Source organism: Triticum urartu, chromosome 7A (assembly GCF_056163025.1).
Source record: "Triticum urartu cultivar PI428250 chromosome 7A, HENAU_Tu73, whole genome shotgun sequence".
Taxonomy (NCBI): domain Eukaryota; kingdom Viridiplantae; phylum Streptophyta; class Magnoliopsida; order Poales; family Poaceae; genus Triticum; species Triticum urartu.
The window spans coordinates 50,690,137-50,762,225 of NC_141879.1; positions in this window are offsets into that span (position 1 = coordinate 50,690,137).

A 72,089-nucleotide genomic window follows, 5' to 3' on the forward strand; every position below is an offset into this window, starting at 1 on the left:
ATCTTTCTTTTGCTTCCTTCCTTCCTTTAACTTGGTCTGTCGTTGGAACAATACCACTGTTACCCTCCGAATAATAAGTAGTATAATATATATAACATGTTTTGACCGCTAACGCCGGTATACAAAATAGACACACACAAAATTGTGGATTAGTTTGTCAGCTTGGGCGACGACGACGCTTTAGACTGATCTTCTTCCCTCTTTTGTTCGTTGTCGAATAATTGAGCCCATGGTCGTGACTTTTCCTTCTCTAGGGATTACGATCTTTTGTAGGTGATGTAGTCTTCATTCTTCTTTTGACGTATGTTTCATCGTCATCAGCATCATCTTCCCTCATCAGATCACCGTACTGGTCGTAGTCTTTTTTGGGTTTCGTAGTAATTTCAAAAATTTTCCTATGCACACGCAAGATCATGGTGATGCATAGCAACGAGAGTGGAGAGTGCTGTCTACATACCCACGCAGACCGACTGCGGAAGCGTTGACACAACGTAGAGGAAGTAGTCGTACGTCTTCACGATCCAACCGATCAAGCACCAAAACTACGGCACCTCCGAGTTCGAGCACACGTTCAGCTCGATGACGATCCCGGACTCCGATCCAGCAAAGTGTCGGGGAAGAGTTCCGTCAGCACGACGGCGTGGTGACGATCTTGATGCACTATAGCAGCAGGGCTTCGCCTAAACTCCGCTACAGTATTATCGAGGAATATGGTGGCTGGGGGCACCGCACACGGCTAAGGAATAGATCACGTGGATCAACTTGTGTGTTCTAGGGTGCCTCTGCCTCAGTATATAAAGGACTAGAGGGGGGGGGGAGGCTGGCCGGCCACAGGAGGCACGCCAGGAGAGTCGTACTCCCTTTGGGAGTAGGATTCCCCCCAATCCTAGTTGGAATAGGATTCCTTGAGGGGGGAAAGAGAGAGAGGGGGGCCGGCCACCTCTCCTAGTCCTAATAGGACTAGGGGAAGGGGGGAGGCGCGCGGCCACCTTGGGCTGCCCCTTTCTCCTTTCCACTAAGGCCCATCAAGGCCCATACGGTTCCCGGGGGGTTCCGGTAACCTCCTGGTACTCCGGTAAAATCCCGATTTCACCCGGAACACTTCCGATATCCAAACATAGGCTTCCAATATATCAATCTTTACGTCTCGACCATTTCGAGACTCCTCGTCATGTCCGTGATCACATCCGGGACTCCGAACAACCTTCGGTACATCAAAATGCATAAACTCATAATATAACTGTCATCGTAACCTTAAGCGTGCGGACCCTACGGGTTCGAGAACAATGTAGACATGACCGAGACACGTCTCCGGTCAATAACCAATAGCGGGACCTGGATGTCCATATTGCCTCCTACATATTCTATGAAGATCTTTATCGGTCAGACCGCATAACAACATACGTTGTTCCCTTTGTCATCGGTATGTTACTTGCCCGAGATTCGATCGTCGGTATTCCAATACCTAGTTCAATCTCGTTACCGGCAAGTCTCTTTACTCGTTCTGTAATACATCATCCTGCAACTAACTCATTTAGTTGCAATGCTTGCAAGGCTTAAGTGATGTGCATTACCGAGAGGGCCCAGAGATACCTCTCCGACAATCGGAGTGACAAAACCTAATCTCGAAATACGCCAACCCAACATGTACCTTTGGAGACACCTGTAGTACTCCTTTATAATCACCCAGTTACGTTGTGACGTTTGGTAGTACCCAAAGTGTTCCTCCGGTAAACGGGAGTTGCATAATCTCATAGTTACAGGAACATGTATAAGTCATGAAGAAAGCAATAGCAACATACTAAACGATCGGGTGCTAAGATAATGGAATGGGTCATGTCAATCAGATCATTCTCTTAATGATTTGATCCCGTTAATCAAATAACAACTCATTGCTCATGGTTAGGAAACATAACCATCTTTGATTAACGAGCTAGTCAAGTAGAGGCATACTAGTGACACTTTGTTTGTCTATGTATTCACACATGTATTATGTTTCCGGTTAATACAATTCTAGCATGAATAATAAACATTTATCATGATTATAAGGAAATAAATAATAACTTTATTATTGCCTCTAGGGCATATTTCCTTCAGTCTCCCACTTGCACCAGAGTCAATAATCTAGATTACACTGTAATGATTCTAACACCCATGGAGCCTTGGTGCTGATCATGTTTTGCTCATGGAAGAGGCTTGGTCAACGGGTCTGCAACATTCAGATCCGTATGTATCTTGCAAATCTCTATGTCTCCCACCTGGACTAGATCCCGGATGGAATTGAAGCGGCTCTTGATGTGCTTGGTTCTCTTGTGAAATCTGGATTCCTTTGCCAAGGCAATTGCACCAGTATTGTCACAAAATATTTTCATTGGACCCGATGCACTAGGTATGACACCTAGATCGGATATGAACTCCTTCATCCAGACTCCTTCGTTCGCTGCTTCCGAAGCTGCTATGTACTCCGCTTCACATGTAGATCCCGCTACGACGCTTTGTTTAGAACTGCACCAACTGACAGCTCCACCGTTTAATGTAAACACGTATCCGGTTTGCGATTTAGAATCGTCCGGATCAGTTTCAAAGCATGCATCAACGTAACCTTTTACGATGAGCTCTTTGTCACCTCCATATACGAGAAACATATCCTTAGTCCTTTTCAGGTATTTCAGGATGTTCTTGACCGCTGTCCAGTGATCCACTCCTGGATTACTTTGCTACCTCCCTGCTAGACTTATAGCAAGGCACACATCGGGTCTGGTACACAGCATTGCATACATGATAGATCCTATGGCTGATGCATAGGGAACATCTTTCATATTCTCTCTATCTTCTGCAGTGGTCGGGCATTGAGTCTTACTCAATTTCACACCTTGTAAAACAGGCAAGAATCCTTTCTTTGCTTGATCCATTTTGAACTTCTTCAAAATTTTGTCAAGGTATGTTGTTTGTGAAAGTCCAATTAAGCGTTTTGATCTATCTCTATAGATCTTTATGCCTAATATGTAAGCAGCTTCTCCGAGGTCTTTCATTGAAAAACTCTTATTCAAGTATCCCTTTATGCTATCCAGAAATTCTATATCATTTCCAATTAGTAATATGTCATCCACATATAATATTAGAAATGCTACAGAGCTCCCACTCACTTTCTTGTAAATACAGGCTTCTCCGAAAGTCTGTATAAAACCAAATGCTTTGATCACACTATCAAAGCGTTTATTCCAACTCCGAGAGGCTTGCATCAGTCCATAAATGGATCGCTGAAGCTTGCACACTTTGTTAGCTCCTTTTGGATCGACAAAACCTTCTGGTTGCATCATATACAACTCTTCTTCCAGAAATCCATTCAGGAATGCAGTTTTGACATCCATTTGCCAAATTTCATAATCATAAAATGCGGCAATTGCTAACATGATTCGGACGGACTTAAGCATCGCTACGGGTGAGAAGGTCTCATCATAGTCAATCCCTTGAACTTGCCGAAAACCTTTCGCGACAAGTCGAGCTTTGTAGATAGTAACATTACCATCAGCGTCAGTCTTCTTCTTAAAGATCCATTTATTCTCAATTGCTTGCCGATCATTGGGCAAGTCAACCAAAGTCCATACTTTGTTCTCATACATGGATCCCATCTCAGATTTCATGGCTTCAAGCCACTTTGCGGAATCTGGGCTCACCATCGCTTCTTCATAGTTCGTAGGTTCATCATGATCTAGTAGCATGATTTCCAGAACAGGATTACCGTACCACTCTGGCGCGGATCTTATTCTGGTTGATCTACGAGGTTTAGTAGTATCTTGATCTGAAGTTTCATGACTATAATCATTAGCTTCCTCACTTATTGGTGTAGGTGTCGCAGAAATAATTTTCTGTGATGTACTACTTTCCAATAAAGGAGCAGGTACAGTTACCTCGTCAAGTTCTACTTTCCTCCCACTCACTTCTTTCGAGAGAAACTCCTTCTCTAGAAAGGATCCATTCTTAGCAACGAATGTTTTGCCTTCGGATCTGTGATAGAAGGTGTACCCAACAGTCTCCTTTGGATATCCTATGAAGACACATTTCTCCAATTTGGGTTCGAGCTTATCAGGTTGAAGCTTTTTCACATAAGCATCGCAGCCCCAAACTTTAAGAAACGACAACTTTGGTTTCTTGCCAAACCACAGTTCATAAGGCGTCGTCTCAACGGATTTTGATGGTGCCCTATTTAACGTGAATGCGGCCGTCTCTAGAGCGTATCCCCAAAACGATAGCGGTAAATCAGTAAGAGACATCATAGATCGCACCATATCTAGTAAAGTACGATTACGACGTTCGGACACACCATTACGCTGTGGTGTTCCGGGTGGCGTGAGTTGCGAAACTATTCCACAATTTTTCAAATGTACACCAAACTCGTAACTCAAATATTCTCCTCCACGATCAGATCATAGAAACTTTATTTTCTTGTTATGATGATTTTCAACTTCACTCTGAAATTCTTTGAACTTTTCAAATGTTTCAGACTTATGTTTCATTAAGTAGATATACCCATATCTGCTTAAGTCATCTGTGAAGGTGAGAAAATAACGATATCCGCCACGAGCCTCAATATTCATCGGATCACATACATCGGCATGTATGATTTCCAACAAATCTGTTGCTCTCTCCATAGTACCGGAGAACGGTGTTTTAGTCATCTTGCCCATGAGGCACGGTTCGCAAGTACCAAGTGATTCATAATCAAGTGGTTCCAAAAGTCCATCAGTATGGAGTTTCTTCATGCGCTTTACACCGATATGACCTAAACGACAGTGCCACAAATAAGTTGCACTTTCATTATCAACTCTGCATCTTTTGACTTCAACATTATGAATATGTGTATCACTACTATCGAGATTCATCAAAAATAGACCACTTTTCAAAGGTGCATGACCATAAAAGATATTACTCATATAAATAGAACAACCATTATTCTCTGATTTAAATGAATAACCGTCTCGCATCAAACAAGATCCAGATATAATGTTCATGCTCAACGCTGGCACCAAATAACAATTATTTAGGTCTAATATTAATCCCGAAGGTAGATGTAGAGGTAGCGTGCCGACCGCGATCACATCGACTTTGGAACCGTTTCCCACGTGCATCGTCACCTCGTCCTTTGCCAGTGCCCGCTTATTCCGTAGTCCCTGTTTCGAGTTGCAAATATTAGCAACAGAACCAGTATCAAATACCCAGGTGCTACTATGAGCTCTAGTAAGGTACACATCAATAACATGTATATCACATATACCTTTGTTCACCTTGCCATCCTTCTTATCCGCAAAATACTTGGGGCAGTTCCGCTTCCAGTGACCAGTCTGCTTGCAGTAGAAGCACTCAGTTTCAGGCTTAGGTCCAGACTTGGGCTTCTTCACTTGAGCAGCAACTTGCTTGCCATTCTTCTTGAAGTTCCCCTTCTTCCCTATGCCCTTTTATTGAAACTAGTGATCTTGTCAACCATCAACACTTGATGTTTTCCTTGATTTCTACCTTCGTTGATTTCAGCATCACGAAGAGCTTGGGAGTTGTTTCCGTTATCCCTTGCATATCATAGTTCATCACAAAGTTCTACCAACTTGGTGATGGTGACTAGAGAATTCTGTCAATCACTATCTTATCTGGAAGATTAACTCCCACTTGATTCAAGCGATTGTTGTACTCAGACAATCTGGGTATATGCTCACTAACAGAACTGTTCTCCTCCATCTTGCAGCTATAGAACTTATTGGAGACTTCATATCTCTCAATCCGGGCATTTGCTTGAAATATTAACTTCAACTCCTGAAACATCTCATATGCTCCATGACGTTCAAAACGTCGTTCAAGTCCCGATTCTAAGCCGTAAAGCATGGCACACTGAACTATCGAGTAGTCATCAGCTTTGCTCTGCCAGACGTTCATAACATCCGGCGTTGCTCCTGCAGCAGGCCTGGCACCCAGCAGTGCTTCCAGGACGTAATTCTTCTGTGCAGCAATGAGGATAATCCTCAAGTTACGGACCCAGTCCGTGTAATTGCTACCATCATCTTTCAACTTTGCTTTCTCAAGGAACGCATTAAAATTCAATGGAACAACAGCACGAGCCATCTATCTACAATCAACATAAACAAGCAAGATACTATCAGGGACTAAGTTCATGATAAATTTAAGTTCAATTAATCATATTACTTAAGAACTCCCACTTAGATAGACATCCCTCTAATCCTCTAAGTGATCACGTGATCCAAATCAACTAAACCATAACCGATCATCACGTGAGATGGAGTAGTTTTCAATGGTGAACATCGTTATGTTGATCATATCTACTATATGATTCACGCTCGACCTTTCGGTCTCCGTGTTCCGAGGCCATATCTGCATATGCTAGGCTCGTCAAGTTTAACTTGAGTATTCTGCGTGTGCAAAAACTGGCTTGCACCCGTTGTAGATGGACGTAGAGCTTATCACACCCGATCATCACGTGGTGTCTGGGCACGACGAACTTTGGCAACGGTGCATACTCAGGGAGAACACTTCTTGATAATTTAGTGAGAGATTATCTTATAATGATACCATCAATCAAAGCAAGATAAGATGCATAAAAGATAAACATCACATGCAATCAATATAAGTGATATGATATGGCCATCATCATCTTGTGCTTGTGATCTCCATCTTCGAAGCACCGTCGTGATCACCATCGTCACCGGCGTGACACCTTGATCTCCATCGTAGCATCGTTGTCGTCTCGCCAATCTTATGCTTCCACGACTATCACTACCACTTAGTAATAAAGTAAAGCATTACATCGCGATTGCATTGCATACAATAAAATGACAACCATAAGGCTCCTGCCAGTTGCCGATAACTCAGTTACAAAACATGATCATCTCATACAATAAAATTTAGCATCATGCCTTGACCATATCACATCACAACATGCCCTGCAAAAACAAGTTAGACGTCCTCTACTTTGTTGTTGCAAGTTTTACGTGGCTGCTACGGGCTTAAGCAAGAACCAATCTCACCTACGCATCAATACCACAATGATAGTTTGTCAAATAGACTCCGTTTTAATCTTCGCAAGGACCGGGCGTAGCCACACTTGGTTCAACTAAAGTTGGAGAGACAGTCGCCCGCAAGCCACCTGTGTGCAAAGCACGTCGGGGGAACCGGTCTCGCGTAAGCGTACGCGTAATGTTGGTCCGGGTCGTCTCGTCCAACAATACTGCCGAACCAAAGTATGACATGCTGGTAGGCAGTATGACTTATATCGCCCACACTCACTTGTGTTCTACTCGTGCATATAACATCAACATAAATAACCTAGGCTCTGATGCCACTGTTGGGTTTCGTAGTAATTTCAAAAATTTTCCTACGCACACGCAAGGTCATGGTGATGCATAGCAACGAGAGGGGAGAGTGCTGTCTACGTACCCACGCAGACCGACTGTGGAAGCGTTGACACAACGTAGAGGAAGTAGTCGTACGTCTTCACGATCCAACCGATCCTGCACCGAAACTACAGCACCTCCGAGTTCGAGCACACGTTCAGCTCGATCACGATCCCCGAACTCCGATCCAGCAAAGTGTCGGGGAAGAGTTCCGTCAGCACGACGGCGTGGTGACGATCTTGATGCACTACAGCAGCAGGGCTTCGCCTAAACTCTGCTACAGTATTATCGAGGAATATGGTGGCTGGGGGCACCGCACACGGCTAAGGAATAGATCACGTGGATCAACTTGTGTGTTCTAGGGTGCCTTTGCCTCCGTATATAAAGGACTAGAGGGGGGGGGGGAGGCTGGCCGGCCACAGGAGGCGCGCCAGGAGAGTCCTACTCCCTCTGGGAGTAGGATTCCCCCCAATCCTAGTTGGAATAGGATTCCTTGAGGGGGGAAAGAGAGAGAGGGGGGCCAGCCACCTCTCCTAGTCCTAATAGGACTAGGGGAAGGGGGGAGGCGCGCGGCCACCTTGGGATGCCCCTTTCTCCTTTCCACTAAGGCCCATCAAGGCCCATACGGTTCCCGGGGGGTTCCGGTAACCTCCCGGTACTCCGGTAAAATCCCGATTTCACCCGGAACACTTCCGATATCCAAACATAGGCTTCCAATATATCAATCTTTACGTCTCGACCATTTCGAGACTCCTCGTCATGTCCGTGATCACATCTGGGACTCCGAACAACCTTCGGTACATCAAAATGCATAAACTCATAATATAACTGTCATCGTAACCTTAAGCGTGCGGACCCTACGGGTTCGAGAACAATGTAGACATGACCGAGACACGTCTCCGGTCAATAACCAATAGCGGGACCTGGATGTCCATATTGGCTCCTACATATTCTATGAAGATCTTTATCGGTCAGACCGCATAACAACATACGTTGTTCCCTTTGTCATCGGTATGTTACTTGCCCGAGATTCGATCGTCGGTATTCCAATACCTAGTTCAATCTCGTTACCGGCAAGTCTCTTTACTCGTTCTGTAATACATCATCCCGCAACTAACTCATTTAGTTGCAATGCTTGCAAGGCTTAAGTGATGTGCATTACCGAGAGGGCCCAGAGATACCTCTCCGACAATCGGAGTGAAAAAACCTAATCTCGAAATACGCAAACCCAACATGTACCTTTGGAGACACCTGTAGTACTCCTTTATAATCACCCAGTTACGTTGTGACGTTTGGTAGTACCCAAAGTGTTCCTCCGGTAAACGGGAGTTGCATAATCTCATAGTTACAGGAACATGTATAAGTCATGAAGAAAGCAATAGCAACATACTAAACGATCGGGTGCTAAGATAGTGGAATGGGTCATGTCAATCAGATCATTCTCTTAATGATGTGATCCCGTTAATCAAATAACAACTCATTGCTCATGGTTAGGAAACATAAGCATCTTTGATTAACGAGCTAGTCAAGTAGAGGCATACTAGTGACACTTTGTTTGTCTATGTATTCACACATGTATTATGTTTCCGGTTAATACAATTCTAGCATGAATAATAAAAATTTATCATGATTATAAGGAAATAAATAATAACTTTATTATTGCCTCTAGGGCATATTTCCTTCAGTCTTCCTCATTGGCGACTCCATCCATTCCAGCGATGGTCCTTTTGCTTCTCCTCACGACAACATGGCTAGGATTGATCGGATCAGTTATGAAGAAACATTGTGTCACGTGTTTAGCGTGTACCCATGGCTCATTTTTGGCGATTTCGTTGACGGTACCACTATCGGAGTCGGGTATACACATGGTAGTGAAATGTTGATTTTCTCTTTGTACATTCTTAGCCCATCTGACACGAAACATCGTCGCGCTATGCAATCCGGAGTAGTTAAGCTCCCATATCTCTTCGACCCTTCAGTAATATCTTTCAATTACATTCCCGGTCATTGCTTCCATCATCACCCTGAGGTTTGGTCATCACTGTTTATATCTTTCTCCTCCGTGTAGAACGTGTATCCGTTGATATCGTATGCTTGATAAGTCGCGAGGTTGGTCAAGGTGCCATGTGCTAAGGCATATATGAGCATTCCATTCGGACAACCCTCTTCCGGGGGATTAGCCAGAACTCGCTCTTTAAACCAACGCAAGAAAGTGGAGTTGTGCTCTCAAATAACTTCAGCGTGCGTCCTATGCACCCCACGGCCACGGTACTTCTTTGCGATGGTCTCTTTATGCAGTGTCACGAAATTTTCTAGCACATCTAGGTGTTGTAGCACCACTAAATTTTCCCTGTCAAGGTCATTTTGTCGACCCGAGCGTAACACATTCACATCCCTATGACCGTTGGTGTGACCTTCGCCTTCGAGCCTTCCACAGTGCTTGTTGACGGGCAAACCAACAACAGGGTCTCCGGTGCCTACTAGATAACTCTCACAGAAAGAGATGCACTCTTTGGTCAGATATCCCTGGCTATGCTTCCATCTGGACGGGACATGTTACGAACGAATCCTATGATGACGCCATTCATCCTCTCGAATGGCATCATGCTGTGCAGGAATGTCGGCCCTAGGTCGATGATGTCGTCCATGATGTGGACACATAGATGCACCATGACATCAAAGAACGCGAGCGGGCAGTACATCTCTAGCTCAGTCAGTATGACAACAATCTCTTCCTGTAGCCTATGGAGTTGCTTCACACTGATCGACTTTCGAGAGATAGCATAAAAAAGTGGCATAGGTCAGTAAGCGTCTCACGCACATGTGTGTCCATAATCCCTCTAAGTGCAATCGGGAGTAACTACATCATCATCACATGACAATCATGAGACTTCATCCCACTGAACCTTTTTTTCTTAGTGTCTAGATATCTGCTTATCTTCCCACAGTATCGGGAACTAACTTTGATTCCGGCAAGGCACTTGAACAATTGATCGACCTCCTTCGGATCTAAGGTGAAGCGAGAGAGGGGGGCAATATTGTTCTTCCTTCTTGTTTACTTTTTTGCCCCTATCTTCCGTCTCCGTCTCCGTCTCGGTCTCCTCTGACGACCTTTTACCGGGCATTTAGAGATCTTTCCTGATATTCAAAAATTCCAAGTCTTTTCTTGCCTTTGGCCCATCCTTGGTCCTCTCGGGCATGTTCATCAATATTCCAACCAAACTCTCAAGGATATTTTTTGTGATATGCATTTGATCAAGGCTATGAGGCGTGTCGAGTATGGGCCAGTATTCTAAGTCCCAGAAAACAGATTTCATCTTCCATACCTTCAGCAGGGGCTCCGACGCCTTTTTCTTTGTCTTTCCCGGCGAGGGGCACTCTTCCCAGTTCTTCAATAACTTATATATTTCTGCACCGCTACGCTTACGTGGAGTACCTCGATGCTCAGCCTTACCATTGAATAGATCTCCACGCTTTCTCCACGGGTCATCCTTCTCGAGCCATCTTCGATGCCCTATGTAAACGATTTTCGAAGACCCGCCATCTTTCGATAGCTGCAGAGAAGTTGTAGCATCCATGCACCTCGTGCATCCGCAATATCCGTGGCACACCTGGCCGGAGAGATAGCGGTAACCGAGATAGTCCTGCACCGTCGTGATCAGCGCGACTCTCATGTAGAGATACTCTCCTTTCCTTTTATCCCATGTCTTGGCTGGCATTGTCCATAAGGTATGTAGCTCCTCTTTCAGTAACCCGAGATACAAATTTATATCATTTCCCGGTTGTCTCGGCCCTTGAATAAGCATAGCCATGTGTATGTATTTTTTCCTTCATGCACAACCAGGGGGAGGTTGTACATCCATACAAACACAGGCCATGTGCTATGATTGGTGTTTTGGATGCCAAATGGATTCATGCCATCACTACTAGTGCCAAGCACGATGTTCCTTGGATCATTTGCGAAAAAATCAAATTCAACATTTAATGCTCTCCACTGGCTAGCATCTGCGAGGTGTCTCTGCTTCGGCTCATATCCTTCATCTGGCTTCACCCTCTCCGCGTGCCAGCGCATAAGCTTTGCTTCCTTAGGATCTATGAAATACCGTTGTAGACGCGGATTGATCGGATAGTACCATACAACTTTCTGTGGAGCTTTCTTTCCTGCCTTTTTATATCGTGAAGCATTGCACTTTGGACAGATGGTTTTTTCTGCATGCTCGTTCGGTTATATGATGCAATCATTGATGCATGTGTGATATCTAATGTGTGGCAGATCAAGAGGGCACACGATTTTATTTGCCTCCTCGACATTAGTAGGACACAGGCTTCCCACGGGAAGAACCTTATTTAGATACTTCAAAAGCTCATCCAAGCTTGTATCTGTCTATTTGTTTTTTGCCTTCATCTTTAGAAGTTCTAGTGTGAAACTCAAGCGGGTCACCTCGGGATTGCAACCATCATACAAAGGAGTCATCGAATCTACCTCCAGTTGCGCCATGAAAGTGCAACTATCCCTAGGTGGTTTTGGTAATTCCTAACAACATATAGCTTATTGAGCTAATGCTATTCCAAGATTGATATTTCAGGAAAAGCTCAATGAATGGCATGGCATGGATGAGGAAAGTGGACCCCTCAAAATACTAAGGACAAAAAGATTGGCTCAAGCTCAAAGCTTGAGACTCTACATTTTATATTTTAGTGATCCAAGATCACATTGAGTCTATAGGAAAAGCCAATACTATCAAGGAGGGATGAGCTGTTGTTTAATGAGGTTCTTGCTTCATAGTGCTTAGTGATATACTCCAAAACCCTCAACTACCTTCCCACATCCACATATGACCTAAACCAAAAGTTAAACTCGGCCCCATTGATACTTTCTATCCGGCGCCACCGAGTTTCAAATGTCATAGCCACTACCACAAACCCTAGGCAAATCGGTCTCACCGATAGGGATTTCGGTCACAGTGAGATGGGGTTGTAATCTCTCTATTTCCCTTCGTAACGTTTCAGTCCTACCGAGATGAGTGATCGGTCCCACCGAGATTGCAATGTAAACTCTCTGTTTTCCCTTCGTAACGTTTCGGTCTCATCAAAATGAGCGATCGGTCCCATCGAGTTTACCTGACCAACTCTCTGGTTAGCTTATTACCAAAATCGGTCGCACTGAGTTTGTGTAATCGGTCACACCGAGATTACGTTATGCCCTAACCCTAACCATATCGGTCCTACCGAGTAGCATCTCAGTCCCACTGAAAATCCTAACGGTCACTAGGTTTGCTAAATCGGTCCGACCGAGTTTCTCAATTCGGTCTCACCGAGATTGGTAAATTGTGTGTAAGGGTTAGTTTTTGTGTGGAGGCTATATATACCCCTCCACCCACTCTTCATTCGTGGAGAGAGCCCTCAGAACATACCTACACTTCCAATACACATTTTCTGAGAGAGAACCACCTACTCATGTGTTGAGGCCAAGATATTCCATTCCTACCATATGAATCTTGATCTCTAGCCTTCCCCAAGTTGCTTTCCACTCAAATCTTCTTTCCACCAAATCCAAATCCTGTGAGAGAGAGTTGAGTGTTTGGGAGACTATCATTTGAAGCACAAGAGCAAGGAGTTCATCATCAACATACCATTTGTTACTTCTAGGAGAGTGGTGTCTCCTAGATTGGCTAGGTGTCACTTGGGAGCCTCCGACAAAGATTGTGGAGTTGAACCAAGGAGTTTGTAAGGGCAAGGAGATCGCCTACTTCGTGAAGATCTACCGCTAGTGAGGCAAGTCCTTCGTGGGCGATGGCCATGATGGGATAGACAAGGTTGCTTCTTCGTGGACCCTTCATGGGTGGAGCCCTCCGTGGACTCGCGCAACCGTTACCCTCTGTGGGTTGAAGTCTCCATCAACATGGATGTACGATAGCACCACCTATCGGAACCACGACAAAAACATCTGTGTCTCCAATTGCGTTTGAATTCTCCAAACCCTTTCCTTTACATTCTTGCAAGTTGCATGCTTTACTTTCCACTGCTCATAGACTCTTTGCATGCTTGCTTGAATTGTGTTAAGATTGCTCGACTTGTGCTAAGATAGCTAAAATCTGCCAAAGACTAAAATTGGGAAAATGATAGATTTTTATTTGGTTAAGTAGTCTAATCACCCCCCCTCTAGACATACTTTCGATCCTACAAGTGGTATCAGAGCTTTGGTCTCCATTTGCTTTGATATTCATAGCTTTTGGAAGTCATAGTCTTGGTTTGACAACCTAGGAGAGTATGACGTCTAGCGGGGGAAACTACCACCGTAGAGGTCCTTACTTTGATGGCACTAATTTTGCTAGTTGGAAGCATAAGATGAAAATGCATATTCTTGGACATAACCCCGCCGTTTGGGCTATTGTGTGTGTTGGCTTGCAAGGTGAATTCTTTGATGGGAGAGAACCAAATCGTGAAGCTACCGTGGATGAGTTGAAGATGCTACAATACAACGCTCAAGCTTGTGATATCCTATTCAACGGATTGTGCCCCGAAGAATTCAACAAAATCAGCCGTCTTGAGAATGCAAAGGAAATTTGGGATACTTTGATTGATATGCATGAAGGTACCGACTCCGTCAAGGAATCCAAGTTGGATGTGCTTCAAAGTCAACTTGACAAGTTCAAAATGAAGGATGGTGAAGCTGTCAGTGAAATGTACTCTAGGCTTGCTCTTATCACAAATGAGATTGCCGGCTTAGGAAGTGAAGAGATGACCGACAAATTCATCATCAAGAAGATCCTAAGAGCCTTGGATGGAAAATACGATACCGTATGCGCATTGATCCAAATGATGCCAAATTACAAAGATCTCAAGCCAACGGAAGTCATTGGAAGAATTGTTGCTCATGAGATGTCACTCAAGGATAAGGAGGAACTTCACAACAAATCAAGTGGTGCTTACAAAGCCTCATGCAAAGCCCCCACATCATCAAGTGAGAAACAAACCTTCAATGAATAATTGAGCTTAATGGTGAAGAACTTCAACAAATTCTACAAGAGTAGGAGCAAAGAGAGAAGCTCCAAGTCAAGGTCCTACAATGACAAAAGATCTTCTAGTCGAGAGCGAAACTGCTACAATTGTGGAAGACCCGGACACTACTCCAATGAGTGTGCGGCTCCCCACAAGAGAAGAGAAGATTCTCCCAAAAGACGAAGTAGAAGAGAAGAATCACCATCAAGGGAGAGAAGGAGTAGGGATGATCGACATGAATGAAGATCCTCACAGAGAAGCAAGATTCGGAAAGGAAGGACAAGTCATCAAGGAGCTACACAAAACGAAGACATCAAGCTCATGTTGGTGAATGGGTATCCGGCTCCGACTCCGACAATGACTCCGAGAGAAGCTATCACTCCGACTCCGAATATACTCAAGATGAAGGTGTTGCCGGTCTAGCACTTGTGTCAACCAACTCCTACGACATATTTGATTCACCAAATGAAGGAATTGGAAGATGCTTCATGGCCAAAGGTCCAAAGGTATCACACCCCGAGTATGTTGATTTCAATAGTGATGAAGATGACTTGTTAGGTGATGATGATTTACTTGTTGACAACTATAGTGATGAATACTATGATGAAATGAATGACAATGATAAGGAGAAGATTGATTCTCTAACTAAAGAACTAAACACTCTTAAGCATCTTCCAATTCCTTCATTTGGTGAATCAAATATGTCGTAGGAGTTGGTTGACACAAGTGCTAGACCGGCAACTATAGTGATGAATACTATGATGAAACGAATGACAATGATAAGGAGAAGATTGAGTCTCTAACTAAAGAACTAAACACTCTTAAGTTAGCTCATGAAACTATCTTAGGAGATCATCGAGAACTTTTAAGGACTCATGAGAAATTACGTTTTGAGAAGCTCAATCTTGAGCAAGAGTATGAGTTCTTAAAGGCAATCAATGATGATCTTCGCAAGAAAAGTTCTTCTTACATTGCCAAGCGTTTACTCTTATCCACTTACATACCTCAAGTCAAGAACAAGAAGGATTCTTCTTCTAGTAGTAACAATAATCATGCTAAATCCAATATTGTTGCTCCTAGTAGTTCTCTTGATTCCACTAACGATTCTCTTAGCCAAGTTACACTTGAGCAAGAAAATAGCTTATTGAAGGGAATTATAGAGAAAGGTGTTTACAAGAGCCTTGCCGGGAGTAAGCAATTCGAGGAAATTGTACACAAGCAAGGAAGGCACCGGAAGAATCAAGGTATTGGTTTTGAACGAAAGTTCAATGCCAATGGAGTTGAGTGGGAAGAAGATCAATACCCCAAGACGAAGTTTGTTCCTCAACAAGAGAAGTATGATCCTACTTCATCCAAAGGGACACAAGCTCAAGATGATCTTCCACCACAAGACCACAAGCAAAAAGGCAAGGACAAGCTTCAAGAGGAAATTGATGCATTTGAAGAAGCTTCGAAGGCCTTGGTCAAGTGGGTTCCCAAGACTACATCAAGTTCCACTTCATCGAGTACAACTACAACTCCGAGGATTCCCATCAAGATGGTGTGGATCCCGAAGAAGAAGAACTAGAGAGTTCTTGAGGGTGACTCCGCCAACATACTTCACTCTTATCATTTTGGCAAGAACAAGTGCAATCAACTTCCACATCTTGCACTAGTTCAAGGAGTCACAAACCCTCTTGTTGGTAAGACAAGGGACAAGGTAACCTAAAGCTTTCATAGACATCATCTTGTGTGTGCATCACTCTATGTCTATGGATATCCTTGTCTGTTCCTTGTGGGACTAAACAGTGTAGGTATTGAAAGTGCAACTCACTCCAAAGGATAGCTCCAAATGATCTACATCAACATAGAGCATCCACATCTTCAACACCTACATGAAGTCATCATCGACAAAACCCTAGGTTAGTTCATCCCTCTTAGGGAGGATCTCACATCTAGGGGGAGCTTTACTCTAAGAATTGAGTTAAAGAAACTCTAATGGTGTGAACACAACAACGCTTTATGTGAAAGTGGTAACCCCACTTGTGCTTAAACGATGAGTATGACCTATGATCAAATGCTCTCATTTGACTCCTAAGTCAATATACTCATATATAGATTACCTAGTCATCGCCAATTGCTTGACAGATGCTAGAATTGTTTGTGCATGCTTTGCCACATATTTCAATTGCCATTTTATTATTTGAGCATGTTGGTTGCATAATTTACTCATTCGAGGACATCCACTTGTTGTTTTGATTGATTGGTTTCCTTTTCTTTTGGCCAAGTGGATGGACAAGAATGCCTAAGAACCTTCTCTAGCTATCTATGCTTTTCTCGTCTCAAACCCTATTCATGCTGCATCACAAAATTTGATCAAGTCAGATTCGAACCACTGTGTGTGAGGAGCACTCGGAGTTCCTGATTCGTCATAGACTTAAACTTCCAAAACTTCTTTGTGCGTTTCGGTCTGACCGATTCATCCATTTCGGTCATACCGAGATCACTAAGTCGATCTAGGTTTTCAATCTCGTTGCAACCGATTTGAACTTTTCGGTCACACCGAGTTGCAGTAACTGCTTGCAGTTATGCATCTCAGTGCCACCGAGTTGTTCCACTCGGTCACACCGACAGGGTCGGGCTATATATATACACGGGTCAAATTTTGGAAAACTTTCCGAACCTCCTCGACCCGCGCTTAGCCCGCTCTGCCTCCAGGGTCTCCAGATCGTCTTCCTCGTCGCCAGCCGCCTCCTGCCGCTGGTCTCCGCCGCCGTCAACGGGAATCAACCCCGCCGTTGCCGCAATAGCAAGTTCATCACCGAACTAGGGTATGAACTCGATCACTGTGCTATCCCTATCTGATACCTAGCACATTGTGTTCGCCATGTATCTTGCCACGATTGAGATCATTCTTATCCAGTCAAAACACTCCGTAGTTTAGTCGTGAATTGAAAATTTAGGGCCAGGTTTCCGCTGAAACCATCTCGGACCCACCGAGTTGTAGAACTCGGTACCACCAATTCGGCTCAGACCATTGCACATGTGATTCTCGGTCTGACCGAGAATTGCAAATCGGTGTGACCGAGTTCAGGACTTTGTGAAACCCTAGCAGTCTCGGTGCCACCGAACTGTGACTCAGTCTGACCGAGTTCACTAGTTTAGGTTCCAACATCTGCTTCGGTAGATCCGAAATGCTTTCTGTGGAAAACTAAAACTAAGTTTTTACTCATTCTTTTGCAAAAACCTCTGCATTTTGTGATGCTCATCCACTCTATCTCATCTATATCTATTCACAGGGTCTTCTGTCAGTGTTTGCAATATGTCTGATCAGAGTGACAGCCAAAACAAGTTAGAGGAGCAGGTTCACTTGAGTGAGGGCACTAGGCCCTCTAGCAGCTCAGATGATGGCAGCAGGAGCACACCAAGCAATCTGCCAAAGGCTGCCACCAGGGCCAGCAAGAAAAGAACTTCAGATTCAGAGGATGAGGACTATGTGGCCGAGGAAGAAGAAACCACCTCAAAGAGGAAAGTCCTGAAGAAGGAATATGGCACAACTGCTGCAACTAAGCCTGGTATGAAAACCAAAGTGCCTGCAAAGAGAATTCCCATGTCTAAAGCCAGAGCATCTACTCAAGAGACTTTGGGATCTGCACCCAAAGAGCAGGTTGTGGTAGAGAAGAAGAGGAAAGAGAGGGTCAAAAAGACCACTGCCAGAGTGCTTGGGAGATCCTCAATCATGAGAGATTCTAAAGAGGAAGAGGAAGAAGATGCTGCACCAGCACCCAAAGCTCAGAAGCTTATGGGTGATGCCATCAGGGCAGGGCCTATTCCATCTAAGCCTAAGACTGCTCCAAAGGCTGCTGCTCCAGCTCCAAAGCCAAAACCAAAGAGGAGCACCAGGAACATCCCTGGTGAGGAGAAGAACAAGGCCCCAGTGCCTGAAGCTGAAATGGAAGAAGAAGATGATGAGTCACATGTCTTGAGGAAGCTGAAGCCAAAAATCCCAGATCACAATGATGCTCATCCAGTTGCTGAGAACATGAAGATCAGGAAGGACTCAGGTCTGAGGCTATGGAGAGAGTCTGATCCATATGCCAACAGGAGAAGGACTGCTGTGGACTACATGTTCCATACAAAGGAACAACAGGACTTCTATGAGACAGTGTTGCTTGACAAGAAGCCCATAGTGTGTGACATGAGATGGGTCGACTGGGACTACATCAAAGAGAATGATGAACATTATCTAGGTGTGTATGACAGTTTCAAGGCTTGTGGAGTTGATGAGTTTGTGGCTCAAAAGCTCACAAAATGGAATGATGAGCTCATCATGCAGTTCTACTCCACAGCTCACTTCTACCCAGATGGAAGGATTGTCTGGATGTCTGAAGGTACGAGGTACCAGTCAATGGTTGCTAAATGGGCGAAGTTGATCAATGCCCCAAAAGAGAGTGAAGCTGACTTGGATATCTATGCCAACAAGAAGAAGGATCACAACTCCATGGCACACATGTACAAGGAGATCCCAGATGCTGCTCTTGAGACACACAAGTTTGGATTTGTACATTACCTGCTGTCAGGACTGCCTACTATCAACTGGATCCTCAGGCACACTCTCTTGCCAAATTCAGGTGATCACAAGATGATCATAGGCCATGCGATAAACTTGCTGCACATTTCTGATGTCCCACAGAAGTTCAAAGTCATGAGCCTTATAGTTGAAACTATCAAGAGGACAGCTGCAGATCAGAAGAGAAGTTGTGGGTATGCCCCACAGATCCAGGAGCTGATTAACTCCAAGATGGGCACCGGTACATATGTGCTGGACAAGGAGCACATGCCTATCTACCCAGAATTTGAGGACAACACTATGGTGATGGATGAAAATGAACCATCTTCTGTGCACGCAGAAGCCAAGAAGGAGAAGGCAAAGGCTGAAAAGGCTGCAAGGATGCCAACTACTGAAGAAGCATCTCAGTATCTTCTGAAGAGCATGTAAGATCAGCTTGGCTACTTGATTGCCTCCACTCTGAGGATTGAGAAGGGACTGGCCACCCTGACTCAAAACCAGGAGAGCTTGGAGAGGATCGTGGAGCAAAAGTTCTATGACTTGGATGTGAAGGTAACTGAGATTCAGTTTGTTGTGGAGCAACTTCAGGATGATATGCAGGAGAGGAGGGGCAAGACAACCACTGATGCATTTGCCAGAGTGCCTAGAGCTCAGAGATCTGCTGCAGTGCCAGTTCCAGAAACCAGAGCCACTTCATCTGCACCAGCTACAGCTTCAGTGCCACCAGCTCCAGCACCTACTCCATCGGCTCCATCTACTTCGACTGAAGCCTTCGTTCTTGGAGTTATTCGGACACCACCACCTGAAGACCAAGCCTGAGAGACGATTTAGGGCTATGCATTTTCTAGGAACTTTTTGGTAACTTGTTGCCAAAGGGGGAGAAAAATGTATAGATCATAGGCTTCGAGAGAGAGTGTTGCTTTTTATTCTCTCTTGATTTGGTGGTTGAACTTTATTTGCTTTGCTTGTTTGAGATAATTTTTGCCTGCGTGATACTTGGATGATCATGTGTTTGATCATATGCTACTTTAATACTTGTTGGATGACATTATCTTTTTATCCCTATACGATCATTCACTTTGCTTGGTGATGAGTGCATGTATTTAATTATTATCATTTTGAGCGCTCCACCAAGATGTATGTGACATGGAAGAGTAACCCATGAGCCTAACTCTTTGTGCATTTGCAGTCCAAAGCAAATCATAAACTATGCACAAATTTAGGGGGAGCTCTTGCTTTTCACATACTTCTCAAAGAGACAATGCTTTTCACTCTTATTATCATTTGTCGAAGCTTTGATCTATATGTTGTCATCAATTACCAAAAAGGGGGAGATTGAAAGTGCAACGATCCCTAGGTGGTTTTGGTAATTCCTAACAACATATAGCTCATTGAGCTAATGCTATTCCAAGATTAATATTTCAGGAAAAGCTCAATGAATGGCATGGCATGGATGAGGAAAGTGGACCCCTCAAAATACTAAGGACAAAAAGATTGGCTCAAGCTCAAAGCTCGAGACTCTACATTTTATATTTTAGTGATCCAAGATCACATTGAGTCTATAGGAAAAGCCAATACTATCAAGGAGGGATGAGCTGTTGTTTAATGAGGTTCTTGCTTCATAGTGCTTAGTGATATGCTCCAAAACCCTCAACTACCTTCCCACATCCACATATGACCTAAACCAAAATTTAAACTCGGCCCCATTGATACTTTCGATCCGGCGCCACCGAGTTTCAAATGTCATAGCCACTGCCACAAACCCTAGGAAAATCGGTCTCACCCATAGGGACTTCGGGCACACCGAGATGGGGTTGTAATCTCTCTATTTCCCTTCATAACGTTTCTCTCACGGCCCTAGAAATCTTTTGTAATTAGTGGCATTGCATCCATGCATCATTTTCATTTTCAATTAGTCTTGAAATGGGGATGCTTAAACCCTAGCACCAAATGAATCCAACTAGGGTCAAAATAAAATCTTTTCCATTGCACTCAAAATGCCCTCTAAAAATGTTCAACATTTTTGGATTGAGGTGGAAGCATCTACCAAAAAATGGTTTACATTTTTGCAGGACATCTTTGGGCTTTGAATTAATTCAAACATATTTGATTTGGAGCTATTTAAATGCTATATATATATATTTCAAGTGCTCCAAAAATGCTGGAAGTTTTTTATGGGTCATCAGAATAACTCAGACAGCACCCCTAATTATTTCCAGGATTTTATTAAATGGTTTAGTATTTTACTAAACCAAAACATAATAAAAAAATAGAAAAGCAGAATCAGCAGAGAGAGAGAGAGAACAGCACCTTGGCCTCTTACCTGGCACCCACCAAAGCCCACCTGGCTGGCCCAGCTGGCCAACCCAGCCCACTAGCCTTCCCCCCCTGTCGTCTTCCTCGCGACAGAAGGACGCCAGGAGTGTGCCCCGTGCGCGCGGCCACGCGCTCCGGCCACCTCCTGCTTGCCGCACCCCCTCGACGCCTGGACACCTCTGGGAGACGCCATGACACCCCCCGGACCTCTCTCACTCTCCCCCTTCTCCCCTCTCGCTCTGGACCCCTCCCCCTCCTCTGCTCTCTCTCACGCGCACGGCCGAGCGAGACCGTCGCTGCCGCTTGCTGTCACCGCGTCCACCGTGTTCCCCGAGCCTCCCCGAGCTATCCCCGAGCTCCTCCACCTCGTTCCCTACCTCCTCACCGAGCCAAGCTACCGGAAGGGCCCCGAAGCGCCACCCTCACCGCTTTTCCCCTCCTTGGCCACCGAGGATCGCCACCGTCGAATTGCCGCCGTCTCCGCCTCCCCGAGCTCGCTGAGACCGTCTACGACCCCGCTGTGAGCTCCGCCATCTTCTCCCCTCCTCCCCGCGCTCGTACGCACTCTCTAGCCGCCTCCTCTACCGGAGCCGAGGCCGCACGAGCTCGACACCGGTGACACTCCGGTGACCATTTGGTCATGCGCCGGTGTGCAACGCGTTAGCAGCCTCACATAGAGCAGCCCCCGAGCTTTAGTTCGCGCGTTTGCGCGCCGTAGCACCTAACCCGAGCGAGCCCGAGATCCGGCTGCTACTGCACTACTCGCCGTCGGTGTTCCCGGCCACCCCAGGCCTGGAGCCCATCGCCGTTCGATGCGCCGCTTCGCCAGCATCCCGGAGAGCCCAACCGTGTGCCGAACGGTGCACCAGAGGGGTTCTCCGAAGCCCCTCATCGCCGCTGACCTCGCCGGCGACTCAACGCCGGCGAGTTTGACCCGCTCGACCCGGGGTTTGACCTCCCTGGGGTCAATACATGTGGGCCCCACCCCTTACTCGTTTAGTTTAGGACTAATTACTCCACTTCTGACACTGACAGTGGGCCCAATGCCTGTTAATTTGGTTAGTTAATCCTATTTAACCCTGTTAGTTAATTGAGTCACTGACCAGTGGACCCCACTGGTCAGGTTTGACCCGGACCAGTTCTTGTTGACCAGCTGACGTCACACTGACGCACTACTGACACAATAAAGCATTTACTGGATTTATTCTTTTACAGGAAATTCCAGAAAATAGCCAAAACTTCTAAAAATCATAGAAAATAATCTATAACTTAGAATGAAATAAATTATATATGAAAAATTATCAAAAAAATTCCAGGAATCTGTTTATGGCATTTTCATGCATGTTTGAACAATGTTTGTCCTCTGTTTTGGACAAAACAAATAAATGGCATTTAACTAATCATATATGGAGTTTGAATTTGAATCTTGTATTCAAACCAACTTCATTTAATTGTGTTGCTAGTTGCATTAGCTCAATCAACAACATATTGCCATGTCATTATCATGCATCATGTTGTGCATTGCATTGATTGTGTTCCTTCTCTATTGCCGGTGGTTGTCCCCTCTCGATAGACGTTGTACCGACGCTGTGATCGTTGACACTGATGAAGACCCAATGATATCTTCAGAAGTGCCAGGCAAGCAAAAAACCCCTTGTTCATTCCGATACAAACCCACTCTCTCGCTCCTGCTCTCTTTTACTGCATTAGGACAACAACGATTCAACTGTTACATGCTGCGGTAGTTGAACCCCTTTCCTTTGCATGACCTGTCATTGCCACAGTAAATAAATGAAACCCACTAGCATGAGTAGGAGTTGTTTGAGCCCTGATGTGCCTACTCATTCATGTTTGCTTGTCATGCCTGCTATTGCTTAGAGTTGCGTCAGGTTTGATTCATCGGGAATGAATTGGAATGGTGATGAACATGTCCTACCGCTGAGAGCTAAGTGTGTGAACACGATTTGGTAAAGGTAGCGGTGAGAGGCCATGTAGGAGTACATGGTGGGTTGTCTCATTGAAACCGTCCTCAGGAACTGAGTTCTGTGTCTGTGATCCATGAACAGCTACTACCACTCATTGGGATCCTTAATTGACCCTCTCGGCTTCTTAATCACCCTAGTACTCTGTCCAGGAGTTGCAACTAGTTTCTGGTGTTTGTAGGTTATGTGTTGGCGGCCGTGCGTAGCGCTGACCCTAGGGGTGGGCTATGTTGTGGTAGATATACCGTGGCACGGTGTACCGGGCGCCCGTTTGGTGTCTCGGGAACCCTGTTCACATCGTTCGGGGCCGTATGTGGAAACCTCGGCCGTACTCCCTATGGATGGAACCTGGATAGGCGATAAACCTGGACTAGATACTTAAGTGTTTAGGTAGGCCGTGGCCGACACCCTCGCCAGGCTTCCGCTTGAAGGTTGCCGAGATACATGATGTGTATATGGTGGTAAGTGGTGGGAGCGTGTATGAAGAAGTACACCCCTGCAGGGTTATCATTATCTATTCGAATAGCCGGATTCCCCGGATATGGAAACTCGGACCCCTTGCATAGTTCATAGACAAGTGAAAGTGGATACCCTAAAACTCTCAAGATAAGCGTGAGTGCTATGGATGGGCTTCTCGTAGGGAGACGGGAGCGGATCCATAGTGGTGTATTGAATGGTGAATATGTGGACTCGTGTGCGCCACCCCAAAAGAGTTGCTTGCAGTCGTAGTTCAGGTTAGCCACCGAGTCAAAGCTGGCTTGCTGCAGTTAAACTCCACCACCCCCTTTGTTGATACCGATGCATATGTAGTTAGTTTTGATGTAAGTCTTGCTGAGTACAATTGTACTCACGTTTGCTTAATTTATGTTTTTGCAGAGAGGCCTCAGTCTCGCTAGTAGTTCCGCGTGGAATTCGACGTTTAGCTTGATACCTCAGCTACGATCTTGTGCCCTCGGCAGGATCTGGTAGATAGTCAGGCATCTTAGTCTTTTTCCATTTGTAGATGTCTGTACTCAGACATGTTAAGCTTCCGCATGTGTTTGACTTGTATGCTCTGAATGTTGGGTCATGAGACCCATGTTTGTATTTCTGGCTCCTCGGAGCCTAATGAATAAATACTTGAGTCGTAGAGTTATGTTGTGATGCCATGTTGTATTTACTCATATCGAGCATATTGCGTGTATGATTGAAATGCTTGGTATGTGTGGGATCCGACAATCTAGTTGTTTATCCTTGGCAGCCTCTCTTATGGGGAAATTTAGTCTTGTGCTTCCATGAGCCATAGTAGTCCGCTACAGCCCGGTTCACCGTAGTCCTGCTGGCCCAGCACTACTGCTCAGGACACTTGACTGGCCGGCATGTGTTTCACTTCGTTCCTATGTCTGTCCCTTCGGGGAAATGTCACGCGGTGACATCCGAAGTCCTGCCTAGCCTGCTACAGCCCGGGTTCCCCGGAGTCCTGTTAGCCCAGTGCTACAGCCCGGAATCACTCGCTGATGACCGACATGCTCGATGTGATTCATGTATGCCTGTCTCCATAGGCCTGTGCCCATTTGGGTTCATGACTAGCCATGTCGGCCCGGGTTCTCTGTCATGTGGATGCTAGCGACACTATCATATACGTGAGCCAAAAGGCGCAAACGGTCCCGGGCCATGGTAAGGCGACACCCGTGGGAATACCGTGTGTGAGGCCGCAAAGTGATATGAGGTGTTACCGGCTAGATCGATGTGACTTGGAATCGGGGTCCTGGCAGCGTTGGTATCAGAGCCTGACTGCCTGTAGGTTTACCAAGCTAACTGGTCGAAGTTGAGTCTAGAAATGCTTTAGTTATATGTAGGGGAATTGATTGTGGGAGGGAACGTAAGGCTCTTTTTACTCCTTTACCCTATGCCCTTCTGATCTGAGTCAACCTCTTCTTTTCTACGGGGATTAAGAATTAGGCCTTCTCATCTATCTATCAGGATGACGTGCTACTAATCCATAGACTTATAGAATTGATAGTTTCAAGCCTCAGTTCTGTTCCTACTACTTCCGTATGTTGACAGTTGATCTCAGAACCTTGACATTTTGTTGTTGAGTGGTTATGCCACCATTTTTGCAGGATGTCTCAAATAATTTTGAGCATTTACAGCCGTTATGCTGTCCGAGTCATCCCAGGTCTCTAAACAGTCTGATGCCGTTGCAAATCCCTTCTTTTCATTCCCGATGTCCCTTTGGGCCAGTTCAACCACACTAATCGATGAGTTGAGGTACTCTATTGCCTCAACATATATGTTGGAGCTATTTTTATGGCCTAGGTGTTTTAGGGAGTCACCTAGTGATCTAGCCATGTTTTTATCCCCAGTGTGTGATTCTGGCCATTATTCTCGAAAGCATCCCGTGATGCCATGTAGTAGTAGGTACTCTATTCATGGGTTCTTGAACCCGAGATTCACCCTACTTACCTCATGTTGATAGTGTTGCTAGTTCCTTTAGGATATTAGTAACCTTTGTGATAGTCCTCGAGGTTCGTGGTACATCCTTCTTCCAATTATCACGAGCCATTCTTGGCAGGAGTTCTTTTGAACCAAAAGGTCACGACAGAGTGCTCCTGATGAGTTCTTCATTCTATGTTGTGACTCTGCCAACCCTACCTTTCTGCATGTGTTATCCGGAAGAAATATGTTGAACTCGTTCGACATACTAATCTATGCATCCACAACTCAGAAAGTTATATGTACCTTTGAGTTGTCCCCCTTCCGTTATATTCCGATCTTCGTCTATCAATTGATAGTGAGGAGTATGTATGCATTCATGTTCATCGATGCCTAGTATTCTTGTGGTTCGTCAAGCCGTTATATTTCAGAATGACCAGGAGAAACAAACTCCAGTACCTCATCCATATCCAGGATTGGATCAAAGCAATTGTATTCCGCAGATCAAAATGCAACCCAGCTTTTGGTTCTGTTCTACCCTGAAGTATTACCCACTTTATGTCAGGAGCGTCGTGAGAATTGCACCTTCTCTTATGAATTCTTGATGCAATGATACTTCTTGCCATCATTGTTCATTCCTCGGTTCCCATGTTATTGTAACCGGAATGCCGGCAAGTGAGTCGTGATGTGTGAAATCAATACTCCTAGCAACTCCATTGCTTGGTAGTTAATGGACAATATTCTCATTCTTAGCGTGTTGGTTATTGAATCATCATTCTAAGATAGATTGTGCTACCTAGTCCTTATTTCCTGGTGCACTCTTCGATCAACAAGTTAGGATTTTGCCAAACCCTTGCTCTATCGATCATATCGTCTTGCCCTGAAAAGCAAGATTGATCTTGAGCTTAGTATCATATTAGTGGTTCGTGATGTTCCGATTATCTTCTCGGAAGTATTACCTGGTTGTCACCTGACCACTATGTTGAGTTCGTGATCATGTTGGTTTTCCTCCAACCACCCATTCTCCAAGAATCTGTGTTGGATACCCCTGAGCTAGTTGGTTAAGCTTAACAACAACTTGGAGAGTTGGAAGATAAAAGCTTGTCTGACTTAGTTCATGTTAAGGGATATCTTTGTGTTTGTGCGTGTGTTGAAGAAAGATGATATCTTCACCAATTGGTCCTCGTGATTAGTTGTTGGATCTATTGTCTTGTCAAAACTTTGACTTGAGTATGGGCTATCGTCAAGTCAAATCAGAACCAATGATGTTTGTAATGTTGTCTTACTCGTGTTTGATCCCTCGAGCATACACCATTACATCTTTGGTCTGACCAATGTTAGCACCGTGTTCACATGATGGTGGAAGTCCAGTGATATGGAAATTCTGATGAGTTGTTGTTGAGCCCATCAGCAACATTTTGTCTCCCCCATGATTCATGACTGAACATCAACCTAGTGTTGAAAACCTTGTAAGCAATGCCTTCGTGTTCCGTTCATGAAGCTTATGCTTGGATGAAAGAAGTGACCTTCTCCAAGTTCACGTGCACTAGGTGTAAGTTGCCGCCATGAATTTGAGGAAGGTTTTTTATGTTTCCCCTGGAATCATCCCAAATCAGTCATGCATACATGCGAAGTATTCTATGGTTTGGTAGATTAATTACCTCCACTCCATATGTATTCCCTAGCACACCAAGCCACTGATTGATTTGTTCAAGGAAAATGGGTTGTTGTGCGAATACTAGTTCATGCACAAGGACCTCGATATCCTCAATGATGGTTCCCCACCTGAACTCGGTAGTATTTTGTTGTAAGACTTCTACATGGTCATGCTTGTCTTGGACAACGTGTTCACATATATGTAGCAGAACCAGCTCATGTTTTGGAGTTTACTATCGTAGTTTAATTCCCGAGAATCTTGCAACATCGTCACGTCGGTTTGTGTTGCAAACTTTCTTTCCGGACATGTTGTCTGAAATATCCCGTTACCAACCAGATCTGAATCTCATGCAGATATGATGGTTGGAGCTATTCCAAGATTTATGATGTAGGCCCGACAAGGTTGTTGTTCTGGCCGACACACCTAGCCGGAAGATCTATCATTGTAGAATCTTGATTGAGCTATTTGCCCATCGTCTCCATGAGGATTTAGTGCAACTTATTCTAGAAGTTGTTCCTCAGGGGTCATTGTGCTCTCGGTTCCCTCGATTATGCTAGAACCATTCAAACAGTGGAATCACTCTCTACTGTTGAGTTTATCCCCAGTTACTAGAATCATTCCCACATTTGCATTTTGTTCCCAGCTTGCACCGCCATTGTGCCATTCTATCTTGGACTACCTTCCCGGTAATTCCTGGTCAGGATCATCTTCAACAGTGGTACTACCATGGGTTCCATCCATTTCCGATGATAAGCAAAAATCATCCATTGCGTTGCCTTCAACAAGGTAGTTCACATCATCCATTCTATTCTGGGTATGCCATCCCTTCGTACTCCTCTAAGCGATTGTTGTGATTTGCCTTAGACTGGTATAAAGAGTTTCAATGATCTCTGAATCAAAAGTAATTCTTTTTGCCACTTAAGGGAATATTTTTGGGAGTCACCTTCCTTACGATGTCTCGCTATGGTATCATGGCAACCCAACCCCTCGCTACGTTGACACCGTTCACCACCCTCCTAGGTGTGGGAATTCCGCTACTTACTTAAACCTTCTCATATGCTCATTTCCATCATTCTTGATGTGTGTATCGTGTCTCATGTCGACATATGTCGCTATGTCTCGTTCTGTGAGTTGATCGTCGGTTGCTCGATCTTCAAGAAGATCGATTCTTCAAGAGTTTCTTTTCTTCTCGTCATCGCGTGGATGAAGATCTCAAAAGCAAGGATGTCAGAGTCAACGTATGCAACGAATCAACAACCCTAAGAGGTGCAACCTGGATCGTGAAGATTGTGTTGGTCTTGTGCCCCCTCTGTCTTCTTACCTCACGTCTTGAATCTCGGGACAAGATTCTTGTTTAGTGGGGGTGAGTTGTCACAGCCCTAGAAATTTTTGTAATTAGTGGCATTGCATCCATGCATCATTTTCATTTTCAATTAATCTTGAAATGGGGATGCTTAAACCCTAGCACCAAATGAATCCAACTAGGGTCAAAATAAAATCTTTTCCATTGCACTCAAAATGCCCTCTAAAAATGTTCAACATTTTTGGATTGAGGTGGAAGCATCTACCAAAAATGGTTTACATTTTTGCAGGACATCTTTGGGCTTTGAATTAATTCAAACATATTTGATTTGGAGCTATTTAAATGCTATATATATATATTTTAAGTGCTCCAAAAATGCTGGAAGTTTTGTCATTAGAATAACTCAGACAGCACCCCTAATTATTTCCAGGATTTTATTAAATGGTTTAGTATTTTACTAAACCAAAACAGAATAAAAAAATAGAAAAGCAGAATCAGCAGAGAGAGAGAGAACAACACCTGGGCCTCTTACCTGGCACCCACCAAAGTCCACCTGGCTGGCCCAGCTGGCCAGCCCAGCCCACTAGCCTTCCCCCCCTGTCGTCTTCCTCGCGACAGAAGGACGCCGGGCGTGTGCCCCGTGCGCGCGGCCACGCGCTCCGGCCACCTCCTGCTTGCCGCACTCCCTCGACGCCTGGACGCCTCTGGGAGACGCCACGACACCCCCCCGGACCTCTCTCACTCTCCCCCTTCCCCCCTCTCGCTCTGGACCCCCTCCCCCTCCTTTGCTCTCTCTCACGCGCACGGCTGAGCGAGACCGTCGCTGCCGCTTGCCGTCACCGCGTCCACCGTGTTCCCCGAGCCTCCCCGAGCTATCCCCGAGCTCCTCCACCTCGTTCCCTACCTACTCACCGAGCCAAGCTACCGGAAGGGCCCCGAAGCGCCACCCCCGCCGCTTTTCCCCTCCTCGGCCACCGAGGATCGCCGCCGTCGAATTGTCGCCGTCTCCGCCTCCCTGAGTTCGCTGAGACCGCCTCTGACCCCGCTGTGAGCTCCGCCATCTTCTCCCCTGCTCCCCGCGCTCGGACGCACCCTCCAGCCGCCTCCTCTACCGTAGCCGAGCCGCTCCGCCACACGAGCTCGACACCGGTGACACTCCGGTGACCATTTGGTCATGCGCCGGTGTGCAACGCATTAGGAGCCTCACGTAGAGCAGCCCCCGAGCTTTAGTTCGCGCGTTTGCGCGCCGTAGCACCTAACCCGAGCGAGCCCGAGCTCCGGCCGCCGCTGCACTGCTCGCCGTCGGTGTTCCCGGCCACCCCAGGCCTGGAGCCCATCGCCGTTCGATGCGCCGCTTCGCTAGCATCCCGGAGAGCCCAAACGTGTGCCGAACGGTGCACCAGAGGGGTTCTCCGAAGCCCCTTGTCGCCGCTGACCTCGCCGGCGACTCAACGCCGGTGAGTTTGACCCGCTCGACCCGGGGTTTGACCTCCCTGGGGTCAATACATGAGGGCCCCACCCCTGACTCATTTAGTTTAGGACTAATTACCCCACTTCTGACACTGACAGTGGGCCCAATGCCTGTTAATTTGGTTAGTTAATCCTATTTAACCCTGTTAGTTAATTGAGTCACTGACCAGTGGACCCCACTGGTCAGGTTTGACCCGGACCAGCTCCTGTTGACCAACTGACGTCACGCTGACGCACTACTGACACAATAAAGCATTTACTGGATTTATTCTTTTACAGGAAATTCCAGAAAATAGCCAAAACTTCTAAAAATCATAGAAAATAATCTATAACTCAGAATGAAATAAATTATATATGAAAAATTATCAAAAAAATTCAAGGAATCTGTTTATGGCTTTTTCATGCATGTTTTTACAATGTTTGTCCTCTGTTTTGGACAAAACAAATAAATGGCATTTAACTAATCATATATGGTGTTTGAATTTGAATCTTGTATTCAAACCAACTTCATTTAATTGTGTTGCTAGTTGCATTAGCTCAATCAACAACATATTGCCATGTCATTATCATGCATCATGTTGTGCACTGCATTGATTGTGTTCCTTCTCTATTGCCGGTGGTTGTCCCCTCTCGATAGACGTTGTACCGACGCTGTGATCGTTGACACTGATGAAGACCCAATGATATCTTCAGAAGTGCCAGGCAAGCAAAAAACCCCTTGTTCATTCCGATACAAACCCACTCTCTCGCTCCTGCTCTCTTTTACTGCATTAGGACAACAACGATTCAACTATTACATGCTGCGGTAGTTGAACCCCTTTCCTTTGCATGACCTATCATTGCCACAGTAAATAGATGAAACCCACTAGCATGAGTAGGAGTTGTTTGAGCCCTGATGTGCCTACTCATTCATGTTTGCTTGTCATGCCTGCTATTGCTTAGAGTTGCGTCAGGTCTGATTCATCGGGAATGAATTGGAATGGTGATGAACATGTCCTACCGTTGAGAGCTAAGTGTGTGAACACGATTTGGTAAAGGTAGCGGTGAGAGGCCATGTAGGAGTACATGGTGGGCTGTCTCATTGAAACCATCCTCAGGAACTGAGTTCTGTGTCTGTGATCCATGAACAGCTACTACCACTCAATTGGATCCTTAATTGACCCTCTCGGCTTCTTAATCACCCTAGTACTCTGTCCAGGAGTTGCAACTAGTTTCTGGTGTTTGTAGGTTATGTGTTGGCGGCCGTGCGTAGCACTGACCCTAGGGGTGGGCTATGTTGCGGTAGATACACCGTGGCACGGTGTACCGGGTGCCCGTTTGGTGTCTCGGGAACCCTGTTCACATTGTTCGGGGCCGTATGTGGAAACCTCGGGCGGACTCCCTGCGGATGGAACCTGGATAGGCGATAAACCTAGACCAGAGACTTAAGTGTTTAGGTAGGCCGTGGCCGACACCCTCGCCAGGCTTCTGCTTGAAGGTTGCCGAGATACATGACGTGTATATGGTGGTAAGTGGTGGGAGCGTGTGTGAAGAAGTACACCCCTACAGGGTTATCATTATCTATTCGAATAGCCGGATTCCTCGGATATGGAAACTCGGACCCCTTGCATAGTTCATAGACAAGTGAAAGTGGATACCCTAAAACTCGCAAGATAAGCATGAGTGCTATGGATGGGCTTCTCGTAGGGAGACGGGAGCGGATCCATAGTGGTGTATTGAATGGTGAATATGTGGACTCGTGTGCGCCACCCCAAAAGAGTTGCTTGCAGTCGTAGTTCAGGTTAGCCACCGAGTCAAAGTTGGCTTGCTGCAGTTAAACTCCACCACCCCCTTTGTTGATACCGATGCATATGTAGTTAGTTCTAATGTAAGTCTTGCTGAGTACAATTGTACTCATGTTTCTTAATTTATGTTTTCGCAGAGAGGCTTCAGTCTCGCTAGTAGTTCCGTGTGGACTTCGATGTTTAGCTTGATACCTCAGCTACGATCTTGTACCCTCGGCAGGATCTGGTAGATAGTCAGGCTTCTTAGTCTTTTCCATTTGTAGATGTCTGTACTCAGACATGTTAAGCTTCCGCATGTGTTTGACTTGTATGCTCTGAATGTTGGGTCATGAGACCCATGTTTGTATTTCTGGCTCCTCGGAGCCTAATGAATAAATACTTGAGTCGTAGAGTTATGTTGTGATGCCATGTTGTATTTACTCATATCGAGCATATTCCGTGTATGATTGAAATGCTTGGTATGTGTGGGATCCGACAATCTAGTTGTTTATCCTTGGCAGCCTCTCTTATGGGGAAATTTAGTCTTGTGCTTCCATGAGCCATAGTAGTCCGCTACAGCCCGATTCACCGGAGTCCTGCTGGCCCAGCACTACTGCTCAGGACACTTGACTGGCCGGCATGTGTTTCACTTCGTTCCTATGTCTGTCCCTTCAGGGAAATGTCACACGGTGATATCCGAAGTCCTGCCTAGCCTGCTACAGCCCGGGTTCCCCGGAGTCCTGTTAGCCCAGTGCTACAGCCCGGAATCACTCGCTGATGACCGACATGCTCGATGTGATTCATGTATGCCTGTCTCCATAGGCCTGTGCCGCTTTGGGTTCACGACTAGCCATGTCGGCCCGGGTTCTCTGTCATGTGGATGCTAGCGACACTATCATATACGTGAGCCAAAAGGCGCAAATGGTCCCGGGCCATGGTAAGGCGACACCCGTGGGAATACCGTGCGTGAGGCCGCAAAGTGATATGAGGTGTTACCGGCTAGATCGATGTGACTTGGAATCGGGGTCCTGACAGTTTCGGTCCTACCGAGATGAGCGATCGGTCCCACCGAGATTGCAATGTAAACTCTCTGTTTTCCCTTCGTAACGTTTCGGTCTCACTGAAATGAGCGATCGGTCCCACCGAGTTTACCTGACCAACTCTCTGGTTAGCTTATTACCAAAATCGGTTGCACCGAGTTTGTGTAATCGGTCACACCGAGATTACGTTATGCCCTAACCCTAACCATATCGGTCCTACTGAGTTGCATCTCAGTCCCACCGAAAATCCTAACGGTCACTAGGTTTGCTAAATCGGTCCGACCGAGTTTCTCAATTCGGTCTCACTGAGATTGGTAAATTGTGTGTAATAGTTAGTTTTTGTGTGGAGGCTATATATACCCCTCCACCCACTCTTCATTCGTGGAGAGAGCCATCAGAACATACATACACTTCCAATACACATTTTCTGAGAGAGAACCACCTACTCATGTGTTGAGGCCAAGATATTCCATTCCTACCATATGAATCTTGATCTCTAGCCTTCCCCAAGTTGCTTTCCACTCAAATCTTCTTTCCACCAAATCCAAATCCTGTGAGAGAGAGTTGAGTGTTGGGGAGACTATCATTTGAAGCACAAGAGCAAGGAGTTCATCATCAACACACCATTTGTTACTTCTTGGAGAGTGGTGTCTCCTAGATTGGCTAGGTGTCACTTGGGAGCCTCCGACAAAGATTGTGGAGTTGAACCAAGGAGTTTGTAAGGGCAAGGAGATCGCCTACTTCATGAAGATCTACCGCTAGTGAGGAAAGTCCTTCGTGGGCGATGACCATGATGGGATAGACAAGGTTGCTTCTTCGTGGACCCTTCGTGGGTGGAGCCCTCCGTGGACTCGCGCAACCGTTACCCTCTGTGGGTTGAAGTCTCCATCAACGTGGATGTACGATAGCACTACCTATCGGAACCACGACAAAAACATCCGTGTCTCCAATTGCGTTTGAATTCTCCAAACCCTTCCCTTTACATTTTTGCAAGTTGCATGCTTTACTTTCCGCTGCTCATAGACTCTTTGCATGCTTGCTTGAATTGTGTTAAGATTGCTTGACTTGTGCTAAGATAGCTAAAATCTGCAAAAGACTAAAATTGGGAAAATAATAGATTTTTATTTGGTCAAGTAGTCTAATCACCCCCCTCTAGACATACTTTCGATCCTACACGCCAGTTTGGCCTCCTCTCTAGAAGCAGCTCTGTCGCTAGTCGTCTTCTTGCGAAGCAGGTCTCGAACATGCGGGTCCCGCATGGATGAACTTAGTAGCGACGAAGACGGCGGTGTGTCCGCGTCTTCTCCGCCTTGAACCGCCTCTTCGCCATCGACATTTCCGAGGCCATCTTCCTCTTCGGGCACTTAATCGGTCATCTCTTCGTCTGGTGGCCCCATGTCGTTATTTCCTGCCCCGTTGACATCCTCATCATCATCATCTTCACTTATCCACCGAGTATGGCCGTGCATGAAACCATGCATGAGCAGGTGCACCTTGAATGTGCCACCCTCAAAGGGGTCGAGCCTGACTATTCCTTTGCATTTTCGACACGGACATAAAACATCCTTCAGTCTTTTTTCATACATGTCGTCCACAGCGGATTGCCACTATCTTTCCACCATCCTTCCATTGAACTTCATGATCACCTGTGCGCAGAGCAAATATTATAACCACGTATATATGCATGCATGGATCAAATTCATACAAAAATTCAGCATGACCTTCCCTAAACATAGGACATATTGAGTTTGCCCGAAGTTCGCCGAAAACAGAATTGAATCGACATTTCGGCAAAACATAGGCAACTCATGTCACCCACATTATTTCATCAAATACACAATGTAGGCAACTCAAATTATGCCACACACAATTCGGTATATTGTGTGTGTGTGTGTATCTATATATATATATAGAGCTACTAGGTAATTAAGAAGAAAGGTCCCTAGGGAGAGAGAGAGCTAGTCAGAGAGTGGGAGGAGAGGGAGAGAGGAGAAGAGGGAAGACATAAATGGAAGGGGGTGTGGGAGGGCAAAGATGAGGGGGAGGGAGGCATTAATGGAGGGGGTGGTGGTGGAAGGGCAAAGAAGAGAAGAAGGGAGGGCTCTAATGAAGGGGTGGTGGAGGGGGAGCATTAGAACAAGCAAGGTGCAAGGAAAGGGGGAGAAAGGAAGGGGGAGAGGAAGAAGAAAGGGGAGGAAGGAGGGGAAAGGTGGTAGGTGGCTGGCGACCATAGCAGTAGCGAGGGGAGCCAAAACACGCTACTGCTATGGCGGTTTGCAAAATATCTACGGCTAGTGTTGCACTACCTATAGCGCGGTCTAGAGAAACACGCTACTGGTAAAATGTTATACATAGAAAAGATAGCAGTAGCGCGCTTATCTAAACAGGCGCTATAGATCCAAAACTAACAGTAGCTCCGGTTGGACGACCAGCGCTGCTAATATTTATTGACCAAGGGGTGTGGTGTGTTACACTTAGCAGTAGCGTGGGGCTAGGTAACAAGCGCTGCTGCTAACACATACCAGTAGCGTGGGGTCATAAACAAACACTACTGGTATTATTCTATCTATAAGCATTTTCTTAATCGTGTCTGAACATCAAAAGAAGCAACTTGAGGAACATAATAATCTCAAAACCCAATATGAACAGGACTGAACACCCAACCTGGATAAGCTTTTGATGGAACGCATCCAGATCAATTAGTCGATCACCTCTCTCCGAAAAATAATATACACCATCAAATTCGGATGTTGCAGAATTCCATAGGATCTCTTCAATCTAAGAATAAAAAAACTGATGAGAGACCAAAAAACAAAATAATAATTTCACAGGTTCAAATGCACACCTTCGATCCAACTCGCTGATTTGAAAGAAACTGAGGGTATTTCATTGAAGTGTCTGGTGAACCGTACAACTTCAAAAAATTCCAAAACCTACATGAAACAAATAGTACGTAAGATTTTCCAGCGGATGAATGGTCAAGATATCTTACTCTCACTGTTAATGAATAAAAGTTTAGCAAGTCGGTGAACCATTCAGGACTGCTCCATGTGCAGGCATGAGTTTTATTAATGCGCTGCAACAGGAGAAACATATTGTGTAAGCAAATTTTTAATTTGATGAGAATAGTATGTGCAAGCATAACACTCTGTGTTTCGCTAAAAAAAACGCTATTACGTTTTCCCGTCCATCAAAACGCCCACCAGTACTGCATAGTAGCATCTGGAAATGCAAACCCTCCCTAATCTATCCCCGGCGTCAGCTCTCTGGCTACTCTTAGGGTTGAAAGATAAAAGGGCACTATGACCTATTTTTCTCTTCTGCAAAAACACTATGACCTGTTCCTAGAGGTAGTAGCACAACCCGTAATTGCAAGTAAGAACCCATGTAACGCGGGCACCCAACTTTAGCTGATCTGGTCAGTGTGTGCCTTTTTCCTAGAGGCGAGATCGCAGTTTTGTTTCACAAAAAATAAATCATGGTTTGGTCTCGGTTGGGTGAACTGAAATAAAAATTTGTTAGTGAATGTGACCAATAGCTTGGAGCTTTGTATTTTTTTATGTACCATGACTCAATTAGCAGATTTTATGACCCGCAGTGAGGCACATACTACTACCTTAAAACTGTATTGTGGGTGGAGTAATATAGAAGGAGTCTTACGTGGACGGACCAATACGTAGCATAACTGCAGAAGACAAAAAATCCTAAGGACAAATTGAGATTGCTGTAGAGATAAATTAAATCTTTATAGAGAAAATAACTCACCCCTGAAAAGAAAAGGGAGGGACGAACTAGTCCAGTGTCATGTACTAATTAGTGCTGATCCTGGTGCCGAGCACCTCCATCATCATCATGGTTCTATGTCTATCGGCTACCGCACACCAGCAGGGCTCCTCTATGCCAGTTGTAGGCACCTGTGCTGCAACCAGGAACCAAACCACCGCTGGGCCTGCCAGGCCGCCGCCACCCGGCACTGTTGCTGCTTCTGGATGACGCCGACCTTCAGAGCATCTCCATGAGGCACGCTAAACAGGCATCGCGCCCCAAATATACCCAGTTTAGCGCGCGTGCAACCCGACGGGTGGCTCCAGCAGGCGCGCAATAACCGCGCATGCGGTATAAGAACATCTCCAGCCACGCCCCCAGAAAGGCTTCTCCAGACGTTTTTTTCACGCCGGCGCTGAAAAATCGGCCCAGTCGCGCCCTTAGGAGCCCGATTTTCGCCGGCCTGGGCCGAATTTAGCGCCGGCGGACTCAGGCCAAACCCGGCGCGCTGGGGGGCGCTCGAGGGCGCCGGGGTGAGCGTTTTGACGCGAAAGAGCCGCGGGCCCGCCGCGTCAGCGACACCGCGTGTCATCTGCCCCGAACGCCTCGGTTTCCCACGGGGAATCAATGGCAAGACTGCCGCCGGTCAGCCTTACCAGTGATTCCTCACGGGCGGCGCGTTCACGGGGTGGCGCGCCGATGCCTCCCCTGCCTCGCACGCGTACACACGGGGTGGCGCCGCTATATAAGCCGGTGGCCTCCCTCGCCTCTGGCTACACCAGCCACACCCGCCCTAACCCACCCTCTACCTCTCCCGAGCGCCGCTGCAGAGCCCTGCCTCTCCCGAGCGCCGTCGCCGAGCCCTCCCTCTCCCTCCCTCCCTCCCTCCCTCTCCCGATGGCTGAGCGGTTCCCCGGGGATGAGGCCGCGGCCAACGGCTTCGGCCGCCCATCGCTCCGCGAACAGGAGTCTTGACTCCTGTTCCAGGCGAACATCCCGGCGCCGTCGGACATGCGCGCCGGGCCGACGGGTTGGAATCTCAGTAACGGGGGAGCCCATTCCCCCGTTGCCCGACGCCGTGGCCAAACCCGGGTACTTTGCCGAGGAGGTCGACGTCGTGCGTGCCTCCCTCACCGCCGCCCAACTCTCCCTCCCCCAGTACGTCGTCGACAACCATGCGGCTTGGGCGGCGTACTTCGAGCGCCGTCAGCAGCAGCGGCTGGCGTCCACCAATGGCGCGGCGGTCGTCGGTAGCATGAAGAACAGCGAGGGGCGCCGCCTGTGGTGTGGCGTCCCCGGCCGCACACTCGAGAGCGTGCTGACGCACCTCGAGGGCGGCAACAACCCGCCGTTGGCGTACCCCCCGGCGAGGGCGGCCGCCACGGCCACGGCTCACCGCCAACGCGACGGGCAATGGTTGCCCAGGAGGTTCGGCGCCTCCTCTTCTTCCTCCTCATCACGCTCTTCTTCGCACTCCTCCAGCTCTCCGGCTTTGCTCGGCGTCAAGGCCGAGCCCGCGGCGAAGAGGCCGCTCGGACGGCGCACTAGCAGTGCCGGCATCGTCATCAACGAGGGCGGCCGACGTGCCTCCTCATCGGCTCCTCCTCCGCGCTTCGTCAAGCCCAAGACGGAGCCGGGCCTCCTCCCCGCGGTGAAGACGGAGCACGGCGGACTCCCTGAAGATGGCGAGGGAGCGCCAGTGCGCCGCCCTGCAGCGCTTCGCGCAGCGCCGCCGGGGCGGCGATGAAGGAGGCGTCATCGTCATCGAGGACAGCGACGACGACGTGCCGCCGCCACCAGCCCGCGTTGGCGACGCCGGTCAGGGGTCCACCAGGGACGGCCGCGTCAAGGAGGAGAAGCCCGACGACGGCGGCGATGATGGCGGCGATGACGGTGACTACTCGGCGTTCAGCCAGTTTCTTTTTTAGATTAGTTATCTATTTTGCTATGTAATGAAAATCCGTGAACATGTCTAATATATGCCCAAGTTTGCCGAAATTTAGTCGTGTTTAGCCGAACTTTGCCGAAATTTGCTATACTTTTTTTAATCGCGCGAGGCGAGGAGGAAGAAGCTTGCGGGGCGTGCGACGGGCGCCGCGGCTACCGAAGCGCCGGCGAGCTCACTCGTTGAGCCGGCGGCCGACGCGCACAACATGTTCGACGAAATACCCCCCGACGCTATGGCCACCATGGGAGGCATGAGTTTTGCTTCTCTCATGGGAGGCATGGGTGCACCTCCGGCCGCCATGGGCGGAATGTCTTTCGATGTGCCTCCTCGCACACATTCCCATGAAGATGCCGTTGAAGATCTTGCCAACACCGTCAGAGCTTCACGTGATGCGGTGCGCTATGAGGAGAGGGAGGAATATTCATCTTCGGAGGCGGAAGAATCGTCTTCCGAAGATGAGGACGAGGACGAAGAACCCTAGGAACTGGCGAGCTTGGAGCGTCGGTTGGTTCAGAGCTGGTTGGGGTTGGGGAACGAGGAACCCTAGGCGTATGTTGCAGCAGCCTAGGTATGTTGACCACGCGGCGGGCGCCCCTCTGCTACCGCGGCCGCTGCTGCTTCCCCTCCCCCACGCAGCCGCGCTGCCACCGCCGCCGCAAGGAACACGCCCTCCGCCTTCCGCCGCCCCCTTCGCCGGAAGGAACAAGTCAGCCTACAGCAAGGACCCGCGGTTGCCGTCGACCGCCGCCAGGGACGATTTGATTTGGGGGATTTGGGGCGAGTCACCTTGCCGTCGGCCGCCGCTACCTCGCCTCTGCCTCGCCTCTGTTTGCTTCGAGCGTGGGGATGGATGAATGCCATGGACTGAGCCGATTTGGCTTTTTTTTCAATTTCCTCCCTGGTTGCTATAGGTACTCACGTGATTGAATAACCAAGTTTGTCCAAAACTGGTTGCAATTAGTACATCTGTAGGCACCAAAATGCTTGGTAACAATAGGTGTGGTCGCTAATAATACATTTTCTTGTAGTGCGCTTGTCAAAGGTTTTGCCTATGTATATCACTTCCTAGTTGAAAGTGTTTGCTGCAATCATTATTAGCATCATGTTTGCAGTTTTTGTGGGACAATAGTACCGATTCGTAACCAAGTTTGTCCAAAACTGGTTGCAATTAGTATGGGGGCGTTTGTTTCGAGGGACTTTTTTGTGTAGGGACTAGAAAAAGTCTCTCTTAAAGATTTTTTTACCAAATGGGAGGGACTTTTTAGGGACTAAACTAGACATTTGGGACTAAATGAAAAAGACTCTCAAGAAGACTCTTAAGGAGAGTCTTTTTGGGACTTTTTGGGACTTTTCCAACAATGCCTCTCCATGCACCCATTGGCCCGCCATCCCATGGTGTTATTTGATTGTTATTTTTCTATATACTAGGGGCAACATGATCATTTAATAACTTAAGGGACTAGGGACTTTTTAGTCTATGAAAATAAACAGGGGAGGACTTTTTAGGGACTAGAGACTTTTTAATTGGGACTAGAAAAAGTTCTAGGACTAGAGAACCAAACACCACCTACATATGTAGGCACCAAAATGCTTGGTAACAATAGGTGTGGTCGTTAATAATACATTTTCTTGTAGTGCTTGTCAAAGGTTTTACCTGTGTATATCACTTCGTAATTGAAAGTGTTTGCTGCAATCATTATTAGCATCATGTTTGCAGTTTTTGTGGGACAATAGTGCGGAACTCTACTTGCTACTCCTAAACTCTCAACGAGTCAGTGATAGACAAGATTTAGGGTCTATTCATAGATGCGTTAATTTGTTTTTGTATCACTCCTTTCTGCCATCAATGTTTTACATCGAAATGAATTACACTATTCTTATACAATAAATTAGCAATATTTTGATTTCTTGATGATCGCTTAAATAAATAAACCTAAACGCTGACTGACGCCCGCGCGCTCTCCCGAACGCTGGAGCGGCCGCACGACGACCGTCCATCAGAAACAAGGACACCACACGTGGAGGAGAGAATCCGACCGAGATGCGGTGCCTTTTGTCGTTTTGGAATTTTGGAAACGCTCCCCTCCGGTTCTTCCCCATCTCCCATTCCCCTCTCTCATGCTTTCCACACGGGTCGATAGAATCCAGCAATCCCTAGCCGCCGGAATTCGACCCACCGTAGCCGGCAAGAGTCCACCGCCGACAGGGAGAGCCTTTCCAGTTGGAACGACCACCCACATCGGGGCAGAGGGAAACCGCGTGCGTGGCCAACAAGTGGACCGACGGGCGAGATGCTGCGTCGCGGACGCGACGGGGAGAAGAGAGGAAGGGGGCGCGCGTGGGCGGCTGGCCGACAAGGAACCAACGCGTCTCTGCCACATCTACAAACCGCAGGTCAGTTTTCCGCCGGCTCTCCATTTTTTTTCTCGTCGTTTCTGGGGAAGAAGGGTAGGGGAGCAAACTGGAGACTAAAATCATGAGCGGGGAGGCGAAATCGAAGTCCTCATCGGCGATTCAAACCAAAATCGCGTCAGAGCTGTTTGCCTAGAGCAAAACTTCATCTCTGTTTGCCTGCATATTGTGTTGGTTGCCTAATTACGTTGCCTACAGCAAAACCTCATCTCTGTTGCCTACATATTAGGGGAAATATACGTTGTCCATTTATGTATTTGTAGGCAACTCAAGTACTCATCCTGTATATATGTAGGCAAACTCACACAGTAGTTAAGCTGGACGAAGGTTTCTGTAGGCAACATCTATGTTTGTTCTGTAGGCAAATATATATTGTCGATTTCTGTGTTTGCAGGCAAGCTTAAGTACTGTAATCTGAATTGTTGCTTGGTCCTTTTTTGTAAAAGGCCAATGTTTGTCAGGTTACTTGGTCTTTTTTTGTGTGTGTTTTCACATGGGGGAACGTGATCAGTTTGTGTTCATTACAACACAAATATTGTAATTCACGTGCTCACAGAAAAATTAATAATCAAAATCAAATTACAATAGGGAGTCCCAGGTTTTGACCCCATGATACATACTACATCCTGGGATTATTCCTCTTCTGAACAAACCATCATGTAGCATTTTCTAATCCTATTATGTTTACAGAAACCACACATTTTGTTTCTAGATATGAAATGTCATGTCATTTCCTTGCCTTTTTGCTCCAGATGATTACAATGCTCTTCACACTGTAGTTGAGTGCCATGCCCGCTGTAGAACTCTGAACCTTTTTACTGATAACCTCTAACAATCAGTTAATTTATGCCTTTTTTTCCTTTTGATATTCTCTAGCAATCATGTGTTGTTCATGACCTACCCCCCCCCCCCCTGCATTTTTTTACTAAATCGTGTTTGGTGTTTTGAGTGGGAAATGAACATGATTTCTAGTAATCATGTTTTTGCAATCAGGGATATGCTTTTCTCTGCTTGAGTGGGAAATGAATAGTTTTCAGCAGGGAGCTTAATTGTGGACTTTAAACTTTTTTTTGTTTCTTTATCTGCAGGCAATAGAAAATAGTGGAAACTAGGCAAGAGACAACCTTTTCCGCCATCCCCTGGCTCGGCAGGTTTTAAGATGGAGGACTCTCCAGATCAATACGATGGCGAGGTATAAACCACACATATTTTTACATTGTGTTCTTCGTTCTTTTTTTTCCACAACATTTTGCCATGTCTTAGGCAAAGTAGAGAATCATTCAAAAAACCAAGAAGACTATTTCAGTAGGGAATTTATTCAGAATCAAGTCGAGCTACTCGCCCACACACACCCCACCCCTCTTGGAAATCGCCTAAGCCGATAATACCAACTCGCCTACCCGCAGCGTGCTAGGTCGCTTAACCCGTCGACCTACTCGCCCACACGCATCCCCACACCCCTCGGAAATCGACGTAAGCCGGTAAAACCAACTCGCCCACACACACCCCACACCCCTCGGAAATCGCCTAAGCTGACAATACCAACTCGCCTACTTGTGACGTGCTAGGTCGCTTAACCCGTCGACCTACTCGCCCACACGCATCCCCACACCCCTCAGAAATCGACGTAAGCCGATAAAACCAACTCTCCACCGGCGTGCTAGGTCGCTTAACCCGTCGACCTACTCGCCCACACGCATCCCCACACGCCTCAGAAATCAACGTAAGGCGGTAAAACCAACTCACCCACCACCGGCATGCTAGGTCGCCTAACCCGTCGACCTAGTCGCCCACACGCGACTCCCACACCCTTCAGAAATCGCCTAAGCTGGCAATACCAACTCGCCTACCCATGGGGTGCTAGGTCGCCTAACCCGTCGACCTACTCGCCCACACGGGACCCCTACACCCCTCGGAAATCGACCTAAGCCGGTAAAACCAACTCGCCCACCATCGACGTGCTAGGTCGCCTAACCTGTCGACCTAGTCACCCACACGCGACCCCCGCATCCATCGGAAAACCGCATAAGTCGGCAATACCAACTCGCCTACCCACGGCATGCTAGGTCGCCTAAGCAGGCGACCTACTCGCCCATACGCACCCTGACACCCACCGGAAATTGGCCTAAGCCGGCAATACCAACTCGCCTACCCACGGTGTGCTAGGTTGCCTAACCCGTCGACCTACTCTCCCACACGGGACCCCCACACCCATCGGAAATCGCCTAAGCCAGCAATACCAACTCGCCTACCCGCGGCGTGCTAGGTCGCCTAACCAGTCGACCTAGTCGCCAACACCCCCCCCCCCCACACACACACACACAATCAGAAATCGACCTGAGCCGGCAATATAACCTCGCCTATCCCCGGCGTGCTAGGTCGCCTAACTAGTCGCCCTACTCGCCCACACACCCCCTCCCCCCCCATAGACACCATCGAAAATCGACCTAAGCCGACAATACCAACTCGCCTACATGTGGTGTGCTAGGTCGCCTAACCCGGTGACCTACTCGCCCACACGTACCCTCACACCCATCGGGAATCGAGCTAAGTCAGTAAAACCAAGTCGCCTACCCGCGGCGTGCTAGGTCGCCTAACTCGGCGTCCTACTCGCCCACATGCACCCCCACACCCATTGAAAATCAACCTAAGCCGGCAATACCAGCTCACCTACCCACGGCGTGCTAGGTCGCCTAACCAGTCGACCTAGTCGCCCACACGCACTCCCACACCCCATCGGAACCCGCCTAAGCCGGCAATAACAACTCGCCTACCCCCGGGTGCTAGGTCGCCTAACCCGTCGACCTACTCGCCCACACGGGACCCCAACACCCCCTTGGAAATCGACATAAGCCGGTAAAACCAACTCGCCCACCACCGGCGTGCTAGGTCGCCTAACCCGTCGACCTAGTCGCCCACATGCGACCCCCGCACCCATCGGAAATCGCCTAAGCCGGCAATACCAACTCGCCTACCCACGGCGTGCTAGGTCGCCTAACCGGGCGACCTACTCGCCCACACGGGACCCCCACACCCATCGAAAATCACCTAAGCCGGCAATATCAAATCGCTTACCCACGGCGTGCTAGGTCGCCTAATCCGGCGACCTACTCGCCCACACGCACCTCCACACCCATCAGAAATCGACCTAAGCCGGTAAAACCAACTCGGTCTACGATCATTTTTTTGCTGCTGAGAATATTCCACCACTACAGGAGCTGACTTATGACTATAATTGTGAAATAAATCTTGTTCGTGACATGAATGGCGAAGTAAAAGTCAAATGCTGCCATTTTTGTGGTTCTCCACAGTGTCGCGACATGCTTTATTAAAGACGTAGAAGGCTTTTTTTTTCTTTTTCTTTTTACATCGGCATGGAAGGCTGTCAACACTATGGTGGATTTAATTTCCATGAGAAATCCTTTGGAATGTTGTTGCCTCCTCTTTTAACCTTGCCATTGGCATCCTAGTAAATAATTGGAGTATGTAGATAGTGTTAAGTGTTCATATGGGCAAAGACTAAAGAGGTTGTGATTCTGTTATACCGTTTGTCCACCTACTACAGAACCTCGTGATTCATACAATTTCATTGTGAATTGCCTGGAGAGGTTTCCGCAGTACAAGTACCGTGATTTTTACATTGCATGAGAGTCATAGTTTACTCTTTTGTTGCTATAACTGGATTGAGGAAGCACATCCTGAACTTGAAAGGCTTGTACCTAAGGTGTAGTTGCTTTACAAGGTTCCACTAATCACCAAAAGCACACCAAACTCAGTGAGCAGCCTTTACAGGGTTGCAGGAATTTTTCTACTAGTAGTTTCCAGGCTTTATTCGCCTGGCTACTTGGTGTTCTTGTAAGCAACTAGAATTTACTACAAGTTTTTTTTGTAAGCAACTACAAATAAATTATTGACTAGTTTTTACTATACACAGATTACTAATAACACAAATAACTCTGCTTCTTTTCTTTTCTTTTTAGCAGAAGCAAGGTGCAAGACAATACAGAAGATACAATTCAAGATTTAGCAACTTTTATCTAGCATCCATTTCTACAGGGTACGGGGATGCAAGAACAGGGGACAAGATCCAAGTCATGTTCTGCAAACACTTTGGTACATGGGGCAATTTTTGTAACTAGAAGATTAGGGGGGAGGTACAGAGTGGAAAATACACTAGTTCTAGAACTAAAAGAAGTTCATGGCCAAAATAATTGGAACAACCTTTTTACCCTTTGTTGTTTCAATGGGAGAAACTTGCCCAACTCTGCCAATATTTTTGCCCATAATTCACCAGAATTTTTGCCTGATAAGCAAGAAGAGTTGCAGACACAATTGCGTTTTTAGAATTTTTTTTCCCATGATTTTTTGCTTTGTTGTTTTCGCCCTTATTTTTACTCTGTTTTTTCGCTGTAGGGGGAGAGCTCCCCAACGCTACGCCATGGCGTCCGGCGGTGGCTGGGGAAGGAGTTGCACAGAAGATCTGGGCTGGTGGGCGTTGGGTTTTCTGGTGGTGGGTGGAGGGGAGGATCACGTGAGGGAAAGGATGGTTGGTTGTCGAGACGTGGCAACAAGCGAGGGAAATTGGACTTGCCTTTTTTAGCACATGGGGTGGGGGACCGATAGGGACACTTTCCTTAAGTGCCGGCCGCGAGATCCGCTCGCATAGCGCGCGGGCGCTGTGTAGCAACGTCCATAAATAAATACCCACGGTTATATCTGAAAGGAAACCATGTTTTTTTGTAACAGGAACTAAAAAGTACAGATGTAGTTGTCTAATTTCTAGGGACATAGACATTTATTTTCAGGTTGCAGATTCAAGGTGGCGGAGAAGATGGGATGTGGCTAGCTGTTCTGGCTGAGCTAACTCTGTTGTTAGTGTTCCATAGCGGCTGCTGATTGGCGATGGTTCTGTCGCTGTAGAAATGAGAGATGACATAGAGATGAGGGTTGGGGCTACTGATTCGGTGGGATTGAGAGAAATTTTAAGACTGAGAGTGAAAAGAAAATGGACGAGATTGAGATAGCGAATTGTGCCGCTGCTTGCTTCCTGCTTATGTCATCCATGTCCATATTGTGCATATCTATACTGGCATTTTTTAATCTTTTAAATGTCATTATAGACTCCTTTACTAAATCACCTCTCTGTACCCTTTACCATTAAGATGAATAAGTACAAAGTTGTACTAAAGTTGAGACATTTATTTTTGGACAGAGGGAGTATAATGCTAAAAAGCAAACATCTGTATACCCAGTTTATCAATTCAAGTACGGGGTAAGGCATGAAAACTGCATTTTATCAAACAACAATACAGTAAAAAAAATACAGATGGAGCTGCAGTTTGCATGTTTAATAACTAATGTGTATGTAAATATTAGGGACATTTTCTTATGAGCACCTGCAATATTTGCACAAATTTCTTAATGATGGTCAATTCTTTAGATTTCTTTCATAGTACAGATGTCTATCACCACAAATGGCATGAGTCCATAAGTATTTATATTTTAAGAGTTCATAAGTTGGGTTGACTGTGAGACTCTAAATACATGATACATGGTCTTCTACAATTTATATTACTGACCACTGAAGTGTTTTATATGTTAGTATCTTAACATAAATATTTTTGTGATTAAAAGTTTCAGCTTATTCCTTTGAATGACCTGAGAAATATATTTGGATCAGGTAAGCGTGAAGCACAGGCATGCAGAAATAGGCTTACAGAATCCTTTAGTACTGTTTTGGCTGCTGCTCCTAACAAAGCATCATTCCTCCAAAATCTCTGCCAAGAGTTACAGTTTGATACTGAACTTGCTAGCAAGATGCATGAAGATACCAACTAGACACTTTTTTTTTGTATTGCATCATTAGTTTTACATAATAGTTCTATGTTAGCTCAATATACCTACTAGGAAGATGTATACCATATTAGCTACAGTTTGAAGGTTATAATCCTTTTATACATTCCTCCAGTGTAAAAGTTACTATTTTCTGTCCAAATTTCTTCCATGAAGATGTTTTATTTCATGGCTTTCAGATCCTAACACTTTGAAATCAACTATCGGCAATGCATATCAAATGGTGTTACTGCATCCGTCCTACTCTATTTCGTTTAGTGGGTGCAAACCTTTATTTGTGTTTTAACTATATGTATTTGGTTATATCAAACTGTTTTTTCGCTATCCGATTTTGTTCCTGCAAAAGTTGCTTCTGATCTATATAGGTGTACAATTTTCATGTTAATTGGAAAGTACTCCCTCCCAAAACATCGTATATTTAGGAAAGGAGAGAGCACTAAAGTACCAAAGTTATCTATCCTAGCTGCACCAAACTATATTTTTCTTGTTTTATAAATATGAGAGATATAAGAATGTGCAGCGGGCATAGCTTGTACTCATGCTTGAGGATATTTGGGTTAGGCTCCTGGACTGCCACATGGCCACAGTGAAGATGTGACACTTGTGGTTATCTTCATGTGGCATTGGTAGTTAGATAAACAGAACAAAGCTGGAGTGAAAGGGTGAGTTGTGTCTTTGTTGGCAGGTACATCAGTTAGTGCTCTGAAAATCGGAAGTGATTGCCAAAAAAATGTGCCAAACATTGAAGTTGATTTCAGTTCCTTTGCATATGTGTTCATCCTTCTAGCATAAGAAAATAGGGTGCTTTGCTTGGAAACATTGTGGCTTAATCTTGGAAGGCGTTAAGTTTCCATACATGATGGTATTGATCAAGCCATCCCTCTAAAACATGATACCCTCTTTCACATGCTTCATCGTTTTCTCCTCTTCTTGGTGGACCTTGGTGCTCCCATGGTGGCGAAAAGATGCAGCGGTGAGCGACTTCTGGATGATGGTGCATGCCCTCATGGACCTGACTTGGCGGTCCTGAGTGGGGGCGCGCGTCTTCCTGGCGTCGACTCGACTTCGGCGAGCATGGTGCACCAGGGTGGCTGGCCAGATCTGGTGGACCTCGTGCCCAGTTCTGGAGGTGTCCATTCCTTCCTGCTGAGGCACGACACTAGAAGGGAGTCCTATGGTGGCGTGGTGCAGCTTGGCTGGTTGGTGGTGGCGCGAAGAGTGCTTGGTAGCGGCACGGTGTCCGTCGGCTTTGCGGGTCGGATCTGGGCCCCGGAGGGCCTGTGACACTATTCCTGGCTATGGTGGGCCTGCAACGTCGGCGATCGGCTTTGGTGGTGGGGTGGGGGGGGGGGGAGGGGAGGAGGCTTTTTGGTGCTTCACTTTGCCTCAATGGCGCGTCATCTGCCCTTCCCCGATGCACGGCAGGGTGACCTGCCCTTGCCTATTCTAGCTGGGGCTCGGTGGTCGGCTTCCTCTATAGCTCGTTGGTTTGCTGCACTGATCCAGATGAAAACCTTGCAATTACCTTGTCGATGCCGGCGGCAACGATGTCCTCAGACGTCGTTTTTCCCCTTGGGGGTGTCGTCGTGGATTTTGTGGCAGCTCCACACCAACGCCTCAGGCTCCGGTGAAAACCTTAGATCGAGTGATGCATGATCAGGCGGCGGCGGTGTTCTTGACATCACATACTCCTTGGAGTCATCACTTTTGGAGTCCCTGTTGCTGTTGTAGGACCGTCTGGCTGAGGGTGGGGCTGGGTTTGTGGTGTCGTCGGCGGAGGCGTGTGAGGGTGTTGGTGGTGGCGTCTTTGGTGGTGTTCCCTGGTGTTGGCCATGTTGTTGTGTGTGTTCAAGAACCTCTCATGGTGGCGGTTGTGTTGCGGTGAGCTTACTTCTCTTGTGTTCTTCCGGTTCATCTTTGCTCTTCTATGACGCAAGATGCCTCCCCAAACCTGCTAATCCCTACTTCCCATGGCGGAGCTCCGAGTCAAGGTTTGTATTGTCGTTGTTGGTTCTATGCCGGTGCGGGGCATTAGGTTGCTTTCTTAGTCTTGATATTGTGATCCCTCGACGACATCCCACATCTACTTGTGCCTTTTGTGGTGATGGTCCTTCGTTCTGCTGGCTAGGTTGTGCCTTGTCCTGGGCACTCTTTCTTCTCCCCGTCATTTATCATTGATGTGCATCAAACTTTTCTCATCTTTTGTAACCTTTGCTACTTGTACAGTTTTCGGCCCAGTTTCCCTCCTAAACAGGTCAATTTGTTAAAGTTTTCGATCATGTTTCCCTTATAAACTAGATCAACCGAAACTTAAGGGGTGACTCTTGGCTTCGGCAACTTTTTGAGCAATATATTCATGTGGGGAGGGATCCCCCCCCCCCCCTCCCAACCGTTCAAAAAAAAAAGCTATGCATATGTCATTGCCAAGAACTTTCATTTAAGAGATTATCTGAGATTTGCATAATGTTTTATGCCTGGGCAGGTCAACATCAACACTGGCCGCGACCAGTGTCGGGGCAACGATGAACTGACGAAGAAGGCGGTTCGGGTAGATTGGAGCAAGACATCGACATCGGCCACGCCCAGAGTAGGAGGATGGGCCGTTGGGACAGAAGGAGGAAGACGAAGAGGAGGAAGAAGATGATCACAAAATTTTACCACCAAAAAAAATACAGGCGATTGGTGCATAATTGCTCTCATAGTATCCGCTAAAGAAATTCATAAAGGCAATACATATATTCGAAGGACTGTCACTTAATCATCAGTTTGATTTATTTTTCTATATTTCGCCTGTAGCAATGCACGGGCATTTTACTAGTGGTAGATGTATGTATGCTCAGAGTATATATAAAGTCAGGCAAAACTACCGTAGGCCTAGTGATTACCTTAACAAATACAGTAGTCTATAACAAGTAAAACACAGATGAAACCCCAGACATCAATCAATCTTGTGAAGTTCTAAGAAAGTGAACACTGCTATGCTGGACATAGAAGCAAGGTGGGGCATCAGCCTGAGGCGCTCGGCTGAAAGGGACGCCATGTGGTAAACTAACGAACAAATTATGCAGACAAGTCTCGCTAGGTTCAGAAGCAGGAAGCGGCGGTAGATAAGCTCGACGGACGCACCTCACGGGCTCCTACCGGGCCTGGAAGAACGAGGCCGCGGCGGCGGCGGAGGAGGAGGGGTCGGGCACGCGCGGCGGAGGGGCAGCGCGGCGGCGGAGCGGAGCGCGCGCGGCATCCGACGGGACGGCGTGGGAGGCGAAGCAGGAGGAGGGCGCGCGCGGCGGAGGAGCGGCGTGCGGGCGGTCGGCGGCGGAGCGAGAGGGTTGGGGGAGATGCGACGCGAGGGGGAACAAATCCTGCGTGCCCGAGCCGCAATTCTTTTTTCTTCTCTCCTTTTTTCTCGACGTTTTTCCGACCGAGCGAGCCCGAGGTGCGATTTTTCTTCTTCTCTTTTCCTGAGACCACGGTCGGGAGTAACCTAGAGCACTCGGCGACTCCACCCATCGAAATCATGTCCACTGCTGCACTGTCTCGGGATGTGTGCAACATAATTGTAAAATAGTTTTTCCCGGCTATACACGACCTGTAGCGTATTCTTAAACAATTTGTACCTGTCCATCGGCATTAACTGTAACTGCATAGGGGCCCATTAGAGCACTGTACAGTTCAGCCATCATAATCAATTCAACACTCATGCATATACCTTCACGAGGTAAGTCCGACCCCAAGAAGACTGCATTGCCAGATCTGAGGAGAGGGAAGAAAGTTCTCAACGAATCATACTGTTCTTCTTCCACAACGATCTACTATCCCTTTTCTTTAACCAGACAAGAGATATTGTTTTGGTACAAGTCCAAGGAGTTGTAGATCTTGGAGAAAAGATATGATTCCGTTGCCAGATCCCCAGCTCGATCCACGAAACGGCTCGCTAGATCCGGGAAACGGCTTCTATGGAAGGTAAACTAGCTTGTTTTTAAAGAAAATCATTCATATTCTTACTGCACAACCCGCTCACTAAAAAGATTGTTGAAACTGCTTCTATTGTGGTAAAGCGATGGAGTGTTGGCTGGTCAGCGTGGTGGGACATGGTACATTGAATTGGCGTGTAATTTCTGCAGTCATTTAATGTATGCATGGTAGTTGTGAGCAAAGGGCTGAATGCATGCTGTGCACGGGACGAAATGAGATATTTGAGCTGTGTGTGATAAAGGTTATTACGTCGATTAGTTATATGACAGTACAGACGGACCTTTAATTTGAGGTTTAAGAAAAAATCAATTTGTGTAACAAATAAGTCCTAGCAGATGAGTACATGCAATTTTATTTTAATAATTTGAGGGGAGTGTAGCAGAGTGACGGAGAGAAAAGACAATAAATAAAGATTTGCTAAAGTGAAAATGATATTAGTATTGCAAATGAGTAGACGCGGAACATGAAATATTAAATAAATTGCATGGTAATTGGAATTACATAGTCCGTCTAATGGGGGCAGACAGTGCTTTAAGACTCAATGATTACTTGATTTATTGTCTACATTTAACAATGTTTGGTAGTTGGGAAGATGGTGGTTGGGGAGATGGTGCATGTGGGCAGTCTCGCGTTTGGACAGAAGTTTCTCTGCCTAGGAACAGAAACGCGTAAACTCTAGTACGGACATACACTGCAGTGCATGATAAACACGCGAGGAAGAATGTCTAAATACAAAACAGCTAATATAGTAATTTCGGATCCCGAGGAGAATTGATGGAACAGATTCCAGGGGGGTAGCCGCCGAGTGCTCCTAGGCACTTTCTGTTGGGGAACGTAGTAATTTCAAAAAAATTCCTATGCACACGCAAGATCATGGTGATGCATAGCAACGAGAGGGGAGAGTGTGATCTACGTACCCTTGTAGATCAACAACGGAAGCGTTTGGTTGATGTAGTCGTACGTCTCCATGGCCCGACCGATCAAGCACCGAAACTACGACACCTCCGAGTTCTAGCACACGTTCAGCTCGATGACGATCCTCGGGCTCCGATCCAGCAAAGCGTCGGGGAGGAGTTCCGTCAACACGACGGCGTGGTGACGATCTTGATGTTCTACCATCGCAGGGCTTCGCCTAAGCACCGCTACAATATGATCGAGGTGGACTATGGTGGAAGGGGGCACCGCACACGGCTAAGGAACGATCACGAAGATCAACTTGTGTGTCTATGGGGTGCCCCTTTCCCCTATATAGAAAGGATGGAGGAGGAGGAGGCCGGCCAAGGCTTGGTGCGGCCAGGATGTGGAGTCCTACTAGGACTCCAAGTCCAAGTAGGAGTCCACCAAGAGGGGAGGAAGGGAGAAGGAAGTGGAGGAGAAGGAAAGGTGGCCGGCCCCCTTTTCCCTAGTCCAATTCGGACTAGAGGGGAGGGGGGGCGCAGCAGCCCCTTGGCCCTTTCTCCTCTTCCCACTAAAGCCCATCAAGGCCCATTGCTTCTCCCGTAACTACCCGGTACTCCGAAAAATACCCGAATCACTCGGAACCTTTTCGATGTCCGAATATAGTCATCCAATATATCGATATTTACGTCTCAACCATTTCGAGACTCCTCGTCATGTCCCCGACCTCATCCGGGACTCCGAACTCCTTCGGTACATCAAAACTCATAAACTCATAATATAACTGTCATCGAAACTTTAAGCGTGCGGACCCTACGGGTTCGAGAACAATGTAGACATGACCGAGACACGTCTCCGGTCAATAACCAATAGCGGGACCTGGATGCCCATATTGGCTCCTACATATTCTACGAAGATCTTTATCGGTCAGACCGCATAACAACATACGTTGTTCCCTTTGTCATCGGTATGTTACTTGCCCAAGATTCGATCGTCGGTATCCAATACCTAGTTCAATCTCGTTACCGGCAAGTCTCTTTACTCGTTTCGTAATACATCATCTCGTAACTAACTCATTAGCTGCAATGCTTGCACGGCTTAAGTGATGTGCATTACCGAGAGGGCCCAGAGATACCTCTCCGACAATCGGAGTGACAAATCCTAATCTCGAAATACGCCAACCCAACATGTACCTTCGGAGACACCTGTAGAGCTCCTTTATAATCACCCAGTTACGTTGTGACGTTTGGTAGCACACAAAGTGTTCCTCCGGCAAACGGGAGTTGCATAATCTCATAGTCATAGGAACATGTATAAGTCATGAAGAAAGCAATAGCAACATACTAAACGATCGGGTGCTAAGCTAATGGAATGGGTCATGTCAATCAGATCATTCATCTAATGATGTGATCCCGTTAATCAAATAACAACTCTTTGTCCATGGTTAGGAAACATAACCATCTTTGATTAACGAGCTAGTCAAGTAGAGGCATACTAGTGACACTCTGTTTGTCTATGTATTCACACATGTATTATGTTTCCGTTTAATACAATTCTAGCATGAATAATAAACATTTATCATGAAATAAGGAAATAAATAATAACTTTATTATTGCCTCTAGGGCATATTTCCTTCACTTTCGCATGCATATGAAGGGTAAATAGCAATTGGCATATCACGGTCGGGAGTACTATCTATACTGTGGGTAGTAACATATGTGTTGTGTCATGCATCACTTCATTTATTACGTTCTAGACTCATCTTTTTTGATATGTGTGATGTTTACAGTAACTAGCTATGTTACTACATGATTCTTTTTCTTCATTAATTACATGCCACATCATCTATTTTATCTAGATAAGTGTGATGTTACCATTTATATTACTCTCACTGTGAGTAGTCCGACGGTGGAGGACTAGTCAATAGCCTAGTGGCAAGGTCGCTGTGGCGCACCTTGCAGACCGGAGTTTGACTTTTGTCAGGGGCGCCGCGATCTCATCTGGGTGGGCTTCTCCTATAAAAATGTCCTGGGTGCTAGTGCCCATGGATTTTTTTTTCTGACGGTGCGAGCCCGAGGTGAGATTTTTTCTTCTATTTTTTCTTTTTTGGAACTCACATTTTACTATGGTGTATAATTAAAATTAATGAAGTTTTTTTGACAAGCCTATGAGTTTGCTTTCTTCAAGTTCTTATATTGTTTGGGGTTACCTAGATGTTTTTCCGTTTATATTTTGTGTATATATATTCCTCCGCTCATGAAAGGATCATATTGATTCCCCTTCCCCCCACCCCTGCCATCTTATTTAAGCTTTGGAATCTGCCAACAATGGTGGCCCGAGTAGTACTGCAACCATCTTGCTTGTGTGGATGCAGCCTGCATTGCTGCCCATGATGATTTAGGTAAATTTATCAATTCTCCTGCAATTTTATGTCCTATTAGCAATCAAATGTGCGTCTGTGGCTAGCATTGTGCCAACTCACGAGGGAGCACCCCGCCACTAGGGTTTCTCCTGCCTCCCGTCGGCGTCAGTCTGCCTCGTGTCCTTTGGCCTTGAGGCCACGGAGGCATGATGGATCCCGACCCTTGCCGGTGGGAGGGCTTTGGTTTTGGATGCTTTTCTGAGTTTTCTTAGGGTTTGTTTCCTGCACAGAGAGAAGAGGTGGTTGTGGCTCTCTAAAGATGGAATAAGGTTCTCCCCACCTAGCCCCCGTCCCACTGGTGCTTCTAGCATCATTAGAGGGTGTGTGGAGATTTGTTTCCGGCGGATCTCACAGGATTTGGTCGGCGTTTGTCTTCGGTGGATCCACATGGATCCGGTCTTTGTTCGTGTGTGTCTACAGGTTAGATCCTTCTTATCTAAACTTCTCTTCAACGACCTCGGTTGCTGTTTTGGTGCGCTGGTCCTATAGGGCCTTAACACGACAACTTTCTGGCTGTCTACTAGAACAAGTTTTGCTTGGCTCCAGTGAGGGAGGGGCGATGACGACGGCGTGCCTTCGGCTCGCTTCATCGTCGCTAGGTGGTCTACATATCTGGATGTAATTTTTATTATTTTTGGTATTCGTTGTACTATCGTGATTAATGATGAATAAATTAGAAGTTTTTTGCAAAAAGAGAAAAATGTATCTCCTATTATCGAGGTTGATTTGACATTTCCATTGTGTTCCAGATGCAGATCTTCTAACCCTATATTTGGATGTATTGTGTCTACACCACTACACAGTGAATCTTTGTGTTGGTTGTTCTTTGCGAATTATGATGACTTCTTCATCTTTTGTATCATGACATTTTTGTATTTTTCTTTACTGATTATTACGGTTCTAATTGATAATGAGAACAAATAACAATCTTCACTTTTCCATTAAAAATATACTATGAGGTATAATATATTGCACAATATCTTTCCTACTTATAAAGGTTGTGTTGGGTATCGTAGCAGAAATTTAAAATTTTCTACGCATCACCAAGATCAATCTATGGAGTAATCTAGCAACGAGAGGAAGGGGAGTGCACCTACATACCCTTGTAGATCGCTAAGCGGAAGCGTTGCAAGAACGCGGTTGGTGGAGTCGTACACGCAGCGATTCAGATCGCGGTCGATTCCGATCTAAGCACCGAACAACGGCGCCTCCGCGTTCAACACACGTACAGCCCGGTGACGTCTCCCGCGCCTTGATCCAGCAAGGAGAGAGGGAGAGGTTGGGGAAGACTCCGTTTAGCAGCAGCACGACGACGTGGTGATGGTGGAGGAGCGCGGGACTCCAGCAGGGCTTCGCCAAGCACTACGAGAGACGAGCAGGGAGAGAAGTAGGGCTGCGCCAAGAGGAAGATCAAATCATGTGTTGGGCAGCCCCAATACCTCAAGTATATATAGGGGAAGGGGAGGGGCTGCGCCCCCATCTAGGGTTCCATCCCTAGGGGTGGCGGCAGCCCCCAAAACCCATCTAGGGTGCGACCAAGGGGGGGAAGAGAGGGGGGCGCCCTAGGGTGGGCCTTAAGGCCCACCCGGACCTAGGGTTTGCCCCCTTCCCACTCTCCACGCGCCTTGGGCCTTGGTGGGGGGGCGCACCAGCCCACCTGGGGTTGGTCCCTCTCCCACACTTGGCCCACGCAGCCTTCTGGGGCTGGTGGCCCACCTGGCGGACCCCCGGGACCCTCCCGGTGGTCCCGGTATGTTACCGATAGCACCCGAAACTTTTCCGGTGACCAAAACGGGACTTCCCATATATAAATCTTTACCTCCGGACCATTCCGGAACTCCTCGTGACGTCCGGGATCTCATCCGGGACTCCGAACAACATTCGGTAACTGCGTACATACTTTCCCTATAACCCTAGCATCAGCGAACCTTAAGTGTGTAGACCCTACGGGCTCGGTAGTCATGCAGACATGGCGGAGACAACTCTCCAGTCAATAAACAACAACGGGATCTGGATACCCATGTTGGTTCCCACATGCTCCACGATGATCTTGTCGGATGCACCACAATGTCAAGGATTCAATCAACCCCGTATACAATTCTCTTTGTCTGTCGGTACGATACTTGCCCGAGATTCGATCGTCGGTATCCCTATACCTCGTTCAATCTCGTTACCGGCAAGTCTCTTTACTCGTTCCGTGCCATATCATCCCGTGATCAACTCATTGGTCACATTGTGCACATTATGATGATGTCCTACCGAGTGGGCCCAGAGATACCTCTCCGTTACACGGAGTGACAAATCCCAGTCTCGATTCGTGCCAACCCAACAGACACTTTAGGAGATACCCGCAGTGCATCTTTATAGTCACCCAGTTACGTTGTGACGTTTGGTACACCCAAAGCATTCCTACGGTATCCGGGAGTTGCACAATCTCATGGTCTAAGGAAATGATACTTGACATTAGAAAAGCTTTAGCATATGAACTACACGATCTTGTGCTAGGCTTAGGATTGGGTCTTGTCCATCACATCATTCTCCTAATGATGTGATCCCGTTATCAATGACATCCAATGTCCATGGTCAGGAAACCATGACCATCTATTGATCAACGAGCTAGTCAACTAGAGGCTTACTAGGGACATGTTGCGGTCTATGTATTCACACATGTATTACGGTTTCCGGATAATACAATTATAGCATGAACAATAAACGATTATCATGAACAAGGAAATATAATAATAACTAATTTATTATTGCCTCTAGGGCATATTTCCAACAGTCTCCCACTTGCACTAGAGTCAATAATCTAGTTCACATCACTATGTGATTGCAATGAATCCAACACCCATGGGGCTTGTTCATATCTTGCTTGTGAGAGAGGTTTATTAGTCAATGTGTCTGAACCTTTCAGATCCATGTGTGCTTTACAAATCTCTATGTCATCTTATAGATGCAGCTACCACGCGCTACTTGGAGCTATTCCAAATAGCTGTTCTACTATATGAATCCGGTTTCCGGTTTACTACTACGAGTCATCCGGATTAGTGTCAAAGTTTGCATCGACGTAATCCTTTACGACGAACTCTTTTACCACCTCCATAATCGAGAAAATTCCTTAGTCCACTAGTTACTAAGGACAACCTTGACCGTTGTCCTGTGATCCATTCCTAGATCACACTTGTACCCCTAGACTGACTCATGGCTTAGCACTCTTCAGGTGCGGTACACAACATTGCATACTTTAGAGCCTACGTCTAAAGCATAGGGAACGACCTTCGTCCTTTCTCTCTATTCTGCCGTGGTCAGGTCTTGAGTTTTACTCAATACTCATACCTTATAACACAGCCAAGAACTCCTTCTTTGCCGATCTATTTTTGAACTCCTTCAAAATTTTGTCATGGTATGTGTTCGTTTGAAAGTACTATTAAGCGATTTTGATCTATCCTTATAGATCTTGATGCTCAATGTTCAAGTAGCTTAATCTAGGTTTTCCATTGAAAAACACTTTTCAAATAACCCTGCATGCTTTCCAGAAATTCTACATCATTTCTGATCAACAATATGTGAATAACAATATACTCATCAAAAATTCTATAGTGCTCCCACTCACTTCTTTGGAAATACAAGTTTCTCATAAACTTTGTATAAACCCAAAATCTTTGATCATCTCATCAAAGCGTACATTCCAATTCCGAGATGCTTACTCCAGTCCTTAGAAGGATTGCTGGAGCTTTGCATACTTGTTAGCATCTTTCAGGATTGACAAAACCTTCTGGTTGTATCACATACAACCTTTCCTCAAGAAAAACGTCGAGGAAACAATGTTTTGACATCCTATCTGCAAGATTTCATAAATAATGCAGTAACTGCTAACATAATTCCAACAGAATCTTAGCATCGCTACGAGCGAGAAAGTCTTATCGTAGTCAACTCCTTAAACTTGTCGGGAAACATCTTAATGACAAGTCGAGCTTTCTTAATGGTGACACTTACCATCATTGTCCGTCTTCCTTTTAAAATTCATCTGCACCCAACAGCCTTACGACCATCAAGTAGTTCTTTTCAAAGTCTATACTTTGTTTTATACATGGATCCTCTCTCAGATTTTATGGCCTCGAGCCATTCGTCGGAATCCGGGCCTACCATCTCTTCTCCATAGCTCGTAGGTTCATTGTTGTCTAGCAACATGATTTCCAAGACATGATTACGTACCACTCTGAAGTAGTACACATCCTTGTCGACCTATGAGGTTTGGTAGTGACTTGATCTGAAGTTTCATGATCATTATCATAAGCTTCCACTTCAATTGGTGTAGGTGCCACAGGAACAACTTCATGTGCCCTGCTACACACTAGTTGAAGTGACGGTTCAATAACCTCATCAAGTCTCCACCATCCTCCCACTCAATTCTTTCGAGAGAAAGTTTTCCTCGAGAAAGGACCCGTTTCTAGAAACAATCACTTTTGCTTCCGGATCTGAAATAGGAGGTATACCCAACTATTTTTGGGTATTCTATGAAGATGCATTTATCCGCTTTGGGTTCGAGCTTATCAGCCTGAAACTTTTTCACATAAGCATCACAGCCCCAAACTTTTAAGAAATGACAGCTTAGGTTTCTCTAAACCATAGTTCATATAGTGTCGTTTCAACGGAATTGTGTGGTGCCCTATTTAAAGTGAGTGCGGTTGTCTCTAATGCCTAACCCATAAATGATAGTGGTAATTCGATAAGAGACATCATGGTATGTACCATATCCAATAGGGTGCAGTTGTGATGTTTGGACACACCATCACACTATGATGGTCCAGGCGGTATTAGTTGTGAAACGATTTCCACAATGTCTTAATTGTGTGCCAAACTCGTAACTCAGACATTCATCTCTATGATCATATCATAGACATTTTATCATCTTGTCACGACGATCTTCAACTTCACTCTGAAATTACTTGAACCTTTCAATAATTCAGACTTGTGTTTCATCAAGTAAATATACTCAGCATCTACTCAAATCATCTGTGAAGTAAGAACATAATGATATCCACTGCGTGCCTCAGCACTCATTGGACTACACACATCAAAATGTAATACTTCCAACAAGTCGCTTTCTTGTTCCATCTTACTGAAAACGAGACCTTTCAGTCATCTTGCCCATGTGGTATGATTTGCATGTCTCAAGTGATTCAAAATCAAGTGAGTCCAAACGATCCATCTGCATGGAGTTTCTTCATGCATATCTACCAATAGACATGGTTTGCATGTCTCAATCTTCAAAAACGAGTGAGTCCAAAGATCCATCAACATGGAGCTTCTTCATGCGTTTTATACCAACATGACTCAAATGGCAGTGCCACAAGTATGTGGTACTATCATTACTATCTTATATCTTTTGGCATGAACATGTGTATCACTACGATCGAGATTCAATAAACCATTCATTTTAGATGCAAGACCATTGAAGGTATTATTCAAATAAACAGAGTAACCATTATTCTCCTTAAATGAATAACTGTATTGCAATAAACATAATCCAATCATGTCTATGCTCAACGCAAACACCAAATAACAATTATTTAGGTTTAGCACCAATCTCGATGGTAGAGGGAGCATGCGATGCTTGATCACATCAACCTTGGAAACACTTCCAACACATATCGTCATCTCACCTTCAGCTAGTCTCCGTTTATTCCGTAGCCTTTTATTTCGAGTTACGAACACTTAGGAACTGAACCGGTATTTTAATACCCTGGTGCTACTAGGAGTACTAGTAAAGTACACATTTAATATAATGTATGTCCAATACATACTGCTATCAACCTTGCCAGCCTTCTCATCTACCAAATATCTAGGGTGGTTCTGCTTCAGTGTCCGTTCCCCTTATTACAGAAGCACTTAGTCTTGGGCTTGGGTTCAACTTTGGGTTTCTTCACTAGAGCAGCAACCGATTTGTCGTTTCATGAAGTATCCCTTTCTTGCCCTTGCCCTTCTTGAAACTAGTGGTTTTACTAACCATCAACAATTGATGCTCCTATTTGATTTCTACTTTCGCGGTGTTGCGAATAGCTCAAGGATCATTATATCTATCCCTGATATGTTATAGTTCATCACGAAGCTCTAGTAGCTTGGTGGCAGTGACTTTGGAGAACCATCACTATCTCATCTGGAAGATCAACTCCCACTCGATTCAAGCGATTGTAGTACTCAGACAATCTGAGCACATGCTCAACAATTGAGCTTTTCTCCCTTAGTTTGCAGGCTTAAGAAACTTGTCAGAGGTCTCATACCTCTTGACGTGGGCACTAGTCTGAAATCCCAATTTCAGTCTTTGGAACATCTCATATGTTCTGCGATGTTTCAAAAAACGTCTTTGTGCCTCAATTCTAAACCATTTAGCATTACGCACTGAACTATCATGTAGTCATCAAAACATGTATGTCAGATGTTCGCAACATCCACAACTGACGCTCGAGGTTCAGCTCACTGAGCGGTGCATTAAGGACATAATCCTTCTGCGCAGCAATGAGGACAATCCTCAGTTTACGGACCCAGTCTGCATAATTGCTACTATCAACTTTCAACTAAATTTTCTCTAGGAACATATCTAAAACAGTAGAACTAAAGCATAAGCTTCGACATAATTTGCAAAGTCCTTTTGACTATGTTCATGATAATTAAGTTCATCTGATAATTTAATGAACTCCCACTCAGATAGACATCCCTCTAGTCATCTAAGTGATACATGATACGAGTCAACTAGGCCGTGTCCGATCATCACGTGAGACGGACTAGTCATCATCGGTGAACATCTTCATGTTGATCGTATCTTCTATACGACTCATGTTCGACCTTTCGGTCTTCCGTGTTCCGAGGCCATGTCTATACATGCTAGGCTCATCAAGTCAACCTAAGTGTATTGCGTGTGTAAATCTGGCTTACACCCTTTGTATTCGAACATTAGAATCTATCACACCCGATCATCACGTGGTGCTTCGAAACAACGAACCTTCGCAATGGTGCACAGTTAGGGGGAACACTTTCTTGAAATTATTGCGAGGGATCATCTTATTTAAGCTACTGTCGTTCTAAGCAAATAAGATGTAAAACATGATGAACATCACATGCAATCAAATAGTGACATGATATGGCCAATATCATTTTGCTCCTTTTGATCTCCATCTTCGGGGCGCCATGATCATCATCGTCACCGGCATGACACCAAGATCTCCACCATCATGATCTCCATCATCGTGTCTTCATGAAGTTGTCTCGTCATCTATTACTTCTACTACTATGGCTAACGGTTTAGCAATAAAGTAAAGTAAGTACATGACATTTATGTTGACACGCAGGTCATAAATAAATTAATACAACTCCTATGGCTCCTGCCGGTTGTCATACTCATCGACATGCAAGTCGTGATTCCTATTACAAGAACATGATCAATCTCATACATCACATATATCATTCATCACATCCTTTTGGCCATATCACATCACGTAGCATACCCTGCAAAAAACAAGTTAGATGTCCTCTAATTTTTGTTGCATGTTTTACGTGGCTGCTATGGGTTTCTAGCAAGAACGTTTCTTACCTATGCAAAACCACAACGGTGATATGCCAATTGCTATTTACCCTTCATAAGGACCCTTTTCATCGAATCCGATCCAACTAAAGTGGGGGAGACAGACACCCACTAGCCACCTTATGCAACTAGTGCATGTCAGTCGGTGGAACCTGTCTCACGTAAGTGTACGTGTAAGGTCGGTCCAGGCCGCTTCATCCCACAATGCCGCCGAATCAAGATAAGACTAGTAACGGTAAGCAAATTGAACAAATCATCGCCCACAACTGCTTTTTGTTCTACTCGTGCATAGAAACTATGCATAGACCTAGCTCATGATGCCACTGTTGGGTATCGTAGCAGAAATTTAAAATTTTCTACGCATCACAAAGATCAATCTATGGAGTAATCTAGCAACGAGAGGAAGGGGAGTGCACCTGCATACCCTTGTAGATCGCTAAGCGGAAGCGTTGCAAGAACGCGGTTGGTGGAGTCGTACACGCAGCGATTTAGATCGCGGTCGATTCCGATCTAAGCACCGAACAACGGCGCCTCCGCGTTTAACACACGTACAGCCCGGTGACGTCTCTCGCGCCTTGATCCAGCAAGGAGAGAGGGAGAGGTTGGCGAAGACTCCGTCCAGCAGCAGCACGACGGCGTGATGATGGTGGAGGAGCGCGGGACTCCAGCAGGGCTTCGCCAAGCACTACGAGAGACGAGGAGGGAGAGAAGTAGGGCTGCGCCAAGAGGAAGATCAAATCATGTGTTGGGCAGCCCCAATACCTCAAGTATACATAGGGGAAGGGGAGGGGCTGCGCCCCCATCTAGGGTTCCATCCCTAGGGGTGGCGGCAGCCCCCAAAACCCATCTAGGGTGCGACCAAGGGGGGGAAGAGAGGGGGGCGCCCTAGGGTGGGCCTTAAGGCCCACCCGGACCTAGGGTTTGCCCCCTTCCCACTCTCCACGCGCCTTGGGCCTTGGTGGGGGGCGCACCAGCCCACCTGGGGTTGGTCCCCCTCCCACACTTGGCCCACGCAGCCTTCTGGGGCTGGTGGCCCCACCTGGTGGACCCCCGGGACCCTCCCTGTGGTCCCGGTACATTACCGATAGCACTCGAAACTTTTCCGGTGACTAAAACGGGACTTCCCATATATAAATCTTTACCTCCGGACCATTCCGGAACTCCTCATGACGTCCGGGATCTCATCCGGGACTCCGAACAACATTCGGTAACCGCGTACATACTTTCCCTATAACCCTAGCGTCATCGAACCTTAGGTGTGTAGACCCTACGGGCTCGGGAGTCATGCAGACATGGCCGAGACAACTCTCCGGTCAATAACAAACAGCGGGATCTGGATACCCATGTTGGTTCCCACATGCTCCACGATGATCTCATCGGATGAACCATGATGACAAGGATTCAATCAATCCCGTATACATTTCCCTTTGTCTAGCGGTACTATACTTGCCCGAGATTCGATCGTCGGTATCCCTATACCTCGTTCAATCTCGTTACCGGCAAGTCTCTTTACTCGTTCTGTAACACATCATCCCGTGATCAACTCATTGGTCACATTGTATCGCAGTCTCGATTCGTGCCAACCCAACAGACACTTTTGGAGATACCCGCAGTGCACCTTTATAGTCACCGAGTTACGTTGTGATGTTTGGTACACCCAAAGTATTCCTACGGTATCCGGGAGTTGCACAATCTCATGGTCTAAGGAAATGATACTTGACATTAGAAAAGCTTTAGCATACGAACTACACGATCTTGTGCTAGGCTTTGGATTGGGTCTTGTCCATCACATCATTCTCCTAATGATGTGATCCCGTTATCAATGACATCCAATGTTCATGGTCAGGAAACCATGACCATCTATTGATCAACGAGCTAGTCAACTAGAGGCTTACTAGGGACATGTTGCGGTCTATGTATTCACACATGTATTACGGTTTCCAGATAATACAATTATAGCATGAACAATAAACGATTATCATGAACAAGGAAATATAATAATAACTAATTTATTATTGACTCTAGGGCATATTTCCAACAGGTTGGAGTTGGTGGTGAGTTCACTTGTAAGACCAACAACCTTCACCAATACATAAATGTACTCTATATGTGGGAACCAACCTTCCAAGAGATATAAATAAACAAATGCACTTTTACTTATATGTGGGACCTAAAACAAACTAACAATTACACTACTACTTTATGTGAGATCAACACTTGAAGAATGCACAAATAGCAAAATGCAAAAGTCTGAATCCAACTCAAAATTATGCTATTAAGCTGTGAGCTTACTCCTCAAATTTTAGTTTCGTAGCAACACACAGGCATTGTTCTAGTACGTAGGAATGTTTGGATTTGTGTCACAAGTGTCCTCAACCACGGTGGGATATAAGTATACAATACAACCAGTTTTAGGAAAAACTTTGTGTGGGTAACGCTTCGTCTTAGCAAGGCCACTAAAAATGCTTATTCCAGCATAAACAAAAGGTTTTACGCTTAGCTATTTTTACAAGCCCATGTAGTTGTTCATTTCCATTTTCCAAAAGAAATCCTATGGAACTTTTCAAGATCAACATATTTCTATGTTTAGTTACTAAATAATATTGACCAAAAATGACACTATGGAGATAGAAGTTGTCACTCTTGTAAATTTGAGTCATTTGACAATTTATTCTTGCACATCGAGTAAAATATATTTGGAGAGATCTCCGATGTGCATATGGTTTACATTATGTACATAGAAAACCTTGAGGAATTGTTTGGTTGTTCACCGAAAATGAGGAAATTAGCAAAGTTAAGAATGACAAATGTAATATTGGCAATATGGTGAACTTTCACCAATGCTTCCCCTCCAACATGCTCAGGGGCCGACAATTCCTAGCTGAAGTAGATCTGACTCATCATTTTACTAATTCTTGAGTATATTGGATTCTGGGATTTCAGACTTCTCATGTGACTTGTGGGATTTATCGTTTATTGCGACCTGCATTTGGTTTGGGGCAAATTAAAAAGTGGCACAAAGATAAAGTTTTGGTCAAATTGTGGAGAAAGAGGATCTCGACCTAGCAGTGAAGGTTTCCATCCGATCAATAGCTCTCACTTTAGATGAATGAGCCTCCAAAAACCTTTTTTGTTTCAACTTGAGGTGCATGAGCCATTCTTTTATGTATGCATCCTCTTGGAAGTGAGCTAGATGCTTTGTGCAACATCAACACATTGTACTAAAATTTTCCTTTTGTAGTATTTTCCTACTACAAATAAGAATATTTCTTCTACGTATCCTTCAGTTGTACTGGCAAAAATGAAGTTTGTATTCTTTTTGGTAAAAAGGCCCATATTAATTAGCATATATGTAATTAAAAGGAAAGAAGGGATAAATAGATGAATCATTACAGTGCCATGTTAGATCCATACAACTTGAATTGGTGTGTTATTGTTGGCAAGATAGCATGGAACTTAGAGTTCCAACTTTTCAAGGATGTACCGATTTTTTGTCAACCAAAAATTCCTTTTCCTTCACACAAGAGGAGAGCGGTGGGAAATCTGGACTGAAAAACTTCGTGAAGTGCCAAATGTTCATCTTATCTATATGGTGCAAGTTAGCACAAAATGTTAGGGTTTAAATGTGCTATGAATTCACTTTCTCTCTCAGTTTTTAAGATGAATTCTGCATTTGCATTTTTGCAGGAAAGGTTATGTATGCGCTGCATGTGAATATAGCTGAGCTAGAGCGAAAGGTAATAATTTGATTGCAAATTTATTGAATTAAGAGCAATAGTTTGTGTTACTTATAACTTTGTCCTTATCAATCAAACCCATGCAAAATATTTGCATGGGACAGTCGCTCAAGTGAAAGACTAAATTGTTTTGTCAGAACAGAAAGCATCATATTGCAGCAAAAAACAAGCATCGGTCATGACTCATGGAGTTGGAGCACTGAGTTGCAACTGAAAAACCACTGGAAAAACTTTGCAATTGCATGTTTGATTTTCCTTTGCACCGTTACCAAGCACCCACTCATTCAATTGCAAGTAGAGTACAATTATCATGTCATGTGAATTGAAGCTGATAGAAAGGTGTTTAGCTCACGGTGAGATCATGATATTGATTGGGATGGTGTTGTATCCTTGCATATGCATGTCATAAATGATGCACGTCTGCACCTACTACACCTTCCACACACAAAGAGCTATTTTATACATTAATTTGTTTGGTCTGGCCAGTGAGAAGCAATAAATAAATAAATATGGTGTACATGAAGGGAGAACAATATTCTTTTGGCTTGGTACTTTGCTACTTGTCGCTTTTATATATATGCTTGTTTGTCTGTTTTTTTTTGCGGGAAACTTGTTTGTCTGTTCACGTTCTTCTGAACATGGCAGAATTGTCCACAGGGCAGTCATTAGAACTTGCAAGCTGCAGTTTGTTCTGACTTTTGATGCTGATTTCTGGAGCGAACAAGTTCCAAATTTGTGAACTATACTTTTTCAGTTTTGTGGGCTTCAAGAGCATGCAGCAGCTTGACTGAGACTAAAATATTCGTTTTTCTATTTTGTGTCAACAATGAACTATCATATCAAGTCTGAGATTCTTTATATCCACTGCATATTTTTTGCTTGTTTAGTTTGTAGAGTAAAAAGGAAAAACATAGCAAAATTCACCGGTCTATCCATAAAGCACGCATATCCATCTTGTCGTTCTGCTTCCCTTCCCCAACTAAGCAAGCTCGTTGGCAGTCATTGCACGGAGGGTGTCAAGCTCTTGACCGGACCTTTTCTATTGCTATAAATCCAAAATAACATTATAGTCGATTGTATACGGGACAAAAAACTTTTTTTGCGGTAAATACGGGACAAAAATCTGGTAGGACATACTACTGGTATTACATTTGGTTTCTGGCTAGGCATAATGGAAAATTGGATACGGATAGTCCTGGTGAGATCAATGGCGAATCTTGGAAGAAAATGAAGGGGGCTCAAAGTTAACGATGTGAAGAAAAAGCCACTAACTCGCAGTTTTCTATCCAAATAATGTTAAAATTTTGATACGAGGCTGGGCTAAATGGTAGTAATATTTTTTTCCAATTTCTGGAGGGGGGGGGGGGGGGGGGGGACGGGACGACAAAGGTCCCGTGTAGCTCAGGCTACATGAAACCTCTTATCCTCAACCCTCCAGCCTTACTTTGAGATCCGTGCTCTCCAACTAACTTACAACAAGAAGATTTCTCGTTTTTGTTTCTCTCAATGAAACAATATATGAACTTCAAACTTTGCAGATCGAACAAACATTAGAACATCAATGTGTGAAAAAACTTTCAGATTTTTGGTCTGATATAAATATACAAAATGAGATTTTGTTTGACTAAAAATATTTTTAAGTATTTAAAATGCATGAAAAAAATCTGAAAGTTTTTTCCCACATTGTAGTTAGAATGTATTGTTGTTCTGCAAAATTTGAAGTTTATATGTTGTGTCGTTTGAGAGAAACAAAAAAGACAAATGTGTCTGCACGGATCACGATGCAGAAATAGATGGCAATGATAAGGGTTGCCATGTAGCTCAAGCTACAGAAAACCACACTCGGCCTTAGATTCACCACTGGGTGAGATGATGCATGCTCGGACAGTTAATTCATTTTTACCACGACACTTCTGAATATTTTATATCTACGTCACTTGAAAAAAAGACCTCTTGACGCTTCCTTTGATTCTTTCATACATACAGGAAAATAATAATGAGCTACTTACTCCATAAACTAATATAAGATGTTTAAATCTTTTAGTGATCTAAAACGTCTTATATATTGGTTTAGAGAGTAGTATACCACTCAGGATAGAAAAGCATGGAAGAAATATTCGTGCCGTTAATTCTAGGTAAGGTCACCTAGAAGGAAATCGTCATGTCCAAATCCCCTGGGCGGTGGTAGCGTACTAGTCTCACTAAACTTAAGAGTAAATTAGGGCATGCAACGTAGGTAATACCTCTCTGATTGCTTTTCAGTTTCCCAACGACCACCTTTTCCGATTCGGATCCAACAATTCATATCAATCTCTTAGACCGGCCGACGTTGCCCCAAGTCAGGCCGCCGCCACCTACTGCAAAAAAAACTTAGCCTTGTTGACCCGAGGGCGATACCGATGATTCCCTTCCGGCGGGCCTTTTTTTTCGCCTTTTCATCGTCCTCAAATCACTGAATCGCCCGTCAACACTTAGTACTTCACTGTCTCTGGTGTCTCCTCAAATCACTCCAATTGTTGCCTCCACCACCACCACCACCTCGGCACACGTAGATGGCTAGCCCGCTCCACCGTGGCTCGCCATCGTTACTCGCCCTCCATCGTTATTCGCACAAGGAAGAAGGGCCTTGAAAATGCAACCTTAAATTTTCTATGGGCGTGGCGATGCAAATCCTTGGTTTAGTCATATTGATCCAGCGCGTGCTGCGTGCCCCATTAGTTTACTAACCGCCTCTGATCCTGCGACGTGCTGATAATATATTGAAATGCAAATTGTATGTATATAGTATATACTACTACTACTACATGTCTACAGGCCAGGGTTCTTAAAAGGCTGCGTATATATCGGGCCAGCGAATTATAGTTAAGCAAGCATTTCCCCTGACCTGGCACACGACTAACCAATTCCGTTGCAATAATAATAATGCAGCTTGCTTACAGTAGTGCGTTTACTTGATTCATCTCTTGATCCCTCCAGCTAACTGATGATATAGTTAAGGAACAGCAACGAGTCTATAAAACGGACTCGAGGAACCGCAACGGGCTCCAAACGGAAACTAACCGACCCAGCACACAGCTTCAAAGCAGCATCTGCTCTGCAGCCACGATCCATGGCCGTCGCCACGAGGAAGCTGGCGACAATGACCGGCGCAGCCCAGGCGGTGGTGGTGGCAATGGTGCTGGTGGCGGCGGTGGCCTCCGTCGAGGCCCAGGCGGACGGCTGCCGCTACATCGACCCGACGGCGGGGAGGACCTGCGAGCTCGCGGCGGGCGGCGGCATCCCGGGGCTGCTCGAGCACTGCTGCGCCATCTTGTCCGCCGACCGGGACAACTGCCTGCACCTGCAGTGCCGGCTGCGGGAGCTGCTCGCCGGGAGGGAGCAGACCCTCACGGAGATCTTCCCGTGCATCGTCGAGGAGGCCGCCTGCCCGCTCGCGGGTCCAACCGATGATCGACCACTGTTGTTGTCAGCTGGCATTTGATTTCCGCTTGAGGATCAATCTCTCCAGCTCCATACGCTTCATACAGGCGACTCTTTAACTATCGCCCCTGTAAATATACTCAAAATTCTGGGTACTGTAAGAGCTCAAAATTTAAACTTTTTTTTCACAAAAAGATCAGATCTGTTATAAAAATTCACTTGAAGTACAAAACACCTAAGATATAATAAAAATTATATCGAGATCCATGGACCATTGAAAGACCATTGCCGTTGTCGCCACTCCCATACTGAAGCCAGCATGACCTTGTCGATGACAGCAGAGAAGTCTTCGTGCACGTGCCCCTAAGGACCAGCGTCCCGGAGTCGCAGTCGTCGCCGTTGGATTCTTGAATCGATCCGAAGAATTTGACACTGAGTATCGCATTTCGTACACACGATGAGAAAGCCTAACCTCGCCGTGCCAAAGAGCTGGCAGGAATCTACGCCAGAGCTCCGTCTAATCCGTCCTAGCGGATGAACTTGAGAAGAATCGAAGGCCGGAAGACTGGCCTGAAAAGAAAATGCAGCCCTCCGTCCAAACATCGCCACTGCGAGAACTAAAACCCTACCTATCTACTAGCTGGAGACGAGGCACCAAAAATACCCTCCCCGCAACTGTCCGTCGGAGCGACAGGCAGAGGGGAGGCGAATCCACAGGCTCGCCGATGGAGATCGAGAGGAGGAAGGCTTTCCATAGTCGCCTTGCGAGAGGGGAAAGAAAAGCAATCTGTAGCTCAAAATTTACCAGTAGGATATTTTCAAGTGTTTCCCATTTAAAAGAAAAAGGAAAACTAGAAATCAGGGAAAGATTTAAAAATATACGAGGAATATTCATCATGAGCAACAGTTGCGCATATTGCTGAAACACATATAAGTTCTTTTTCCTCCAAAAAGAAAAAAAAGACATATAAGTTTTGTATCGATAGTGACCATTGTGGTGCAGTGGTCATAGATGATGGGCATCGCGTGGATGTGGCTATATACTGTGACACTTCGATTCTTTGAAGATGTCAACCTAGTTGTGTTCAGATGTTTAGTAATACTAGATAGTTTTGAAAGCATAATACTAGATAGTTTATTATCACATTCGCAAAAAAAAAAGATACTTCCTCTGTTCACTTTTATAAGGTGTTGTAGACACTTCAGACAGCGTGCAAAACAACTCAATTTCAGTTGTCTGAAACTACTTATAAAAGTGAATGGAGAGAGTGGTATATTATTGAGTTTGTCTAGATTTTTGTTTATCAAAGCCATGACGTATGAGTCACTTACTTGTAAACCGGAATGGGGTGTTTGTAGCAAATTATTGTGTTGGGGCAAGTCTCCGTGCATTGGTCTGTAGCTCTAGTATATAAACCGAAGAGAGCGGTGAAGAGGTGCAAGGGTTGCGCACCACCAAATTTTCTTGTGGAAACCTCAAGGAAGTTGAGACAATGGAGAAAATTTTCCGTTCAAAGATTGACAATTCACGTATATCATCAGAGCAGCTTACCAATACATCAAGAATATGACCATAACAAAGGTAACTACTCACCTGCAACACCAACATGGGAGGATGAGACAACTAACTCTTGTACTCGTGTGCTACTGAGACCCCAAGTAGCAAAGGAAGGCGCGAAGGTGGTGAAAGCTCTAATTAGATGAAGCGTGGCGGATACACTGACTGCAAGTCATGGTAAGGCCAGTAAATCTAATGCACGAAAATCTCAGAATTTTGATCTATCCAAGGTCAAGTGCTTCATCAGATGTGTTACTTTTTGAAGGAATGTTTGCAGCCTAACCTTGAGATCAAGGAAAATTTGGCGAATCAGGAAGTCGACGGCCCAACTCTTCTTATGGACGAGGATGATTGTAAACCAACTGGAAGGTACTACTTCACAAAAAAAGAGTAAAATCGAAGTTATCTAGGAAACAGAACGTGGCATGGTATCTGGACACAGTCGCACATGCGCGTGGTAACCACATGAGGGGTGCATGAAAAAATTCCTCGAGCTAGAGCCCTATGTTCAAGATTCGACAAAATTTGGTTGCAGTTCAACAAAATTTAGATTTCCGAGCAAGGGGCCATGTTGTTTGAGTGTCTTACATGCAACATACTCATCGGAGTATGCTATATTTCACAGCTTTATAACAACATCATCTCTGTGGAGCAAATTGACATCATCTACACCATTTAATAACGGTTCAACTGTTGAGATATTGTTGGAGATGGAGACATGGGTTGGTGTTGTGGACGGAATTGGTGATGCTGGAGTGGATGAATATGCTCGCAATCAGGGCCTTTAACTTGGTGACAATGGTTTTGAACTCAACCGGCCACAGGCAGCATACCCCATAGGATCAACCTTTGTAAGGGTGAAAAGTATGGTTCTTTGTCCCTCCCAAGTGGTGAAAAAATATGGTAAAGCCAGGTGTTGTTTTTATGGCAGTTGAGATGATGGTGGCATGTAAAAGTAGGCAATCAGGGGAGCTATGTGGGCGCCGCACATCCTACACACGCGTCATGGGCCGATGGAGCATGGGCCCCATATGCCACCATATGGACCCATCTTGTCTCCAATGATCTTTTCCTTCAAAAAAGACTGTTGTATTTTATGCTTAATTATTTCTCTCTTCGAAAGGTATTTTTCATGAAACCTTCATTTTCCGGCTCTGATAGACTTCCAGCCCCCCCTCCCCCCCCCTTCGTGCAACCTTGCAATAAGAGAGAAAGTAGAGATAAAATAGTAGACTTATAGTTGAGTATGCATATTGAGCAATTTATCTTTATGAAGTTGTGATGCAAAATGCACATATCATGCTCTGACGAAGCTAGACTCGGTATGAAGTAACATATGTATGCAAGCTGAATCGACAGATGTTCATGTGCGGCTCGTGTAAGGACCATAGAGCCACACTTCTCAAAGCTCCTACGCACCACCACAATGGTGTTCATGGGATGTGAGAGGAATTTTGGCACCAATGCATGCTACTTTTATGACACAAAGTGGCAATAGGTTGGTTTCAGCTCGGGTTGAACATTATCAAATCCATACCTAAATTCATGAAGACATTCTATACCCACCCAAGGAAAAAACCTACGAGCTAAACTTTATGTCCATGACCAAACCTAATGAATGTCCAT